Source organism: Phaseolus vulgaris, chromosome 1, assembly GCF_000499845.2.
Source record: "Phaseolus vulgaris cultivar G19833 chromosome 1, P. vulgaris v2.0, whole genome shotgun sequence".
In the NCBI taxonomy this organism is placed as follows: Eukaryota; Viridiplantae; Streptophyta; class Magnoliopsida; order Fabales; family Fabaceae; genus Phaseolus; species Phaseolus vulgaris.
This window is the reverse complement of record NC_023759.2, coordinates 11958610-12030698: the sequence shown is the minus strand read 5'-3', so window position 1 is coordinate 12030698 and position 72089 is coordinate 11958610. Positions and strand designations below refer to the sequence as shown.

Below are 72089 nucleotides of genomic sequence, written 5' to 3'. Positions count from 1 at the left end.
CACATGAGTGAGAAGGGAATTATAATCCTCAAGAAGAAGGGTCACCTTGGTAACCACTGTACTGGAAAGGTTGATTTCTGTGAACATTGCATTTTTGGTAAGTAGAAAAATGTTAGTTTTTTCTAAAGCCATACACAGAACCAAAGGTACTTTGGATTATATTCATTCGGATCTTTGGGGTCCGTCAAAAGTTCTCTCCAGAGGTAAATGTCGTTATATGATGACAATTATTGATGATTTCTCAAGAAAATTGTGGGTGTATTTTCTCAAACATAAGAATGAAGCATTTTCCACTTTTAAAGAGTGGAAGTTATTGATTGAGAATCAGACTGGCAAGAAGATAAAGAGGCTAAGGACAGACAATGGCCTTGAGTTCTGTTCGAATGAATTCAATGACTTCTACAAGAAAGAAGGCATTTCCAGACACCTCACCATCCCAGGGACTCCACAATAGAACGGGGTTGTAGAAAGAATGAACAAAACTATCCTGGAGAGAGTTCGTTGCATGTTCTCCCATTCTGGTTTGAGCAAATCTTTTTGGGCTGAAGTGGCTTCAACGACATGTTATTTGATAAATCACTCTCCCAACAGATCAATTGATTGCAACATTCTAGAAGAAGTTTGGTTAGGTAACCCTGTTGATTATTCTAATCTTAAAATATTTGGTTGCCCTGCTTATTCTCATGTAAACGAGGGAAAATTAGAACCTCGTGCTAAGAAGTGCATTTTCTTAGGTTATGGCTCAGGGGTTAAAGGCTATCGTTTGTATGACCCAGAATCTCACAAAATAATTCACAGTCGGAATGTGACCTTTAATGAAAATGCTATGCTCTCTTCTGTAAAAGATACTGTCATTTCCTCAATTGATACAGGTGACCAGGAAGATGCTCGAGAGAAGGTGGAGTTTGAGATTAAAACACCCGCTCATGAGGAAGACGTTCCCAATTCCTCCAGTACTCAAGGTGATCAAGTCACTGCTATTGATGGTACAAATGAACATTTGAGTCCACATGAGCAATGTCCACCTAAACGACGAGGGTTACCACAACCGTGGTATATGGCTCAAAAACTTCCACAACAGAGACCAAGAAAACCGACTCAAAGATTAATTGCAGAATCTGCCAACATTGCTTATGCTTTAACTATTGCACAAGAGATGGGTGAAGAAGGTGAACCCAAGAATTACTCTCAAGCTATCTCTGGTGATGACTCAACAAAGTAGATTGTTGCGAGTCTTCTCAAAAATGAAACATGGGAAATTGTGAAGTTACCAGAAGTAAAACGAGTCATTAGTTGCAAGTGGATCTTTAAGAGAAAAGAAGGGATCCCTGGTGTTGAGAGTACACGGAATAAAACAAGATTTGTTGTAAGAGGTTTTGATCAAGAGAAAGGTATTGACTTTAATGAAGTATTTTCTCCTATTGTTTGTCATACTTCAATACGTATATTACTTGCTTTAGTTGCCTTGTATGATTTGGAGCTGGAACAGTTAGATGTGAAAACTGCTTTTCTTCATGGTAATCTTGAGGAAGAGATTTACATCCAGCAGCCTGAGGGGTTCGTTGTTCCTGGAAAGGAGGACCATGTATGTCGTTTGAAGAAATCTCTCTACGGCTTGAAGCAATCACCAAGAGAATGGTATAAGAGGTTTGATTCTTTCATGGTTGGACATGGCTACTCCAGAAGTAGCTATGATAATTGTGTCTATTTTCAAAAGACATTTGATGGGTCATTTATATACTTGTTGTTATATGTTGATGACATGTTGACTGCTGCAAGAGATAAATTTTTAGTTAACAAGTTAAAGGCTCAGCTTAGTAGTGAATTTGATATGAAGGACTTAGGTCCTGCCAAGAAAATTTTAGGAATGGAGATCAACAGAGATCGTCAAGCTGGAAAACTTTTTCTATCACAAAAGAAGTATGTTCTTAAGATGCTTGACAAATTTGGAATGCGAGATTGCAAAGTTGTTAATACTCCAATTGTCGCCCACTTCAAGTTGTCATCAGATCAGTGTCCAAAATCAGACGAGGACAAAAGGCACATGTCACATGTCCCGTATTCAAATGCAATTGGAAGTCTCATGTATGTTATGGTATGTACTAGACCTGATTTAGCTTATGCTGTTAGCATTGTTAGCAGGTTCATGCATAATCCAGACAAGGCACACTGGGAAGCCGTTAAATGGATACTTTGCTATCTGAAAGGTTCTCCAGATCTTGGTTTGGTATTTGATCAACATAGAGCCAATCCCGGAGGAGCAGTTGGCTATGTTGATGCTGACTATGGTGGTGATTTAGATCGGAGAAGGTCACTTTCAGCCTACATTTTTACCCTATGTGATGTGATTCCAATAGCAAGATATAGATGATTCTTTGACATTTTATGGAATCAACTTGAGTAGGAGAATGAATAGGAACTTTTAATAGAAATGGATCAATGTTCTATGTTTCAAGAACTCACCAAAACTTGCACCAAACACCAAACTCACATAGAAGACCCATTTCTTGCCAATTGAACCGATTAAATTGAATAAGAAAGTAAATGAACCGATTGAAACTCTAAAGAAAGCAATTGAACCGAACAAAACATGAAAAGGAGCTACTGAACTGAATTAAAACAGTAAGAAATTGAAAAGAACCGAACAAAAGTGCAAGAAAAGGAAGATGAACCGAATAAAAGAAACTACACTTGTTTTAGAGTTCATATGGACATGGAAATGGAAGAACTAAATGGAGAAGAGAGGAAACTTATGTGGATGAAGAACTTGATTGATGAACACGCCACTTGAAGTGTGATTGCTCCAAGATAAGTGTGAATTGCCGCCACTTGAGGGAACCAAGGCTCTCAAGATAAGACTAGGAAGAGGAGAAATCAAATCTCACTCACTCAATCACCAAATTGGGAGAGTTTCTTTACTACAAATTCCAAATCTGCATTATGAAGGACCTAAGCCCTCCTTTTATAGGAGCAAGGGCTGGTCATGAAGCTTACAAAACAAGCTAACCAAAAGTCCCTTGCATGCTACTCACTTCTAGCACCTAAAGTGAAGCATGAAGAGTCACCTTCTAGAAAATTCTAAACTAATGCCTAAAGATGCTTTTACAAAAGAGGTATCTAAGGTTTCCCTCTAAGCACCTTCCTAAAAACTATATATTTAAACATTCTACATTTTATAAAAGAAACTATAAAGAGAGATATTTATTTGAAGCCCATTCTTTGATGGCTTGTAGACTTCTTTGGCTTTAGGCTTGATCCTTACTTTATTTTATGTCTTCTTTTAATTTTGAGAAGACTAGAAGGAAGAACTTCAAATGTGAGGGTGGATGTCCTCTTCCTCCCTTAATAAAAGCCTCCTTTATTTGATTCTCATCATACTCCTCGAGTTGGAGAGAATTCGTCCACGAATTCTGAAACCCTGCATATAACAAAGTCAGTTTAGTTTTACAATTAAAAGTGGAAGAAAAATGTAAACATGACTTATCATTTGTAAACAATGGGAGTTCAGAAAAGGAGGTTCTATAAATCGACCAAGTTGGAAAAATTTGTTTGGGAATGATGATATCTTTTGGAAAAAGACCTCTTAAATGGTGAAAACCATTAGGAGGTATGAAATCATCCCTAACACTTTTTAACCAAGATGGTGTTGAAATAGAAACCTTGGGTAATGAAAAAGATAAGGAAGGAAAACACCTTGGAGGTGAAAGGATAAGACTCATGTCAACTTGGCTTTCTTTGTCTTTTTCATTTTTACGTGAGGGAGGTGGGTGAGGTAGGTCTTGTTTTACCTTGTTTGTCATTAAGGTTTTTTGTGGACAATGAAGAGCTATGTGCCCAAAACCTAAACATTTAAAACATTTTATATTGGAAGTTTTGGTAGGTGACTTAGGAGTAGAAGAATTTGTAGTAGAAACTTGTTTTGTAGACGTGGTTTTCAAAAGATATAATTCCATCTTGATGGCTATGCGAAGCACTTGCTTCAAAGACGAGTACTCATTTAATTCTATAAATTCTCTAATATCTCTTCTTAAACCACGGACAAACCATTTTATCTTTGACTCTTCATTAGCATGCATATTCATTTTAGTCAAAGTTGTTTCAAAATCTTTAAAGTATTCATCTACCATCCTATGTCCTTGAGGAAGCCTTTGGAACTTCAACAAGTGTTCCTTCCTAGAAGGAGGAAGAAACCTCGCGCGCATATACTCTTTCAAAGTATTCCAAGAAACCACGCGAGGTTTCTTGCGATACATAATGTCCATTACAATTGTACGCCACCATTCTTTGGCATAATCACTAAATTCTAAGGTGGCTAGCTTATATTTGCGCTCATCAAGGATCTTATGGGTCTCAAATATTTGTTCACACTTAGCCTCCCAATCTAAATATACATTAGGATCACTAGAGCCATTGAAACAAGGAAGTTGGACCGAAGGTAGCCTAGCCTTTGCATTTCGGTAGTAGCCATCTTCACGTTTATCTTCATGAGCATGAGATGGTCTAAATCCATGAAAGTTGGGTTGAAGTCTCCTTCTTCTATGATCTTCTTCACGTCCATGATCATTGGAAGAGCCTCTTGATGAAGGTCTATGATGATGATGCTCTCCATGAATAGAATGAGAGGACCTAGCTTGCTTCATTTCAAGTCTTTGTAATCTTTCCTCCGACTTTCTTATAGCTTCATCATTGAGATTAATGGTTCGTTTTGCCTTTTTTAATTCATCAAGAGCAGCAACTTTGCTAGAAGAATGCTGTTTGGAAGAACCACTACTGTAATATGAAGCCTTGTATAAAAGAAAACAGCAAACAACAAAACAGCAAACAAAGTTAGCAAAAAGTAATTTGGTAGCAAACTGTCGAAGTGAATTTGGATTGACAAGAAGTCACTCTTCAAAGAAATAATGTCCCTGCACCAATCTGATCTTGAGGTCTAGGAATCCTCAAATGAAAGATGTCAAAGCAAGGCACACCAATCTCAAAGCCAACCACAACAAAACCAATGAAGCAATGAAGACAAACAAGAAAAGGTATAAGGAATAAAAGGCTATCACAAAAGGAATACTAGATGTATGACAAACTCAAAGATTAATGAATAAAAGACAAGCAAGAAAATAAGGAACTCAATGAAAAAGTAGGCACACAAAAGAATACCTAAAGAAAAGCACTAGAGTAGATGAAGAAAACAAAAACAAGCTACTGGAAAATATTTTTTATGCAAACTGTGCTTGATGTTTACTGATTTAACTGGAATGATATAGAGCGAACTAGATTATGAAATTTAAACCACAGAAACTTCAAGATGTTAACTCAATAATGGCACTGGAATTACTTAAAAAAAGTAAGCCTATTAATTGAGATAAATTTTTCAAAATCGCTGCCAGATTACCGTATTTTTTTCGGCAGAATTGTACACTGTTCGTATTTTATTTATCATTTTTTGTGTACTTTGAATTTTTTAGTACTTCTTTTTTCTACTCTTTTCTAACAATTTGAAGAACACAAATCCAGAATTTCATAATTTTCCAGTGAGTAAATCAATTGCAATAAGGAAAAAAAGTAAGCACATTTTCAGATAACAGAGTAATCCTAACAAGAATGAAAAACAGAATTATGAACTAGCAAAGACATAATGGAAAATGATGTATAGGAACTTGTATAGATTTAAAATACAAGTATGAACTCAAAACTAAAACAGAAAATGCACAAAGGATCAAAACACAAGTTCAGAAAACTGGATTACACCAAAGCAAGAAACAAAAAATTCAATAAAAGTACTACAAGAAGTGATGACATTCATGGAAAAGCATGACTATGACAAAACTTGTATGGATTCAAAAAGGAAATAACACAAACACTTGGTAGGCACAATTAAGAAAACAACAAGAATACTCAATTATAATCCTAAAAACAGAAAAGAAACAACAAGAAGATAGAGCTCTTGAATTAAAAGTGCAACACAACTCAAAATTAAACAAGAACAAACCTAAGACTCATGATACCACATGATATAGCAATTATACCCATGGAGGACGTGATAAAAACAGCAAGAACAACCAATTTGCACCGATTAAAATTGAATAAAGGTGCAACAAATGAAAGAGGACAACATAAGGAAGAGATTGCACCGATTGAAAGTGAAAATAAACAAGTAGAACAAAAATGGGTAAAGTGGAATGTAGGGAAAATGGATGGAAAAGAAAGAAGACTTATGTGGTTGTAGTTCTTGGTTGATGAACATGCCACTTGAAGTGTGATTGCTCCAAGATAAGTGTGAATTGCCGCCACTTGAGGTAACCATAGAACTCTCAAGATAAGACTAAGGAGGAAGGCACAAAGCTCTTCAATTCTCTCTCAATTTGAGTAGAGTTTTCTTACTTCAATTTCTAGTTTTTTGTTTGGTTCAATTTAATTTCCAGCATTCAAATTCAGTTTGCTTAGTTTTTGTGCCTTTTTGTTCGGTTCAATTTGACAATAATTGGATCTTCTATATGAGTTTGTGTTTTGGCACTAGTTTTGGTGAGTTCTTGTTCATAAAACCTTGATCCATTTCTATGAGAAAGTGCCTAGCTCTTAACCAACTCAAGATGATTCCTAAGAATGTCAAGAATCATTCCAATTGTGCTAGTGGAATCATATCATGTGGATCTCCTATCAGTTGGTATTCTTCATTTCAAGCCATTGCGGTTTTGTCCACCACTGAAGCAGAATATATTTCTGCTACAAAAGGTATGAAAAAGGTTATATGGCTTCGAGGCTTGGTAAGTGAACCTGGTCTTCAACAAGATGTTCTTGTTATATTTTGTGATAGTCAGAGTGTTGTCCACTTAACCAGGAACAGTAAGTATCACTCAAGGACCAAGCACATTGAAATTAAACACCATTTTATCCAAGACATTGTTGATACAGGAGATATAATTGTTGAAAAAATTCATACGGTCGAAAATCCTGCAGACATGTTGACCAAGCCACTTCCATCGGCTAAGTTCGATCATTGCCTGAACTTAGCTAGTATTATCCATACTTAATCAAGGCTTCATGGCGAGCGAGTGTTCCGGTCAAAGGCAAGTTAAGGTGGAGATTTGTGGGTTATGACACACCTTTACCGTTATCTTGGCATAAATGGGAGGTTACTTACCGTTGACAATTAATTGTTATTAATGGGAGGTTACTTACCGCTCACAATTAATTGTTATTAAAGGGAGGTTATTTACCATTAAGTGTTTTTATTATTGTTGTCTCTTAGAACCACTATATATAGTGGCTTCCTTCTAGCAATGTACAACAAACAACAACACACACTTGCTTCCTCTCTCTTTTCTTATACTCTTTATTTCTTCTCATGGGTGTAAGTGTTTAACCCATATAGAGAGAATTTGTTTTGGGGCTATTTATCTATTAGCCTGAGAGGAATTCATTGTACTCCCAATACCATTATAGTGGAAGTTTTTGGCTCTCTCGCCGGTGGTTTTTTACCTCTATTCAAAGGAGTTTTCAACCTAAAAATTTCTGGTATCATTCTCATTTTTCCTTGTTACTTTAATTTCTCATAATCTTTGGTTGAAATTATTACGCTTCCGCACACGATATCCCTACAGAGGGAATGAGGAAGAGAGGAAGAGAAAGGGTGCACGGTTAGTGATGGTGTTCAACATTCTCGTGCCTTTTATTTATAGACAAAGAGAGAAGCTCAAAAACCACAAAAAGAGGAGAGGGAGAGCGTTGTTCTGACGGAGGTGACACCGAAGAAGACACCGAAAACATGTCGAAATAGGTGAGGGACCACCACAAAAGGAGGAGGAACGTGGAACAAGTCTTGCAACGGCCTAGAGGTCCCTTCCAATCTCAAAGGCACGGACTTGGAACTGCAAATTAGTGAAGAAACGAATTACCGAAAAAAATGGAGGAGATTTCGCGGTGTTCTTCGATCTACACAACAGATCTGTGTAATGTGCATTCTTTTTCTTCTTCAATATATATATATATATATATATATATATATATATATATAATCGTTTTACAACATATATTTGTTTCAGCAACTCCAAAATCATAATATGTAATGAACCAGCATAAAATATTTTCTCATTGAGAAATTACACAAACATGTTATTTGCAATTTAACTAAAAGGCAAACTGCTTAAACGCTTCAACGATCAACTTCACCGATTCATGAACAAAGTTACCTATCTATGTTGGATGTCAGGAAACAAATCATGTTCAGCACCGAAAACTCTTAATCAACCTCGAATTTCAATTTTTCAATTCAGGAAGATTTGCTCATAGAAAATGTAACTTGTGTTGGATTACATTCACACCGAAAAATTTCTAGGACTATAAACATGATTAGAACAACACAACTGTTTTTCCAGTGATGAATGTTAAACACAGTGAAAGAAGAATTTCCAAGTGATTCTCAATCCAACAATTGATTTTTCACAATTTCTCTATGCAATTCTCAATTTGTGATCACCGCAAACCTCCAGACCACAAGACAATTGGTTTCCAATCTTCAAACTATCTCTAACGAAGCTCCACGACCTTTAAGTAGTGATTTGAAATTGTTCATCAACAATTCTCTCACGGTTGCTTCACATTTTCAACCAATACAAACGGAGGCGGAACTCTCCAATTTTTTAACAGAACGACCGCAGGGAATGAACGTAAACTTCATATTCAATTTGTACTTGTAATGGAATTTCCAGTGAAACAATGTTTGTATGAGTGCAATGCATTGGAATGGTGAGAGAGAGAAAGGAGAAATATGTTATCTTCTTATTGTGTGTAAAAGTATATTACAAGGGTATATATAGGAAGAGCATAAGTGTGGAACAGTTACTCAATAGTTACACAGTTATAGTATGGTAACAACCCTCGTAAACTTAGGGTTGGATTATCCAAAACCATAATTTTATCTCTAAAGGTAGCAAAACTTGAACTAGAAATAGGTTTAAGGAGAATATCAACAACTTGGAACTGAGTTGGAATATGAGTAAGGCACGCATGTTGATGTTGAATGTGATCACGAACAAAATGGAGATCCAACTCAAAGTGTTTGGTTTTTTAGCGTAGAATGGGATTTGCAGAGAGTAAAATATCTCCAAGATTATTAGAGTCAACTTTGGGAACAAAAGTATAGATGTGAAGCCCTAAGAGTAGGGATTGAAGCCATATGAGATCAGTGAGAACAATTGCTATCCCACGATGTTCAGCCTCTGTACTGCTTCGAGAAAAAACCTTTTGTTTGTGAGATGACCATGAGACGATATTGGAGCCAAAATAGACACAGTAACTAGTGGTGGATTTTCTATCACCAATATCATTCCCTCAGTCTGAGTCACAAAATCCCATGAGATTGGTTTTGTTACTGCATTTGATGAGAGGACCATGATACAGAGTACCTTTGAGATATCTGAGAATCCATTTGACAGCTTTCCAATGATGCTCTTAAGGGTTATGCATGAACTGTGAAACCTTGTGGACCAAGTAGGTGAGTTCAGGACGAGTGAGAAGAACATATTGAAGTGCACCAACGAAAAAAAAAAATAAACCGGGATCGAAAACAGCTGCAGTGGCATCTTTAGAAAGTTTTAAGGATGAGATCATAGGTGTAGGTTTTGGATTAGATTCTAGCATGTTGGTGCGGTGAAGTAAATTCTGAATGTAGCGTCGCTGGGATATATGTAATGGGCCAGAGTTGAGTGTAGAGACTTCTATACCCAAGAAATAATGGAGGGGACCAAGATCTTTGAGAGAAAAATGAGAACTGAGGGTGGTGAGGAGAGACTTGATGGCAGTGGAAGATGATCTAGTGATAACAATGTCATCCACATATATCAAAACTAACAATGTAGATGAGTTAGTGAAGTGAACAAATAAAGAAGAATCACTGATGGTGGAAGGAAAACCAATAGTGTGAAGAGTTTAACTTAACTTTTGAAACCAAGCACGAGGTGCCTGTTTAAGAACATATATGGCCTTGTGAAGCTTGCAGATGAGCTTTGGATTAGTAGCAATGAATCTCGGAGGTTGTTGCATGTACACATGTTCATTGAGATCACCATTGAGAAAAGCATTGTTAATATCGATTTGATGAATGGGCCAATGAGACGATACAACATGAGTAAGCACAACCCGAATGGTAATGGGTTTAACTATTGGACTCAAATTTGCAGAGTAATCTAGGCCCTCATATTGGTTGTAACCCTTTGCCACCAACTGTGCTTTGTGTATCTGAAAGGAGCCATCGACATTGAACTTATGTTTAAAAATCCATTTGCAACCAACGATGTTTGCACTCGGTGGTAGAGAAGTGAGGGTCCATGTACCATCAGCGATAAGAGCACGATATTCATCATTCAAAGCAGCTCTCTCACACATTTACCATCCTACCCTTGCTTCTTGTTTTCCAAGGCACCATCTCCTATAAATAGGGTGCCTTCCTCCTTGTATTTTCATCCTGAATTTTATAGAAGAAGGAAAACTCTACACAAATTGTGTGAGGCTTGTTAGCTCTAAGCATTATGTCTTATCTTGAGAGAGTTGAGAACTCTCAAGTGGCGGCCCTCTACACTCATCTTGGAGGAAACCACACTCCAAGTGGCGTGTACACTCTTTTTTCCATCACCATATGCTTTCTTCCCTTCATCCTTTCTTCCATTTTCCATTACACTTTTATCTTTGTGTTGGTATTCTTGTTTTGTTTCATTTCCATTTAGGTTTCCTTCCATATCTTGTGTTTCCTCTCATGTCTTTTACATTTCGCACCATACATCATGTTCACCTTATTATGTGATTTTCCTCTTTGCCTTAGAAAGTGAATCTTCACACTTATTTAACCACTTGGTTAAGTTCGTGTCTAGTGGGGATAATCCCTAGGTCTCACCATTTATTTGCTAAAATCTCAATCATAATTAAAGTGTCACCTCTAAAATGGAACCATCTAAAATCAACTCACATCATAAATGGAGTGATATTTTGAATTCAAAAAAGTGGTGCCTAGTTAGTCACACCTCCCATGTGAAGCCAATGTGATCCAGGTGACTTGCTTTTAGATGTTAGGGTTTACTATGATCAGTCTAGGGTTTCATATGCCCAAATTGAGCCTAATTAAACTCTAGGTAGGTCTATATACCTTAATACCAACCATAGTTTTCTCAAAGCTCAAATACAAGCCCAAAACCCTATGCCACTTGGCCCAATGTTTGAGACCCAAATTATTTAAAAGAATTGAAATCCTATTCTAATTTTACAAATAGATCAAGGACTAAAAATGTAAGAAAATTCCTCTAACAATCTCTGTTGAGTTCCATTCTTCTTTGATTCTTCTGGCCTTTGATCTAGTGGATTTTGTGGCTGGACGGTTTCCATTAAGAAGTGGTTACAATTCAAAAGAATACTCAATTAAGTTAGGAGTGACTTGTGTCAAGAATACTCAAGGGGTTAGCCATGAGTGGCTATGAGACCAAATAATACTCAAGGGATTAGCTAGGAGTGTCTACAAGCCCGAAGAATACTCGAAGTGTACTTAACAACATTAGTCTACCTAGTGGAACCCAATTTGTGGACTGAGAACTAGATGTAATATATTGTTAAAGATGAACCAATATAAATTATTTTGTGCATTTCTATCTTCCCAAATTTATTTATTTTATATGTTGTTATTGTTTGTACTAACTAAGGGAGGAGAATCCAATTGCGAATACACATATTTGAAAAATATATTTATTTAAGTATATTTTCTAAGGTTTTAAGTTCATCATATTTATTCCATCACACACAAGAAATGATGGAAGCACCCTCCGAGGTAGAGGAAGAATTAGAAAAACTTTAAATTTTTCCCAAGTTTCTTAGAAACTTGGAACCAGTGTAACTCTTCCAATGAAGGTTCCTTGGAGAATATCCCTAAGAAGAATATTCTCATTTTAGAGACCCAAGAAGAACAAGAAGAAAGCATGATAACAATTCAATTCTTATTCAATTCAAAAGTTCAAAAGTGTTACAAAGGGGGGTTAGGGCTTTATTTATAACTAGAGAGGCTCCTCACACTCAAAGGACTAGGAGATGTGGGACAAAAAGTGTAAATTGCAATTGTACTCTTGAATTAGGCATACCATAGGGAGGGAAGTCCTGCATCTCTCAAATCAAGCTTCTTCCATGTGTTTATAAGCTCCAAATCTAGCTTGAAACTTGCATGGTCGTGTGGGTGTGTTGTGGTTCGTTTTTCTTGCTCTCTCGACCTCTTCAATTAAGGTTTTGACACCCCAATAAAAAGAACCACATGTTGACTCCTCAAATTACAGATTTGACCCCTAAATCAAACCTTAATTAGGCTAAAAATTAGCCCACTTATGCTTATATTTTACAACAGAAAAAAAATATTTCTATACAATTTTAAATATATCAGTTAAGGTTCCAGGTGCAATAATAAAAATTCTTGGCTCAAAAAGGGCTATCACAAAAAAAGTAATCAATTTAAACAAAGGTTGGCTATTTGACTGTGGGTTTCTAATTAGTACAAATGCCTTAATCATTTTCATGTTCTTTTATGATGTAACATAAAAAAAAAATCAAGCAACCACAATTATTAATTGATTATTGAAATTCTCAAACTGTTTAAGATTCACACACACTTACTTGGCTTAATTAATCTAATTTCTTATTCCTTGTCATTCTCCGTTCCAACTAATCATCTTGTCTACTTTTTATGTACCACAATCTCAATCAAATTTGAATATCGATTCTTTTCCAACATGTGTTCATATCATTCCACTGTTCTAATTTTAAACACAGTCTGATTAATAATTTTCCCACAATTCAAATTAATATTCCAATTCTCAAAATAACATCTAAGAATAAAATAAAACTAGAAAAACTAGTAACAAAATAAAATAAAATTAAAAAAAATAAGGAAAATAAAAAACTAAAAAAAATAACTAGAATGATAAAACCATTTGCTTCATCTCCATTTGTTGGACCTGCCCTTAAAAAAATATTACTTGTCCCCAAGCCATGCAACATAAGATCTGAACTATTTTAGGGTCATCCACGTGGGAATGAGATGAACCAACTCAAAACAAGAAATTAACCAAGAGATTGATGTAGAAACACTTAATGTAAACATACTAAAACAAAAGTAAAATAAATTTTTTTAACATAACTAAACATAAAAAAAAAACTAGGTTATCTCCCACAAAGTACTTGTTTAACGTCATATAGTGTGACGCCTGTTTCAATCACGGTGGATGAGCCATTTGTTGCAATATTTTTCCTAGTTACAACATTAATTCTTCTGGAGTATGGACTTTAAAGTTCAATAGTTCTATCATCCCTGATTTCCTTGATAACCCACAAACTTGACCATTTAGTCTTTAACCTTCTAAGTAGGAGTTTTATCTTAGAGCTACTACAAATAATTGGTTGACCAAGTTTAAACTTTATTATAATTGAATATCGGTTAACCTTATCTTCCTCCTTCATGCATGATGCAAATAGCTTATTAGCAGTGAGTTTCTTTTCCACTAATTATATAGGCTTTTTCTTCTCTTCAACTGCCTGTGGAGTACAACATTGTAGAACTTTCTCTAACATATTTGAATGGTGCAACTACTTTTTAGTTCCAGTAAAGGCTTCCTTTGATGCATCTATTCTTATACAATCTTTCCCTTTATTAGAATGTTGCAAAACCTCAAAAACATTGAAAGTCACCTTTTCATCTTGAGCTCTCACTTTAAGCTTTCCCTCATCAACATCATAATAACTCTAGCAGTTTTCATGAAGGGTCTACCAAGTATCAAGGGAACCTCATTGTCTTCTTCTATGTCCATCACAACAAAATCTACTGGAAATATGAATTTGTCGCCCTTAACAAGAACATTTTCAACCACACCATACGAATACTTCATTGATCTATTAGCTAATTGTAGTGTCATTCTGGTGGGTTTAACCTCTAAATCGCCTATCCTTTTTATCAAAGCCAAAGGCATTAAGTGAATACTAGCCCCCAAATCAAGTAAAGCCTTTTTCCCATATACAACTCCTATGGTTATTGGGATAGTAAAACTTTCTAGATCCTTGGATTTTAAGGGCAAGAATTTCTGAATAATAGCACTACAAACGAGCCCCGACTCTATAGTCACTTCCTCTAAGAATCTCTTCTTTGTCGAAAACTCCTTCATGAATTTTTCATATGTCGACATTTGCTCTAATGCCTCTACAGATGGAATATTAATTTGCAAATTCGTTGAAATCTAGAAAATTGCCTCTCTTTATCTCTTTTTAAAGGATCATGAGGATATGGTATATTCCTTATGGGAACACCTCTCTCTTTATTCTCACTCTTTTTCTTTTTCTCTTTTTCTTTTTCTTTTTTCTTCTTCACTTCCTCACACTATTTTTCTTTTCCTCATTCTCATCTTTTCTCTCTTCATCAACAACTAAATTATCACCAATCCTTTCTACTATACCGCTTCTAGTGGTAATTGAATTGCAATGCTCCTTGGGTTGGTCTGTGTGTTAGCTGAACATTGACCACTCTGTTGATTTGCCAACTGATTAGCAATTTGACCCACCTGTGTTTCTAAATTTCTTATCAAAGCTTTAGTATTCTTCTCATTGGACAGAAAATCTTGCATGAATTTCTCTCCTGAATTGAAGGATAAAGTGGTAGTTGTTGAAAAAGGGGCTTGCCTATTAAATTGATCAACATCTTGTTTCCACTCAAAACCTTGATTTTGATTGCCTCTTCAACCTTGATGCATATTATATTGATAATTGTTGGTGGAGAAACCGCCTTGTCTTTCTTGGTTGCTCATATAATTAATATTCTCTTCAGATGGATTGGTCTAGTAAGAATAGTGACCATTTGGATTATCACCTCCACAAAAATCATAACTCATTGGTTGATGTTGACTCTAACAAGAATGTGCAACTTGTATTTGTTGTGGCAGCTTAGACATTTTCTTGGTCAATGCTTCAATTTGTTGTGTCAGGATTTTGTTTTGATCCATAATTGCATCTGAAGTATTTAGTTCTAGCAACCCTTTCTTCTAAACAGCTTGTCTATCATGTTGGGATTGATAGTTTGTTGATGCCAATGCATCAATAATCTTTGTTCCTTGTTCTAGACCGACAACCATCATCTTACCACCAACTGTAGCGTCTAGAAGCATTTTTGTGTCAGATCTGAGGCCATTATGAAATATGTTTAATTATGAAATATCTTCAAACCCATGATTTGGGTATTTTCTTAGCACCACTTTGAACCTTTCTCATGCTTCACAAAAGGCTTCATCTGATCCTTGTTTGAACATAGAAATATCAGATTTTGCTTTGATATAGCGGGATAGTGGGAAAAATCTCTGTAAAAATTTCTCCTCTACATATTTCCAACTGATGAGGCTCTAATTTAGATGGGATTTGAGCCATTCCTTCGCTTTTCCTGCTAATGAAAATGGAAACAAACTCAAATAAACATATTTTATATCACCTGATTGAAAGCCATTATTTCTACCAACTCATAAAATGTAGACAAATGTGTATATGGATCTTCGTGGTCCATTGTTGTAAATTGATGGGTACTTATCAAATTGAGGAATACAGATTTCATCTCCAAGGCCTTAGTGGTAGCTGATATTGCAATACTAGAAAAATGCTTTGGATCTTGTTGCATAGCATAATCACCAAGTGTTCTTCTGGGCTTTGGTGGTTGCTCTTCAGCCATTTTACTTTCTCCCTAAATAGTTTCAATGCGAAGGGTAGAAGTGGTTGATGATTCTTCTCTAATTTATCCTTACTCTTCTCTTATCTTTTTAACCATGTTCTTCTGAGCTGTCTTTTCAATTTTCAATTCAAATTGCAACTAATCCTTTGAAACATATCCTCTTAATATCATATAAGATAACTCACTCAAGGATTAGCATAAGGAATAACTACAATACAAATAATAAAAATTTATAAAATAAGAAAAATAAAACAAATCTGAAATAAAAACAATAAACAATTAAAAGAAATATTCACAATATTTAGGAATTTATACTTTTAAATTTTAATAAAATTGTTCCTCGATAACGGCACCAAAAACTTGATGACTTATTACGACAAGTGTATCGAGTCAGAAATAATAAATTATCCCTAAAGACGGATGTTGAACCCATAAAGAAAAGTTATTTTAAAATCTTAAGGTATAATATTTACTAAATATCAAAAGATATGTCAAAGTTTGATTGAAAGGTTATTGGTATCATAAATTTATGTGAGAAATTAAATGAAAACAAAGTAAACGATTTAGATAATAGAGACTGAGATCAATCCTTCTCACTCATTTGTATTTTCAATAAATGAAAACATATATCATTCTAACTTGATTGATATTCATGCACATATAAAAATCATTCATATCAATTCCTTGCATATAAAATTATTAATTTTTTTTCTAAATATTAATTCCTCACATATTTATAAAAACATTTTTATCATTACGAACAAATTTTATAAAACAATTAACATTTGAAATTTATTCCTAGTATTCAAATATGTTAAACAGTATCATTTGAGTCAAGTACTCAACTTCCACATCAACTTCCACATCGTAAAACATTCCAAACATAAGTAGGAGAAAATCTTATTTTATTGAGTAATTTTTTAAAAATCATGTTAAACTTAAATTTTAGTAATTTAATATTTATGATGCTGGTGTTTATTTTCTTAAAGAAACCACATTTTAATCCTGAAAATAGAGAGATATGTTTCCGAAAATGACAATTTTAAAACAATTATCTATTGTTATTTTAGTAGAATACAGACATCCTGATTTTATTTTTTTTATAGCAGGGGTATATGATGTAATATTTTTAAATAGTTAAAAAATGTGAATTTAATATTTTAAAATAATTAAAGAGATTTCTTGGTGTTTTGCAAGTAGGAATATGAAAAGAAATAAAAAAAAATAAAAGAACAAGTTTATTTCTGTTCTCGTAGTATCTAAAACTGTAATAACACGAACGAGACATTAAAATGAATGGTAGGTTATTTTTTAATATTTTTGTAATTTTATCACTATCAAATTATAGCTAACAAAGTCTCAAAATTTAACATACCAAATTATGGAAAAATATCCTTATAATTTGTTAGGCTACAAAATCCTCAGCAAACCATGTGTACAACGCGCAACCACCAAACGTGCCAAAACCATTACCAAAGGCAAAGTAAAATAAAATTAAAAAAGAAAAAAAATCTGAAAACAATAAAAAAGAAAACGAGAAAGAAAGAAAGAAACCTCCCACACTCCAAAATTTTCTGCATCTCACTCTGTCCGATTCATTACAATCACATCCTAAAAACTATTCACTTATTTATTATTTGTGTTTAATAACTATTCACGAAGAAGCATAAGCTCTTTTCCGTGATGACGATGCGCGTGTTCTTCAATGTATCGGGCAACATCGCCGGCGACCCCACTCATTGCCGCCGGTTGCAATCTCATTCATGAAAACGTAATTTCTAAAACGACAAAAGTCTCTTCCCGTCGTTTACGCCCTCCCCTGTCGTTTCTGCGTTTCGTTGAATCCCTTCCCAAGGTAAAAGCAAAACGCACGCATGCTTTTGTTCTCTCGTTCGTTCGATCCCTATTAAATCAAATTCCGTTCTTTCCATTTTACACATTCAAAATCAGTCGTTAATTTATTTTCTTTATCTCTTCAGAATTGCGATGAAGAAGGCGTCACCTGTGACGATGGATCACGTGCTTCTAGCGTCGCAGGAGACGAAGGAGGAGCGCGAAGTGCGGATTCGGGGCCTCTTCGAATTCTTCGACAGAGACAATCACGGGTTCTTGGACTACGCGAACATCGAGGCCGGTCTATCGGCGCTTCAGATTCCGTCGGAGTACAAGTACGCGAAGGATTTGTTGAACGCTTGCGATGAGAACAAGGATGGGAGAGTGGATTTCCAAGAGTTCAAGAGTTACATGGACGACAAGGAGTTGGATATTTACCGCATTTTCCAGGCCATCGATGTTGCGCACAATGGCTGCATTTTGCCTGAGGAGCTTTTGGAGGCTCTCGTAAAAGCAGGCATGTTTCTTCTGTTTACCGTAATTGTTTCATTTTACTGCAAATTCACTCTGTGATGTTGTAAATGTTTGAGTGCTTCGGTTTTCTTGTGTTTGATTATGTTAGTAGGTTAGCTTGACAGAGAATTGCGTTGTGTAAATTGTTGTTGAAATCTATGTCCACCACTGACATGACCAAAATAGTGTAATAGGTAGAGGTTACTCTCATTTCAGTTTACGAGCTAGTTTGAGTTTTAGTTGGACTTAAATTCAAATACTAAAGTTATACCAGAATTTATTGTAGTGATTTATTGGACGTATTGTAGGTCACTCATTATATTAATTATATCACTTACAAATTATGTTATCTAGTTCTAAGTGCGAGGGACATGCGTTAGAGATTTCTTATTGATTAGTAATATGATGAAAATAGTGTATATTATTGGAGGTCAGGATGATGATTTATAAGTTTATTTAATGAAGGAAGATTTTAGCCAAGGTATAATGGAAGGGACAACATTCATTATATTGAAAACAAATACAAATATAATAATTTTTTATTTTTAAAATAATAAAAATCTGATACCTTAAAAAGAAAGGTGACATTAAACTAATAATAAAAATCTGATAGAGGGTATTACACGCTCCTTGTGGAAAAAAGAAGAAGTTTGATTGACATGGTTTGAGTTGTTTGACTGGTTAAAGTAGTGGTGCAAGTTGTCATCTAATGTTCATCTCAAGTCACAGGTGCTTTACCATACTCTCATAGTTTGCCATTTCATCTTCTTTCAAATTTTTCTAAAATTCAGTAGTCCTCGATACATTTTTATTGTATTGATGAGATCGTTGAACATTTGGCACATCTCTTCGTAATGAGTGCAATTTAATTACAAGTTTTGCTCACCTGTAAAGGCTTTGGTTGCATTGTTGAAAGTTGAATGAAAAAGGAAATTGAAAATCACCTATTAAAACAACCTTTCCCTTGCATGCAGCCTTCTTGACTAACTGATTTATCTGATTTTACGTTCTTTTGATCGCTAGTTATAACTGAGTACATTTAACATAAATCGAAGTTCAACTTCATTGCTAACAAAATTTTCCCTTGTTATTTGATCGACAAATTAACACATTATAAGCCCTCTGTATCTGATTGCAAATGTTTAATTTGGATTGCTGGTCTCTAATTATTTAGTGCACTATTGTTGTGTGACTAAGATTTTCTTGATTCTGTGATGCATTTTATTCAATAAGCGGCACTAGTCTTTCTGTTGTAGGGATTAAGATTGATGATGAGGAACTTGCCCGTTTTGTTGAGCATGTTGATAAGGATAATAATGGTGTTATAACATTTGAAGAATGGAGGGATTTTCTGCTGCTTTACCCTCATGAGGCAACCATCGAGAACATCTACCATTATTTGGAGCGGATATGTATGGTTGATATTGGGGAACAGTCTGTTATTCCAGCAGGCATTAGTAAGCACATTGATGCCACTAGGTATCTGATTGCAGGAGGAGTAGCAGGTGCTACATCACGCACAGCAACTGCACCACTTGATCGTCTAAAGGTTGTATTGCAAGTCCAAACAGCACGAGCTCACATAACGCCTGCAATAAAAGCTATATGGAAAGAGGGTGGTTTGTTAGGATTTTTTCGAGGGAATGGCTTAAATGTTTTAAAGGTTGCCCCTGAGAGTGCCATTAGATTTTATAGCTATGAGATGTTGAAGACCTTTATTGTAAGGGCCAAAGGGGAAGAGACACAGGCTGGTATTGGAGCCATGGGGCGGCTACTAGCTGGTGGTATTGCTGGTGCTATAGCTCAAACTGCAATATATCCCATGGATCTTGTTAAAACGCGACTACAAACCTATGTTTGTGAAAGCAGAGGAATTCCTAGTCTTGGAACTCTTTCAAAAGATATTTGGCTTCAGGAAGGACCCCGAGCATTTTATAGGGGATTGATTCCTTCTCTTCTTGGGATTATCCCTTACGCTGGTATAGATCTTGCTGCGTATGAAACCTTGAAGGATATGTCCAAGATGTATATTCTTCATGATGGAGGTAAAATAAAAAACTTATTCACCTGTGATGTTCCGTATCAGTTATTGCCTTCACTTTTTGTATTTAGATTTTGTGGTATTCTGTAGAACCTGGCGCTCTAGTGCAATTAGGATGTGGGACTGTATCTGGAGCTCTTGGAGCAACATGCGTTTACCCACTACAGGTGGTTAGAACAAGGTAATTTTGGCGCAATGTGTTTTAAATTGTTGCTTAAATATTTAGTGACTTCAACACTTTCTACTTTCTATGGAAATTAGAAAATGAAACCCATGTCGATTTCAGAATGCAGGCTCAACGCTCTTATAAGGGAATGGCTGATGTATTCAGGAAAACCTTGGAAAATGAAGGCTTTAGGGGATTCTACAAAGGAATATTTCCTAACTTACTCAAGGTTGTGCCCTCAGCTAGCATCACCTACATGGTTTATGAGAGTATGAAAAAAAGTTTGCATTTGAATTGAAGAAATTTACTGATTGGTAATTCTTATTGACATGGCTGACCGTTGGCAACTATACATTGGGAATGGTTTTGCAATGAAGATATTGATGACAAGAATAAAGTCTATAATTGATTATTGTGACAATTGTCTAAATTCATAATTTTTTTTAAAATAGCATTAAATTCTTCAAAATTCTTAGGAGGACAAAATTGGTTTGTCCTTCTTGGTTCATTAAACTAAATGAAGTTTCGTATCAACTAGCTGAATTTTTGTATGATAGAAAAGCACACTATACTAAGTTAGGATCCGATTTTGTAATTGTAATTTTGTAATATTTAGTGGCTCATATTGATCATCTTACTCTTAAATACTTCCAGTTGTTAAACTCGTCATGGCCCCCTTTATTTGTTCGATTTTTCTGAGATAATATATTTCTTTAACCTATTCAGGGTTGTCAAATTCAAGAGCCTACATAGACTTGTGGAAGCTTAGTAGACTTAACTTATAAACTCATTAGAATTTACTTCATATGAAAAAATATTTTGATAATATGATTACTCAAAGTAGTTAAAAAAATAACTCCACAACACTTAAATAACCATATTTAGCAATGAATGAGAATTATATAAATTTAAAGTTTCTCAAATAAAAAAGTTTATACAAATACTACAAAAGTTAAATTGTTAAAGTAATAGAAATTAAATAATTAGAAATGGGCAAATGTCATGTTTCTATGTTCAATTCTTTAATGATGTCATCCTCTCCTCCATCATCTTCATCACAATCATCATCTTCATCACAAACCACATTGACATCAAAAGTTATATTTTCAAGATCAAGTACATCTAGAGTTGGATCTCTTATTGCTCAATGTAAGTGAATATTTTGACCATCGTATGCACCTTGAACTTACTCAATCTCATCAATATCATCTCCTTCATCAGTTATCCATTCATTATCTGATTGAATATCATCAAAAGGAAGAGCAATTGTTTTTCTAATTTATTTATTTTTCAACTTCAAGTTGTACATCACATACACCAAATCATTCATCTTTTTCTGATGCAAACGGTTTCTTCTCTTTGTATAAACCTATGATTAAATAGGAAATTTAGTAACTATATAAACTAAATAAAGAAATTGTAAATTATAAATAACTTAAATTACCATTTCAAATGAGCTCCAATTTCGCTCACATCCAGAAGAGTTACAAGCCAAGCTTAGAACTCGAATAGCAAACCTCGTCAATTTTGGAGTTCCATCCCAAACATCTCCCACCATTCTCTAGGAAATAGCGCTTTCCTACATTCCTTTGCATCATCCATTGCAAAAAGTCCTCTAGCATAATGAAACTCAATAAGTTGCAAAATATTTTTTATTCTTTTTGCAACATCCTTAACCAATCTTTTCATGGACGTATACAACTCTTCTTTCACCTCAGAATCATCAACTCTAAACTCATGTTCATAATGGAAGTGGGGATTGAGATAATATGTAGTTGCATGCAAAAGTCTATGAAGTTGATATCCCATCTTGCATCAATTATTTTCCAAACATCTTCATAGCTACATTCAATATCAACTATCATATATTAGAAATAATTTTACAAATAAGTAATTAAATTTTGAAAGATAAAAGCTATAGGATTTTTACCTTTTCTTAATATGATTAAAATTGATCTTAATCTTCTCCTTTGCACAATCCATCTCTCCATATATGAAACCCATTGCAGGCTTCATATCTGAGTCCACCAATCTTAGGACCACCATAAGAGGGGTGACAACTTTGAGGCACGTGGAGATATTCTTCCAAAACCGGTTGTTTAACATTTTCAACTTTTATCCCCTATTGTTAAGTTCAAAACTTGCTTGTTTTCCATTCTTCAGAGTTGAGCATGGTCAATAATGATGCTTTCAATTCATGAAGACAAGTTAGAGTTAAATAAGTCGTGAAAAATCTAGTCACACCTGGTCTTATCAAGTCTCTTCCTTTTGTGAACTTCTTCAACATGCTAATTAACATTGATCTGCCATAAATGTAAGTGGTGATCTTTCTTATTTTCTTGATAGTAATTTGATGGACCTTCAAATTCTTTTCAAAATCATCAAAAATTAAATCAATGCAATGGGCAACACATGGGGTCCAATACAAATGCTCCCTTTTTTGCATCAATAACTCTTTACTTGTCTTGAAATTTGCAGCATTATTAGTTACCTCTTGCACTACATTTTCTTCTCCAACCAACTCAACAACGTCATCCAACATATTAAATACTTTATTTGATGTTTTTTTTATATGTATGAGGTGTTCAATGAATAGATAAAAATAGTCCCTTTAGGACTATTCACTAAGAAGTTACAAATAGAACACCTTTTTTTATCTGTCCACCCATTAGACATAATTGTGCAATTTGTTCTCTTCCACTCATCCTTGTATTCTTGAAGTATTAAATTAGTTTTGTCAATTGCTTGCTTCTAGAGTTTTTCTCTAATATCATGATAAGATGAGGATTTATAGCCAACTTTATATTTCCCAGTCATTTCACACATCTTTGCAAAAGCTGGATTTTTAATTACATTAAATGGAATGACATTTGTGTAAAAAAATCAGCAACTTGAGTAGTCATTTCTTTTTTATAACCTTTTTTCAACATTTGATTTATGGTAGCTTGAACTCCCGCTACTGCTACCAACTCTTTATTTTTAGAACCAAATATACTTTGTCTTTCTTCAAGCCCTTCACTTTCTTCGTGATCTTCATCAATTATATTTAACTTGCAACAGTTTTTATCATCAAATTTTTTATTTCTTCTGAAACATAAGCACAAGGTTTAAAGTCCTTCCAAGTTCCAACAAGATGATGCTTGAATCTAAATATTCCTCCGCTCACAGCTTTTGAACAATAATTACATTTCACATTTCTACCATTTCCATTAATATTTATCCCATGTTTCCATCCAATATCCGATCTATTTCCTGGAGCATTTTTACTTATACTTTTAATAGATGAAGATGCACTTGGATTAATCCTAGTTGAATTTGATCCACAATATGTATTGCTCCAATCTTTGCCAAATAAAAAACATTGCACCAAGTTTTCCCCAATTTGAAGCACCTGGATTAAAAACAAAACAGAACAGAGCACTACAAATAAAAAAAATTGAACCAAGTTTCCCCAATTTCATCCACCCCAATTAAAAAAAACAGAGCACTGCAAATAATAAAAAAATTTACACCAAGTTTTCCCCAATTTGATGCACTCCAATTAAAAAAAAAATAGAGCACTACACCCTAACTCCCCAAAAAATCACATCATGACTCTCTTAACCATTAACCTGTAATGCACCTTAATTCCCACTTAAAACAAAGCACCATTAACAAACAAAACAGAGCAATTGCAGCAGCACCCATCTCTAACCTGATGAGATTCTCACCATAGAACACTACTTAGAAGAACAACACCACGTAGATCGAAAATGTGACCATCGCACCATACAACACACGACCACCGCAACTTGCACGAACGCAACCACTACGACCCACGCGACCAATGCACCGGACGAAAGCAACCTTCGCACGACCACGAACACCATTATCGCACGATCAGAGAAGAATTTACTTCGAGCCTGCCGAGTTTACTCAAAAACCAAGTTTACTACTGAGTTATCTCGGTTAGGATGGGTGGAAACATGAACTCAGAAGACTTAACAAGTTAAATCGCGAGTTTGATAAGCATGATCGTAACTAGTTGTATGTCACTCTGATTTTGCATTCTCTTACGTAAAGTTAAATCTACTTATTTTTTACTTTAAGGTTTGTTTGAATTGGGGAGAGGATGTCTGAAGATTTGAGAGAGTGGATTTGGAGTAATTTGATAGGAAGGTGGGAAGAAATTGAGGTTGTTCGGATTGGAATATGTTATAGTGGATTTGTGAGAAAAGTTTATTGAAGTGTGTGAGTGATATGATGTTGAGGAAATTTTTAATTTTTTTAAAAGGTGTAAAATGAAGTTTACAAATTTACCTTTGTCTTTAAAATATTTTGAATAATAAAATATAAGGTATTTTTGTGTAAATTTGAGTTAATTAAGATTTTGTAAATTATTTTTGATACTGTTGAATAATTATTTTTGGAAGAAATACGAGTTACTTAACATTGTCAAAATATGGAAAGTTGTCATAAAAATAATATTATCTAAGCATATGCAAATTTACCATTATATTTAAAATATTTAAAAAAAAATGATTAATTTATTTGTACAGTTGAGTTGTTTGTGTTAAAATATTATTTTAGAACTATGTAAGAACTGACTTTGGAATTGATATTCATAATTGTAAAAGTTTAGATTAAAAATCATCAATATATTTAAAAAAAATAAAATTATTTATTTAGAAATAAATAATTTAAATATTCATAATTTTATAAAATATAATTAGAAAATAAGTTTGTATTGAATTTAATAATATTATTAATTGTATAATATTTGTTATAATAATATTGAATTCAATATTTACACATGTTACTAAGGGGAAACACAAATCCAGTAATATGTAACATATATCATGAGGATAATCGATTATACCTCATTTATAACATATTATATAATTAATTATGACTCATTTATAACATATTACATAATCGATTATGCCTCATTTACAACATCCTACATAATGGCACATCCTACATAATGGATTATGCCTGCAAAACCAGTGGATAATCTATTATACCTCATTTATAACATACTACATAATCGATTATGCATTCAAAACCTTTGGCTAATCGATTATGCATTCAAAACCTTTGGTTAATCGATTATGCATGCAAAGAAACTCTTGGATAATCAATTATTGCTTTCAAAAATCACAATTCAGTGAATGCAATTAAGGGCAATGAAGTAAAATGGTTGTGTCTATGTGGCTTTCCTCAATGATCTCTATTGTTGATAGAAGAACCAAAATCCTCACTCACTCTCTTTTCCATCGTCACACACTCCCTCACACACACAAATCCAAACAACAACCATATGTGCCTCTCCTTTATCGTGAACAGTACACATGTGGAAGCAAACACAACATAAAGGTTTACTATTATTATGTTCCTAAGTTTTTGTGGTCTTACAAACTTTTGTCTTCGTATTGTTTCATTTAATCATTTTTGTAATTTTAATTTAGACAATAAAAGACAAGGGATAATATTTCTACTAGTTTATAATCCCTAAGGAGGACTGGAAAGCAACAAAATGTTTTAGAAATAGAAATTGTAACTACCCAATGACAGATCCTGGCCAATAATTTTAAGGGGCCAAAATAATATACTAAAATTAAGCATAGTTTTAATGTCTAATCTTCATGCAACGCCACTAGAGTCCATTCTTCGCACGTTGTAAGGTAACATGGGAAAACTTCTTGTCTTCCCTCACCTTGCACGTGAATAAAGGATATGGAACACTACACCCTTTTTAATCACCAACAACATTGGCCTTTATCTTTACTCTCGGAGGAAGAAGGGTGAGAAGTAGTGGATCTGGAAATAGGGTTGGGGGATTGAGGCTCACCCTACCACTACTAAGATTTGTCGATGTACCTATCTACTTATAAGATGCATCTTGAAAATAAGAAACTCATTTTGGTTAATAGCATGATAACATTGGTTATTAATAACCACTTACTTAGTTGAGGGAGTCTTAACAAAAGCAACATGTACCATTGATACCAACGACCAAATAACCCACCGGTGATGTGGTCGAGTATCCCACCGGTGACGTAGAAGCCAATGACTAACCTTTTGTATGGCGTAATTAGGCTAATAAAAAAGGTACATAGTCTTACTTTAACATTGAGATTAATTTTTCTATTTATCCTAACCTAGGATCAAAACCAAGGGATCATTATAACCCTATAAATATGAACTACACCTAAGGCAAAGGTACGCGTTGAACAATATTTATTATTTTTACCTACCACATACCGAGTTTTAACTTAAGCATCAGAGTACTCCCAGTGTTGAGGAACCCCCATCTTGAAGAAGGGCAACTTTGTCTCAATAGTGGAAAATTAGATGACACCCATCGTAAAACTTCTCAAAACCAGAGAATATGCCAAGGCCAAAGAAAGGGAAATGAGGAGGAAATGTTCTTGATTTGCGCTTTTTAAATATGAATTATTCAAGCAAAGTTTTTCTGACCCTTGCTCAAATGTATAACCAAGGCTCAAGTCGAGTACATCCTCGACGAGTTTCACCAGGGTATCTGCGATCTACATTCAGGAGGATGAACAATGGCCACTCGCATATTACGAGTTGGCTATTATTGGTCAAACATTTAGTCTGATTGTGCCAGATGAGCTTCACAACATTTCAATGTGGCAAGACGCAATGCAAGTTCTTGGTCCTCACGAATTACTTTACAAAATGGATAGAGGTTAAGCCACTGACAACCATCTTGGCCTATAATGTTAAAGGTTTAATCAGGAAAAAAATGTTATATGTTGGTTCAACATTTCATATATTATTGTCACAGGCAATGGAAGGTAGTTCATTGATTGAGGGTTGTGAAGTTTCTAGGATGGCCTCGACATCATGTATGCGACCAGCTCAGTCGAACATCCCCAAACAAATGGTTAGGTCAAAACCACAAATAAGGTCATCTTGAATAAGCTAAAGAAACGACTTAACCCAACTATGGGAAGATGGACGGAAGAACTAGTAGAGATCTTGTGGGCATATCGATGCACCTTACAGTTGGCAGCGCAAGAGACACCATACAAATTGACATATGGAACTAACACCATGATTCCCGTTGAGGTTGGGGAATCCTCCCTGAGGAAACAATTGTTTGATCTAAGTTTGAATAGTGAAAGCCTCGCGACCAGCCTAGACATGGTAAATAAACTCTGAGATAAGGCTCGGATAAGAGAGGAGCCATGTAAGGAAAGAACGATTAGAATATATAATTCCAAAGTTAAACCAAGAGCATTTCATTAATAGGATATAATATGGAGGCTACGAAGCGACACCTGAAAAATGGAGGGGAAGTTCTTCTCCAATTGGGAAGGACTCTTTCAAGTTCAGGGAGAAGGAAGAAACTGAGAATATAAACTGGAGCACCTGTCCGAAAAGGAGGTTCCAAGGACTTCGAACACCACACACTAAATTTTTACTTTAGTTAAACAATGAAATGTAACAATCATAGTGTACTCTTTCCTAACTTGACATTTTTTCCTTAAGGAAGGTTTTTTGGAAGAAGATTTTAATGAGACAACCATTATAAATACCCAAACAAGAGAACAATTAGTGAACCAAAGCACAAGCGTGAATCAACATGTAGCGTGAACCAACATGCGTATAACCAGCAAGCCTGAACCAACACACAGCGTGAACCAACACACATATCCGGTAAGCGTAAATCGACACGCCTCTATCCGACAAGCGTGAATCGGCATGCAGCGTGAACCAACACACACATATCCGATAAATGTGAACCAAGACGCCTATACCCCGCTAGCGTAAATCGATACGCACAACATGAACCAACATGCATACGACACAAAACTCAAATTAGCATGAATGTAACCAACATAGGTTGACCGACATGACGATAATTGGGGCATGTAAACTAGCACGCATTCAAACACACCACCTAAAATGCAAGGAAAATTCAGAAACCCACTTAGCCTATACACACTGATTAACACATGCTTAATAAGGCTCGTTAATTACATGTTAAAAAAAGGCAAAAGGGGAGACAAAATGGAAAAAAATGAGAAGTTAACATGGACCTGAAAATCTTGTCCTATTCATTGAAGTCGAGCATTATGTCCTGTCAAATACTTATAAAAGAGGGGATAAAAGTAGAGTTAAGTGTCTCAACTCTTACTTACAAAAATTGATAATTAATTGGCTAACCGGATATACAAACAAAATTGTTATTTTAAGCCTAAACTAATCAACCTCATTTTCAGCCTCATTCCCGCCATCTCCTTGGTTGCCACATCACCAACAGAAATCAACTTGCACTTGTAGGCCGTAAAAGAAGTTTGCCTTTCATACAACTTGGTTAAAGCCTTCTTGCTGAAGACTGAGTACATAATCTTGAAGTTTATCCAATTCGACCTCGATGTTCTCCTTTTTCTTCATAGCCTCGACATTAGCAAGGGTCATATAAGTCAGGCTTTTCTCTAGTTCTTTCAAGTCATTTCCCAACTTGGACTCGGTTTTTTTTCTAAAAGGGAGAAATCCCTCTCCAAGAAAGCACACCTCACCTTCCACAACTCTAACTCCATCGTGAATGCGTCACAGTCCGCTTCGACATTCTAAGCCATTTCATCCAACTTGGACTTGGCCTCCAAAGCCGCACGCAGAGATCTCGAAGACTCGACCAACTCTTGTTTTAGGTTAGTCACTTTGGCTAGAGCAACTTGTTTTGCCTCAATACCAATGACTCAGGTAAGAATGATTGCCCGAATTTGATACTCCATACAAGTTGTGACCAAATCGACGGAGGAAGCTGACGCCACCGTACTTAATGCAATCCTAGCCTACATATTCAGTTGTAGATCTTCTTCTTCATTTTTTTTATTTGAATTTCTTCAACGGAAGATGAATGATAGTAAAAGGATTTGTAAAGATTTTGAAGGAGATGGAAAATATGAGATGAATCTAAGTGAGGTTAGGCCAACACTTAGGAGGAGTCTAAAAAATTGTCTAGCAAGAAGATAACTCTAGAGAGAACTTTGAACAAGTAAAAGTGATGGAGAGGTGCCTTCATGATTTGGAAATTTAGTTGATGATCGGTGGAAGCACAATGGATTGGAAGCGAACAAGGTCCTCCTAACAGGTGTGGTGACCTTGGAGGTGCATGCTAGGTAGGGGATGAGAGAGGTGAGGCCATCTCTCTTTGGTATGGTGAGAATTGAAGATCAATAGCCTAACCTAAGAGGTTTTGGGCAAGAAGTGAAATTAGCTCAAATTTGGCAGCAATTCACTAAGTATATTAATCTTGCAAATACATGAGCCAGACCCTTTTATTTATAGTGTTTAGAGGGTTGGAAATTCAAAAGAAAGTGGAGGGAAATTCAAATGAATTCCCTCCCAAAAGTGGCGCCTAAATGAACCCATGGGGGAGGGGTGTGTCTAGTTTGTATGCTCACCCCCTACATGGGCTTTCTAGACCGGCCTTGGTAATTTAGAGGTTTTTATAAACTCTAAGTTAACCTAGGTTGGTGTTTTAGGTGCCAAAATTAATTCTAAGAAAAATTACAAATAAAATTCTTATGCTAATTTTGACAAGAAATTAAAGTCTACTCTACATTAGAGTTTATGGCATTTGAACATGTAAAAAAACGTCTTCTTGGATCCTCTTGGCCATAACTCTAGTGGTTGGCCCAAATCTACCCTTTGGTGGGCTTGTGCTTGGGCCTCTTCCATCATCCCTTCCCTCTTGAAAAGGATTTGTCCTCAAATCCAATGCTTCTTCTTCTTTCTGTTAGGGGGATGGATGTGGCTAGATGGTGTCCATCATCTCCTCCTTCTTGAGAAGATCTATCCTCAGATCTACAGGGTCGATCTCGAATAGCAGCCTTTTTCTTGCTTTGACAACTATGCTCGTCCTCCTGGATCAAATGTCCATCTATGGGAATCATCAAACAAAGCAAATGAGTTAGTTTGAGTAGTTGTATAAAAATCAATTTTATTAAGTTGCCATTCCTCTTGTTTTTCTATTGTTTTTGGCAACTTCTTATAATATTTCTCTATTTGTTGTTGTATTTGTTCTTTAATCCTCTCATGCATTTTTTTAACAAATTCATCTTTTGTAGCTCCTTCCTTATGCACAAAGGTATGTGGATTAGGAAGGGGTAACAAATCTAAAGGAGAAAGAGGATCAAACCCATATACAACTTCAAATGGAGAAATATTAGTGGTCTTGTGAACTACCCTATTGTATGCATATTCATCCCTAGAGTTGTGATTATCTCTCGTGATTACTCTAGGCATAATAGAAAGAGTTATATTTTCAACTTCATTTCGACCATTCGTTTGAGAATGATAAGAAATTGAAAAGTTCAACTTAGTTCCAAGTTTTTCCAAAAGAATCCTCAAAAAATGGTCATCAAATTTTGGATCTCTATCTAACAATATGCTTGGAGATAAACCATGAAGTCTTACCACTTCTCTAAAGAAGAGCTTATCCAAAACCATAAAGATGGAATCAAAACCTTTTGTTGTCCTAAGAAGTTCTAATATAAAACCTATGCTTATGTCTTCCCATGGAGTACTTGCAAAAGGTGAAGGAGCATAGAGTTCATGAGACATTGCCTTAGAGATAGTTTTTAAACAAGAAATGCATCTATGGTAATGTCTTTGAACATCTTTCCTCATGGGTGGCCAAAAGAATTTTGCTTTTTAAAGCTCTAGAGTTTTGTCAACTCCAAATTGGCCCATGAAACCTCCTTCATGAGATTCCTTTACAAGGAGTTTTCTATATGTTCCTTGAGGTATACAAAGTTTTTCTTCTTTAAAAAGATACCCCTCCGACACATAAAATCCTCCGTGTGCTCTATGCTCATACTTATGTTGACCTTTCAAATATTTTAAAGACTCATGATCACTATGAATGACAAATTCTTTAGAAACTAGATAGTGCTCCCAAGTCTTTAAGGCCCTCACAAGTGCATAGAGCTCTTTGTCATAGGTGAGATAGTTGAGGGTGGCTCCATAAAGTTTTTCACTAAAATAAGCAATTGGATGTCCACCTTGCAACAATACAACACCTATGCCCACTCCCGATGCATCACACTCTAGCTCAAAAGTTTTTGCAAAATTTGGTAAAGCTAGAATGGGTGCATTAGTGAGTTGAGCTTTTAGTCTCTTGAAGGCTTGATCTTGCTTCTCGGTCCAACAAAATGGAGTGCCCTTCTTCACTAACTCATTGAGTGGTGAAGCTAGACTTGAGAAGTTAGGCACAAATCTTTTATAAAAACTTTCTAAATTATGAAAGCTCCTAACATCTCCTACATTTTGTTGTGTTGGCCATTCTTGAATGGCTTTGATTTTCTTGGGGTCAACATGTACCCCATTTTTGTTAACTATAAAACCCAAAAACACTACACTATTAACACAAAAAGTACATTTATTACTATTAGCAAACAAATTATTAACTCTAAGCACTAAGAAAACTTCCCTAAGGTGTCTTAGGTAGTCATCAAAATAAACTACTACATATTTACCTATGCAATCACCCTTTAAGGGGTTTTTTTTCACTATGCATGTAGGGGGTGTTGTAAGATATTCCTCTTTCTTTCTAGATTCAAACAACCCCTCACTTGGTTTTTCTATTTCTTTCTTTTTTTTCTCATTTTCTTCACTCTCACTAGTTTCTTCTTCTTGGCTACTATATTCATCTTTGTTCCTTAAGATCATAGATCTTTCATTGGAACAATGAGATGCTAAATGACCCTTACCAAGACATTCTAAACATTGAATTTCTCTAGCTTAAGTGTGTGAGATAAGCTCACATTTGGATAGGTTTTGGGAAGGTTCTAGAGATGTTTCTTTTATATGTTCTTCCCCTCTTTGGAACTCATCCTTGTCATAAGATACAAAGTATGAACTTTGTTTTTGACTTGACTGTTTTCTCAAAATTTGCTTTTCAACTTTAATGCCAAGTTGAATCAAATCATTTAAATCTCTATAAGGTAAAATTTCAACTTTGTTTCTTAGCTCAAGTTTGAGACCACTTAAAAACTTGGATATGGTGGTATGGTTTTCTTCATTAATCCCTGCCCTTTTCATATATAACATCATTTGTTGCCAATATTCTTCTACACTCATATTTCTTTGATGAAGTCTTTGGAGCTTGTCCATCAACTTCCTATTGTAATATAATGGAATATGGCGACATCTCAAGGCTCCCCTAAGGTCATTCCAATATGTAATGGGAGGGTCCTTGTGGAGAAGTCTCTCTCTTTTTAGGGCAGTCCACAAATACATAGCATTACTTTGAAAACTTAAGGTGGCTAAGGGTACTTTCTTTTCTTCACTCACATGGTTGCAAGCAAACAATTGTTCGACCTTCATCTCCCAATCTAGATATGTTTCTACATCTTCTTTTCCATAGAAATGAGGTAGCTCTACCCTAACCTCCTTTGGGTTTTCTTTTCTTTCCTTTCTAGCTTTCCTAGGGGATGATTGATAGTATTCGTTAATTCTAAGGCTTTGTTCCCCAAAAGAATTATCTACCCTAGAGCTAGATGCATGAGAACTTCTTTTTGATTTGTGGTATTCATCTCTTTCTTTAACCATTTTCCACTCATCTTGTATCAAAGCAAATTGAGCATCCCCTTCTTTGAGTTGGGTCTCATGTTGCAATTGTCTATATGAAAGTGCTTGAACATCTTGTGCTATTTTTTTGAAAAGAGATTTGATAGATGTTCTGATGTGATTCCACTAGCCATATAGAGAATGATTCTTGACATTCTTAGGAATCACCTTGAGCTGGACATTATTTAGGCACTTTTCTTAGAGTTGGATCAATGTTCTAAGACAAGAACTCACCAAAAACTAGTACCAAATCCCAAACTCATTTGGATGTTCCACATATTGTCAAATTGAACCAAAAGAAATGGAGGAAAGGCAAAAACACTAATTAACAAAACAAAACAGCAAGGTACCGAATCAAAATGCTGGAATTGAAGAAGAAAAGATGAAGAACAGCCAAGAACACAAATGAACCATAGCTACACATTAACAAGCTGAAATTGCCGAACCAAAACAACTAGGAAACAAGCTAAGACAAGGAAATTAACAAGAGAAGAAAGGAAGGAGAAGAGAATGCTCATGAAGATGGAAGAAAGGTTGGATGATCACGCCACTAGAAGTATGGATGCTCCTAGATGAGGGTGCAAGCCGCCACTTGAGGAAACCATGATCCTTCAAGATAAGACTAGAGAAGAAGGCTCAAAGCTCTCGAATGCTCTCTCAAAATTTGAGTATAGTTTCTTTAGTATATATCCAAGTCTGAATTTTACAAAGGGAGCACCTCTATTTATAGCCTAAGGTGCTGAAATGCAAGCTACACAAATTCAAAAACTCCCTCCCAAAAGCTTCTAGAATTGGCGCCTAAAACAATGCATGAGGAAGGTGTGACCTCTTCCTTCACTTTGGCACCTCCTATTCTACTCCTACACCTATCTACTAACGCACCCCCCCCCCTAAGACTCCTAACTAAAGACTAAAAGATGTTTTAACAATAGAGGTTTCTAATGTTTCCCTCTAAGCACCTTCAACAATATTCTTTATTATTTAATACTTGGCCTTGCCCTTCATAGGATGGACTTGGGTTTGGGCTTGGGCTTTGGGCTTGGGCCTCTCTCTATTTTATGTCTTCTTTTAATTTTGAGAAGACTAGAAGGAAGAACTTCAAGTGTGATGGTGAATTGCCTCTTCCTTCATTAATAAAAACCTCCTTTACTTGACTCTCATCATGTTCACTCACTTTCATTAGAATGACGAGAATGAGAAGACATGGTTAATGTTTTTGTGTTAAAAGTAATTTACCCAAAAAAAAAACAAGGAGAGTAATGAAGGTAGCTTTCCAGGAAAGAGAGGTGGATCACTAGGATCTCTTAAGTACCAAGTCTTTCCTTGCCAAAATCTATCCCTCAAGACTTTTCACAAATCTTTTTCTAAGTAATTTACTTAGATCACAATTAAGAATGAAAAACACTTGTTTATGCAAGAAAACAAATTCAAAGCAATTAAACAATACAAAACAAGTAATTAAAGCAAAGCAATTAACTAAGCATAATTAAAGATTACTAACTAAAAAGCTTTAAAACTAGGCGAATCCTAAGGTGAGGCTTCTAGACACTTAGAGCCATTGAAGACACACTCACCGTCTAATACGTAATTATTCCACTAATTAATCAAAGTTGAATGCAATTACAATTCATAAAGAAATACAATAGAAATTGAATTACAAAAGTAAAATTCAGATTTCCTATACTATGCACTCTGTTGCTTTTGGTACTCCTTCTTGTTGTGTCCCACACTTTGTATGTTTTTGTAATCTTACTTGTTGCAGCCCCTTGCTTAACCTCTTAAGGTTAGTCAATTTAAATCTTCAAAATAGTACCTACTAAGTAGGGATGGACTCACCACAAAGGTTAATTCGAAACTTAACAAACACCACTTCGAAATTCTTTCACCAACAATAGAGGTCAACAAATTTAAAGCAAAGAACAATTCAATTTAGAAATAGGACAACAGAAAATGGAGTAATTGTATGACACAACTGGAAAGAATATTGAATAAATTTGACAAGCAATCAAATAAGGCATTCAATAAAAGGTGGCACACAAATTGAACCTAAGGAATGACACTAGAATTGATTAAGAAAACCAAAACAGTACTACTAGAAATTGGAGGCACAAAATGTCTGACTTGAAATATTTATGCTGAGTTTATATTTGAAATTTGAATTTGAAATTTAAACCACAAGCAGTTCAAGATCTTAGCAAAATTTTGGCGTAGGAATCACACCAAAACAATGCACCAATTAATTTTGATAAATTTTTCAAATCTGTTGTCAAATTACCATTTCTATTCGCGCCAGAATGCACAGTTTTTTCATTTGATATATCATTTTTGTTCTATTTTGTATTTTGACTTACTTTTTTTTTTCTTTTTTTTCTAACACATCAACCTGTTTAAATCCATAATTTCACATATTTTCTCCAACGGATTTTAATTTGATAAGTAAAAACAGTCAGCACAGAATTAAAAACAGAGGAATCCTAATTTTGAAATTAAAAACAGTTTAAAGAAACTTCAAAAACACAATGGAATTGATGTATATGAATTTGTATGGATCTATCACACAAATATGAACTCAAATCTAAAAGAAAAATGCACCAAAGAATCAAACAATTCAGATTAACAACTGGACTCAAAACAAATCAAGAAAAGTACTACTAGGATTTGATGACAATTATTGGAAACACATGACTCAAGAACCAAAACAGTTTGCACCGATTGAATCACAAAAAAAACACTCAAATCCCATAAAAACAAAACAGTTTACCACAACACAAATGAATCCTACATAAAATTTGCAAAATAGAAACTCAAGATCAATTTGAACATGATTTCACCGATTGGATTTTACCAAAACAGCATCTAACACAAAATCAAGACTCAAACCAGCAATACAATCAAGAAATCATGAAGAACAACACGGAATTGAAATGAAAAACAGAATAAAAAAGAGAAACAAGATTAAAACACTTATCTCTTGAAGACCATGGCTCTAGATACCAAATGATGGAGAGGTGCCTTCATGATTTGGAAATTTAGTTGATGATTGGCGGAAGCACAATGGATTGGAAGCGAACAAGGTCCTCCTAAGAGGTGTGGTGACCTTGGAGGTGCATGCTAGGTAGGGGACGAGAGTGGTGAGGCCATCTCTCTTTGGTAAGGTGAGAATTGAAGATCAATAGTCTAACCTAAGAAGTTTTGGGCAAGAAGTAAAATTGGCTCAAATTTGGCAGTAATTCACTAAGTATATTAATCTTGCAAATACATGAGTCAAGCCCTCTTATTTATAGTGTTTAGAGGGCTGGAAATTCAAATGAATTCCCTCCCAAAAGTGGCGCCTAAATGAGCACATGGGGAAGGGGTGTGTCTAGTTTGTATGCCCACCCCCTCCATGGGCTTTCTAGACCGGCCTTGGTAAATTTAGAGGTTTTTAGAAACTCTAAGTTTACCTAGGTCGGTGTTTTAAGTGCCAAAATTAATTCTAAGAAAAATTACAAATAAAGTTCCTATGCTAATTTTGACAAGAAATTAAAGTTTACTTTACACTAGAGTTTATGGCATTTGAACATGTAAAAGAACGTCTTCTTGGATCCTCTTGGTCATAACTCTAGTGGTTGGCCCAAATCTATCCTTTGGTGGGCTTGTGCTTGGGCCTCTTCCATCAAAAAGTGTCTCACAAATTGGACAATTTAATTACTCAAATCAAAGTTGAAAAAACATGTACAAGAGACTCCTATTTGTTATTTTCCTCCTGTATCAAGTTTCAATATACAATAGATATCAAACAAATATGAGATAAGTTTCTTTATTATTTTTATAAAAACTTTGAAACAAAAAAACATATGGCATTTTTCAAAAATATTTTTGTTCACTTTTTGTTGTTCATTGACCAAGTCAGGCAATAACATCACAAAGTGTTGTTTTTGAAATTTTTGTGAAGAAGAATGGGTATTATATAATTTAAAAGAAGAGTTCAATTTGCAATCTCCCTTTAAGTATTCTTTCTCAGTGATGTTTGTTGGAGGTTTCATAAGAGACTTTCTTTTCTGGTTTCCTCTTCTTCTTTTTCAACCAAACCTTCAATAGGCTCTTCTGTGGAGGAAAAGTTTATATCTATTATATCTAGTTCAACTCCAAATACAATTTTTCTTCAAACACAACCTCACAAGATTTTTTTAATGAAGGTAAAATGTTATCAATATCTAGTTCAGCTTAGACAAACACTTTTATGTTTTTTTCCATTTCTATTTTTCTTTCCATATCTTCCCTTCATGACCCTTTATACCTAGATTTGGAGGGGTAACCTTCCTTGATGTCATGTTATTCCATAATTGTCATCACTTCTTGTAGTACTTTTATTGCTTTATTTGTTTCTTGCTTTGGTTTACTTTCTGTTTCTGAGTTTATTGCTTGATCCTTTGTGCATTTTCATTTTTAGATTTGAGTTCATGCTTGTATTCTAGACCTATACAAGTTCCTATACACAATTTCCATTATGTCTTTGCTAGTTCATCATACTGTTTTTCATTCCTAAATAGGTTCCTCTGTTTTCTTACAAACGTGCTACTGTTTTCAATTTACTGCAATTAATTGGCTAACTTGAAATTTGTGAAAATTTGGATTTACATTCTTCAAAGTGTTACAAAACCATAGCAAAAAGAAGTACTCAAAAATTCCAAGTACACAAAAAATGATAAATAAAATACGAAAAGTGTACAATTCTGCCGAAAAAAATACGGTAATCTGGCAGCGATTTTGAAAAATTTATTTCTCTCATTTGGCTTACTGTTTTTAACTCATTCCAGTGCCATTATTGATTTAATACATTGAAGTTTCTGTGGTTAATTTTTCAAATTCCAGTTCGCTTCCAATCATTCCAGTTAAATCTGTAAACATAGCACAGTTTGCATACAACATTTTTTTCTTGTAGTTCTGTTTTTGTTTCTTAAATCTACTCTAGTACTTTTCTCTAGGACTCTTTTGGTGTGGCTTCTTTCTTCATTGAGTTCTTTATTTTCTTGCTTGTCTTTCATTCATTAATCTTTGAGTTTGTCTTACATATAGTATTCCTTTTGCAATTACCTTTCTTTGCTTATACATTTTCTTGTTTGTCATTCTTTCTTCTTTGGTTTTGTGGTGAAGTACTTTCAAGATTGTGTGCTCTTGCTTTGGCATTTTTCACTTGAGGATTACTAAGGCCTTAAGATAAGCTTGGTGCAGAGAGCATTCTTTCTTTGAGAGTGAATTTCAGTGACCACTTCACTTCGGTTTTGGTTCCCATTTCTTTTAGCTGACTTTGTTTCCTAACCTTTGTTTGCTGTTTTGTGTTTGCTGTTTCTCTTTGATAAAATGGCTCCATATTCTAGTGAGGAATCTTGCAAGCAGAATTCACCTTCTAAAGCTTCTCTTCATGGTGAATTACAAGAAGCTCAACGCCATATTAGAAGATTGGAGGAAAGGTTGCAGAAAATGGACATGCAACTAGCTGGACCGTCTCATGCTCACCATGCAACTCACCATTCACATAGACACTCGTCTAGGGGTTCATCCAATGCTTTTGGCCGTGAAGAAGTGCGAAGAAGAAGGGAGCCAACTCATTCCTTTCATGGCTATGATCCTAGAGGGAGAGACCACCGTGACAATGGCTATTACCGAGAGGCTAAAGCTAGACTTCCTTTGGTCAAGCTTCCAAGCTTCAATGGAGATAGTGATCCTAACATCTATCTAGATTGGGAGGCCAAGTGTGAGCAGATTTTTGACCTACATGGGGTCCAAGATGAGCATAAGTATAAGTTAGCTACTTTAGAATTTTGTGATTATGCCATGCAATGGTGGCATGGACTTGTAAAGGACATTATGTTTCACAAGGGTCCTCCCGTGGACTCTTGGAACTCTCTTAAGTTTCAAATGCGCGCTAGATTTGTACCGCCCCACTTTAGGAAAAACCTTATGTTGAAACTCTAACGGTTTCAACAAGGCACGCTAAGTGTGGACGCTTATTATAAAGAATTAGAAACGCTTTTATGTAAGTTAGAAATACGTGAGGACGACAAAGCTTTGATTGCTAGGTTTGTTAGTGGGCTAAGGAAGGAAATCCAAGATATTGTGGAATTACAAGAGTATTCATCATTTGGGTGTTTAATTCATCTAGCAATGAAGGTGGAAGCCCAACTTGCTAAGAAAAACTCTTTTAAAAATCCCCCAAATGATGGTTACTACTCCAAATCTTGGAAGAACAAAAAGTCTTTTTCAAAATTTCCTTCCCAAGATTCTTCTTTCAAACCCAAGGAATCTAAGTCATCTACTTCTAGGCCTAAATCCCCAACCAAAACGTCTAATAAAAAATGCTTTAAATGTTTAGGATATGGTCACATAGCTGCGAATTGCCCTTCTAAAAGAAATATGTACATGCATGATGGCATTGTAGTTAGTGAACATGATTCTGATTCTCCTAAACATGTTTCCTTTTCTAGGCAATCAAGTGGGGATGAAAGTGAGAGTCCACTAGAAGGTGATTTGTTAGTTGTGAGAAGACTCCTTGGCCAAGTTTCCCAACCTTTTGACGAAAGTCAAAGGGAAAATATTTTCCATACAAGATGTCTTATTCAAAACAACATTTGCTCCTTAATAGTGGATGGGGGTAGTTGTGCCAATGTGGCTAGTACAAGAGTGGTAGATAAGCTTGGCTTGCCTACTATCTCTCATACCAAGCCCTATAAGTTACAATGGCTTAGTGAAGTTGGTGAAATAGTTGTGAATAGACAAGTCCTCATCCATTTCTCTATTGGCAAGTACAAAGATGAGGTCTTGTGTGATGTTGTGCCCATGGAAGCCACACATGTGCTTTTAGGAAGGCCTTGGCAATTTGATCGAAAATTTTTACATGATGGCTTTACAAACAAAATTTCTTTTGATTTCCATGGTCACAAGATTACTCTCAAATCTCTCTCACCTAGAGAAGTCCATGAGGACCAAATAGTCATGAAAAAAAGGAGGGAGAGTGAAAAAGAAAAAACTCCTAAGCCTACACTTCTTGTGTCTAGGCATGAGGTCCAAAGGGAAATAGTGATGTGATTCCAATAGCCACATAGAACAAGATTCTTGACACTTTGAGGAATCACCTTGAGCTGGAAAATATAGAGGCACTTTCTTAGAAGTTGGATCATGGTTCTAAAATCAAGAACTCACCAATAACAAGTACCAAATCCCAAACTCATTTGGATGAACCAAATATTGTCAAATTGAATCAACAAAGGAAAAATAAAAGGAAGAGACCGAACAGAATTGAATCAAAAACAAAAGTACCGAACAGAATTAAGAAACAAACAGAAAATAGGTGCTGGAAAATTAGAGGAACCGAAACAACAACAACTCAAAACACAAGGCAACATGAACAAATTGAAGAAGAAGAAAGGAAGGAGAAGAGAATGCTCATGAAGATGGAAGATAGGTTGGATGATCACGCCACTAGAAGTATGGATGCTCCTAGATGAGTGTGCAAGCCGCCACTTGAGGAAACCATGGTCCTTCAAGATAAGACTGGAGTAGAAGCTCAAAAGCTCTCCAAATGCTCACTCCAATTTTGAGTATAGTTTCTTTAGATGAATTCAAATCTGCATTTTACAAGGAAGGCACCTCTATTTATAGCCTAAGGTGCTGAAAAAGAAAGCTAAAAACAAATCAAAATTCCCTCCAAAACCATCTAGAACCAGCGCTAAAATGCAAAGCAAGGAAGGTGTGATCCTTTCCTTCACTTTGGCACCCCCTATTCTACTCCTACACCTATCTACTAATACACCCCCTAAAGCTCCTAACTAAAACCTAAAAGATGCTATAACAAAAGAGGTTTCTAAGGTTTCCCTCTAAGCACCTTCAACTAAAGACACTACAAAAAGAGAAAATAAATGTCCTCTAGCTCCCAAGGCTTTGAACATGCTTCTTGTAATCCTTTGAGGTGGACTTTGACCTCCATGGGCGTCCTCCATTTGTGCCTCCACCTCTTCTTGAGCTTGATGAGTGGTCTCCATCTTCTCTTGGGCTTGATCTCCATCAAATAGTGTCTCACAATCCTATTTTCGTAGCCATCCCTAGACCTCTTAAGTTAGAAACACTTGTTGATAGTCCTCATTGTTTGGAAGATTTGGTAAAGGAGTTTAATGATTTTTTTCAAGATCCTCCCAAAGGCCTTCCACCTTTGAAAGGGATTGAGCATCAAATTGATCTAATCCCGGGATCTTCTTTACCCAATCGTCCAGCATATAGGACCAATCCAAGTGAAACCAAGGAAATTCGCCAACAAGTTGAAACTTTAATAGAAAAAGGTTGGGTTCAAGATAGCATGAGCCCTTGTGCTATGCCTATCATCCTTGTCCCTAAGAAAGATGGTTCATGGAGGATGTGTTCGGATTGTAGGGCTATCAATAACATTACAATTAAGTATAGGCATTTCATACCTAGACTTGATGATTTGTTGGATGAATTACATGGTTCCAAAAAATTTTCAAAGATTGATCTTAAAAGCGGCTACAATCAAATCCGTATCAAACCGGGTGATGAATGGAAGACGGCTTTTAAGACCAACTTTGGTCTATATGAGTGGTTAGTTATGCCTTTTGGCTTAACTAATGCACCAAGCACTTTCATGCGCCTCATGCATCATGTGTTGAGACCTTTCATTGGTAAGTTTGTTGTTGTTTATTTTGATGATATTCTCATTTATAGCTTATCTTTGAAAGACCATAGAGTGCATGTTAGAGAAGTTTTAGAAACCCTTAGGAAGGAACAATTGTATGCTAATCTTGCTAAATGCATGTTTGCTCTTGACCATATAGAATTCCTAGGGTTTGTTGTAAGTAGCAAAGGGGTCCACATGGACCAAGCTAAGGTGGTGGCCATTCAAAATTGGCCTACACCTTCAAACATGAATGAAGTCCGAAGTTTTCATGGACTTGCGTCTTTCTATAGACGCTTTGTACCTAACTTTGGTACAATAGCCGCACCTCTCAATGACATAGTGAAAAAGGATGTGGTTTTTCAATGGGGAGAAGCACAACAAAACGCTTTTGAGCTTTTAAAAGAAAAATTGACTAATGCTCCCATATTAGCCCTTCCTAATTTCACTAAGACCTTTGAGATAGAGTGTGACGCTTCCAACATAGGCATTGGGGTTGTCCTCCTTCAAGAGGGTCACCCCATAACTTACATTAGTGAGAAATTGAAAGGAAGTCATCTCAACTATTCCACTTATGATAAGGAGTTATATGCCCTTGTTAGAGCTTTGTATACTTGGCAACATTATCTTTTTCCTAAAGAGTTTGTGATCCATAGTGATCATGAATCTCTTAAATATTTGAAAAGCCAAAACAAGCTCAACAAAAGGCATGCTAAGTGGGTGGAATTCCTTGAGCAATTTCCTTATGTGATCAAGCACAAGCAAGGCAAAGTAAACATTGTGGCCGATGCACTTTCTCGAAGATATACTTTGCTTAATCTTTTAGGCTCTCAATTTCTTGGCTTTGATCACATTAAGGCTCTTTATCATGATGACCTTGATTTTTCTCAAATCTATCAAGAGTGTCTTAGGGGAGGACACAAAGATTCTTTTATACAAGATGGATTTCTTTTTAAGGGAAAACGTCTTTGTGTGCCTCAAGGATCTATTCGATTATCTCTTGTTAGAGAAGCACATGAGGGAGGCTTAATGGGTCACTTTGGGGTTGCTAAAACTTTGGATGTGTTGCATGATCATTTTTATTGGCCTCATATGCATAAACATGTTCATAGTTGGTGTGATAAATGCATAGCTTGCCGCAAGGCTAAATCTAGGATGCACCCCCATGGTTTATATACCCCTCTTCCTATCCCTTCAATGCCTTGGATAGACATATCTATGGATTTCATCTTAGGCTTACCCAAGACATCAAAGGGAAAGGATTCCATTTTTGTGGTAGTGGATCGTTTTTCAAAGATGGCTCACTTTATTCCTTGCCACAAAGTGGATGATGCATGTCATATAGCAAACCTCTTCTTTCAAGAAGTGGTTCGTTTGCATGGGATCCCTAGAACTATTGTGTCCGATAAAGACCCAAAGTTCTTGAGTCACTTTTGGAAGACCTTGTAGGGCAAGTTTGGCACTAAGCTTTTATTTTCTACCACTTGCCACCCACAAACTGATGGTCAAACCGAGGTGGTCAATCGAACATTGGGCCAACTATTGAGATGCTTCATTTCCGGGAATCCTAAAGTGTGGGAGAATTTACTACCTCATGTTGAATTTGCCTATAACCGTGTAGTAAATTCTACCACCTCTCATTCTCCTTTTGAGGTTGTTTATGGGTTTAATCCCTTAACACCTCTTGATCTTCTTCCTATTCTGAATCTTGGAGATGTCTTGTGCAAAGATGGTGATGAAAAGGCTTCTTTTGTAAAAACATTGCATAAAGACATCAAGATAAGAATTGAGAAGAAGGTTGGCAAGTATGCTGAACTTGCCAATAAAAGGAGAAAAGCATTGTTGTTTGATGAAGGAGATTGGGTTTGGCTTCACTTGAGGAAGGATCGTTTTCCTACTCAAAGGAAGTCCAAACTAATGCCTCGAGGGGATGGACCTTTCCAAGTCCTCAAGAGGATTAATGACAATGCTTATGAGTTAGATATGCCTGATACATTCTTAGGTAGTCATACTTTTAATGTCAGCGATCTAACTCCTTTTTCTGTAGGTCTCCAGAATTCGTGGACGAATTCTCTCCAACTCGGGGAGTATGATGGAGATCAAGGCCAAGGACAAATAGAAGCCAATCAACAAGGACAAGAAGAGGAAGAGGATCAAGAGGTAGATGTGCAAGACGTTATTCATCCTCCTCAAAGGCTTACAAGAAGCATGTTCAAGGCCTTAGGAAATAATGGACAATTGTTTTCTTTATTTGTAATATCTTTGGTAGATGGTGCTTAAGAGGGAAACATAAGAAACCTCTTTTGTAAAAGCATCCTTAGTTGTAGTTTAGAAATATTAGCAGCTTAGGGGGGTGTGAACTTAGTAAGGGATGCTAGGGGGAGTGTAGATATGAGTTAGGAGGTGCCAAACTAGGAAGGAAAGTCACACTTCCTTCATGCATTAGTTGGCGCCGAAGTTACATGTCATTTAGGGGCACATTTGCATTTGATTTACTTTGCATTTCAGCACCTTATAAGCTATAAATAAGGGTGCTTGGCTTGTAGAATCAGATTTGGAAATTGAAGTAAGAAAACTCTACTCAATTTGAGAGAGAAATTGGAAGAGCTTTGGTGCCTTCATCAAGTCTTATCTTGGGTGTCTATGGTGAACCTCAAGTGGCGGCAACACACTAATCTTGGAGTATCCACACTTTAAGTGGCGTGATCACTCACCTATTCTTCCATCTCCATAAGTTTTCTATTCTCAAGCTTTGTTTCTTCTTCAAGTTCATGTTCTAGCTTAATTGTTCTTCAATTATGTTCGGTGCCTTTGCTGTATTTTCAATTCTGTTCGGTAGTTTCCTTTCTTTGGCTAAGTTCAATTGTTATTTCTTCAATTCTTGTGATTGTGATTCAATTTGACAAAACATGGACTTCCATGTGAGCTTTGGTTCGGTGCAAAGTCTTGGTGAGTTCTTGAAGTAGAACCTTGATCCAATTCTAATTAAAGTGCCAATTCATGACCAACTCAAGTTGTTCCTAAGAATGTCAAAGAATCATGTATTCTTGCTATTACATTCACATCATTCCCTCTTAAACTCTCTTTCAGAATAGGATGTGTTAGGGTAATCTTCCCTAAAGGTAGACATTCTCGAGTTGTTGTAATATCCTAACACACTAATGAACCAAATCATTGAAATCGACAAAAGGTATGATTCCAATCCTATCTCGAATTTCTAGGTTTAGGTCACTCTGGAATCTGGCAATGGTTTTTCTAGGCTCTTCCCTTATTCTTGCCCTCAACATAAGTAACTCTATTTTTTGCCTATATTCCTCCATTTTCTACCTATATTCCTCTACAGTTTTGTCCTTTTATTGGAGTTTGCGAAGTTGATACATCATCTCCCTTTCATAGTAAGAGGGCACATGGAATTTTCTAAGGGTATTATTCAATTCATTACATTATTTAATTTGAATCGCGTGGTCTTTCATTAAGGCAGTCCACGAGTACATTGTTTGTCCTTAAAAGCAAAGTGTAGTCAGAGACACCTTTCGTTTTTCCTCAACATGGTGGTTAGCAAAGATGTGTTGCACCTTCATCTCCCAATCTAAAAATTTGTCTATGTCATTTCTTCAATGAAAGGAAGGAAGATCTACCATTGGTTCTCTAAGAAAAGGTTCATATATCTTTAGAGTGGTGGATAATATTCTTCATTGTATTGTGGACTATACCACCCCTCAGATTACCTCCCAGAGTCTAGATTATTTCTTTGCCCAGGTTCCTCTTCTTCCTGTCCTTTCTCCTTCTTTTGGTTAAAGACCATTTGGACAAACATTTCCTTCATATCATTCCTCAAATCATTCCTCAATTCATTAAATTGTTTATTTGTAATTTATGTAGTGTTACTATTTGTTTTTCTAAATTTTCTTTAAAAATCTAGTCTCCTCTCTCCAACCATATTCCTCCATCGGATCTCTATTATTGCCTCACACACTTTATGCATGAAAATGATCACTCATTTTGAATATAAAATGAAAAAGGTTTTCTTAAAAGTTTTAATTCAATAATGAGTGATAAAAAAAAATCACTAATAGGTTTTAAAAGTTGGAAGTTTCTCCCAAGGTCAAATATATTGAATCAAGTGTGTTCAAGCTTTGAAAAATCCAAATCCTTTGAGTTTGATGGAAGGCTTGTTGTTGCTGAGGTGTTTTAGAATAGGATCTGGGGTAGATTATCTGTGTAAATCCACTCTTGATTGAATCCAAAGCTTAAGTATTCTCAAACCTTTTGAATTGAAAGTGTTTTTCAAACTAAGTGAAAAACAACCTGTTGTTTTGTCGAAACAACCGATTGTTTTATACTTAGGTGTTTCAAGAAAGGTTGAAAACTGTTTTTGGTGGTTGACTTGCTGTTAAACCAAAACAACCGATTGATTCGAGCATTCAATCAATTGTTTGTTTTGAAACCATAACAAAAAATTGTTTTGTGTTTTGACTGAGCTTTAAATGATTTTATAATTGAATGCGCTCTTGTTTTTAATGCTTTGACCAATCTTTTAAAGCAATAAAGAGTTTGTTTAGCTTAAGTAACAAACAAGAACTGAGATTTAATCATAGAAAAACATATTTGAGTTTTTCACTGATTTTACTTTTCAAGAGTTAAAGATTGCTTTGAGATTGCTTTGATCAAGAGAGAGTGGAATAGGATTTCATCTTGTATTGATTTCACATCATTCTGTAACAAGTGTAATCCTTCTGTACTTTGTGTAAACACTGGTGTGTGAAGCCAAGAAGTGTTGTGTGCTCTTGAAGTTGTCAAGATCAACATTCTCGGTGGTGTATGTGCTAGGCCAAAGGAAGTGTGTGTGTCTTGAGGGGATCAAGGTCACTTCTTTGGTGGTGTGTGTAAGTAATCTAGGTTTGATTGCTTAGTGGATTCCCCCAGTGGTTTCTGGGAAGACTGGATGTAGCTCTTGGTTTAATAGTGAACCAGTATAAAATGTGTGTGCAATCTCTCTATCCCTTAAACTCTTTAATTCAGTTTGTATATGTTCACTGGTATAAACAACCGATTGCTTTTCTGGTGCTGTGCTAAATTGCTTTGTGTTTTTGGCAAACTGAATTCTGAATCAAGTTTTCTCGAAGGAATTTCATTCTAGACTAAAAAGTTTGTGAAAACCCTCTTTAAACCATTCCCCCCCCCCCCCCCCTCTAGTTTAAAGCCATACATTCTAACAAAATAGTCAAAATTTATCTGAGTTCACTAACAAGAAAGAGTGGTGAGTAATTAGGACCACTTAAGAACAATGTCTTTTCTAGTCAGAGATTCCTCAAATAGTTTTAACAATCTTCCTCAAAGTAAACTTCAAAATGATTTCTCTAGATATATGTGTGCAAGACATAGAAACCAAAGAAATGTCAACTATAAAATTTGAGAGATACACCATAAATATCATAGAGACTTTGAAAATAAAATGAAAGCAAGAAATTAATGAGAAGAAACTAAAGTAAAGCAAGAAAATCAAGACGAAAAATTCTAAGTGAAAATGCAAGTGACATTTTTTAGTCCTATGACACATTTCCAAAAGACTAAGCGTTTTACTATTACAATGTTTAACTTTGGGATTGCTTTAAGAGCAGTTTCCAAACATAAAACAAACAAAATTACAAATGGAAAATTAACACAAAATTCTATGACAATATGATTTTACAAAAAAAAATTATGTTTGATCTTTGTAGCTTGTCAAATCTTCTTGTCAAGTGTTTATCCCTCTTTCTTTTTAATTTTCACTTGTTTGTTTTCTAGAGAGTGGTCATCCTTAGTTTCTTCTTTTTTTCTCCAAAATGCTACCTAGCAATGTCAGTCAACACTTTCCAAAGATCACACTAAAAAATAATTGTCATCTTAGGAGATCAAGGATATTCAAAATAAATAAATAAAAACTCAAAATTAACAAAGTTAACAAAGTTAAACTCAAGGGATTAAGAATGAGACAAACTCAAAGATTGTCCAAAAATTCAAGATAAACAAGAAATTAAAAACTATCAAGAAAGTAGACACTCAAAAAGAATTACCTAAAAAATTTAAAACAAAATTTAAGAATTAGAACAATGTAGCCTCATCTCACTGCCACCCTCCTTTTTCAATACCTTGATCATTTACCGCGTGATTGCAAATATTCCAGCAGGTCAATATTATTTTTTTAATTGCATCCATGCATCCAAATTGACTCAAAGAGAATTCAAGCTCTGGGTTTCACATGTGCAATTAAATGCAACAAAAAATTCAAACCCGAAATTAATCCATTGTCACACAAATGCAATTTCTCTCATATGAATATGTTGTCTCGTGGAATGTTTGCTATTTGTTCCAATTCAATTCTGGTGGCCACCACAACAAGGACTACTACACTAATTTGAGGCTAGAGTCTAGCTTCACGTGTACTACTTCATTCGTCAATTAGAATTACAGCACTGATTATTCTTCAGAAAGTTATGCACCAATTATTTGAACACTTCACCAGCACTTTCTGTTCTCGCGGGTTGACTCGTTTCGCCGGTCGACTCGAACGGCAGCCTTTGGCCCTCTTATCTCCGTCTGAGGATCGAACTTCCTTGGTTGAAGAATCTCTCACCTGCAAAGACAAAGGGCGACCTTGACGGTTGTTTGCACTCTGATGCTCAAGTCAGTATAAGGGCAAAGAAACACTAAGTGTATAAAGTAGTTTCAGTCTTAGAAATTGTGTACCTTACTAGGGTTCTTAGCACCCAAGCTTTGAAGAATCCAAACCCTTTGAAGGTTGATGGAAGGCTGGATGTGTTTGTTGTTGTTGAGTTGTCTTTAGATAGGATCTGGGGGTAGATTATATGTGTAAATCCACTCTTGATTGAATCCAAAGCTTAAGCATTCTCAAACCTTTTAAAAGAAAAGTATTTTTCAAACTAAGTGAAAAACAACCTGTTGTTTTGTCGAAACAATCGATTGTTTTATACTTAGGTGTTTTTAGAAAGGTTGAAAACTGTTTTTGATGGTTGAAAACTGTTTTTGATGGTTGAAAACTGTTTTATACATATTACATCAATTGTCCCGTGACATCAATCGTCATGTGGCATCAATTGTCTTGTAGATTAAGTCATAATTGAATCTTGGCTTTTGGGCTTCTAATCTCTTAGTAGAAAGAGTTACCCCTTGACTAACAATTATAGCTTTTTGCCTCACGAAACATTCAATCTAACAATTGGTAACAAAGCCAACCTTATGAGTTTAATTTCTAGCAGGACAATTATTAAGGGGGAAATTGTTGCAGGTGGCATCAATTGTTCCCATCAGGGAAATTGTTGTAGGTGACATCAATTATTCCCATCAGGAAAAGTGTTGAGGGGAAAATTGTTACAAGTGGCATCAATTGTCTTGTGGTGTAATCTAGGTAGGTCAAGTCATAATCAAATAATGACGCTTAGGCTACTATGCTCTTAAGTAGAAGAACTTGTTCCCTAACTATCAATTATAACTATTGACCTAAACTATAACTATTGACCTAATGCAAAGTGTTCAATCCAACAATTGATATCAAAGACAAGGTCACTAGTTCAATTCCTAGTGGGCAATTTCTAAAGGAGAGATTGTTGCAAGTGACATCAGTTAATCTGCATGGAGAAATTTTCGCTAGGGAGATTGTTGCAATTGCCATTGATTGTCATATGGCGTAGACCAAGTGGACCAAGTCATAATTGATTCGTGACTTTCGGACTGCTACAAACTTAAGTAGAAAGAGTTGCACCCTAACCATCAAATATAACTTTTGGCCTAGTTGTAGGTATTCGATCCAATAGAGGCTAAATGCAAGACTTTCAAATTTAGAGTCCCTCTTTTAAGTGATCAAGTATTGCTCAAAACATGAGGTTCATCCCTCAAGCAACAACTCATCATTCAAGTGAGAAGAAGATCAAATTTATCCACTATTGTTTTTTTTGGAAGGGATAACCAATTATCTTCTCCCATCCATAATCAATCATGAATCACATGCATGATAAACAAAATGCATCCTTGTTGCCACTATCAATTATGCAATGCCCAACATGGATGTTAAACAAAATGCGTTGTCACTATCCACTATAAAATGCTCAAGGGTTCACACATTTCGGCCATGGATGAAAAACATGTATGGAAGTAAAAGTGTTTGGGAGTTTACTTGTGATGTTCACTCTAATATAGCAAGGAGGAGTTCTTAAGAAAGCAAATGTATATTTGTAATGTCCTCCCCTCTTGATATCTTTTCGCAAGTTTCTTTACAAAAGTGTAAAAGACCCTAAAATGCATTCACTTGCAAATTCATGTCTCAATTTCTTCATACAATCGTTGATACAAACGATGGAGTAACATGTCTTTATTTCTCCATAAAAACAATACTCCCTAAAAAAACAAACATAATATTAATCTAATCAAATACTTCTATTGAAATTTTTTATGTTATATACTTATTTAATACATCTTAAATTTTCATATATGATAATTATTTAATTTTCCTAACTTACTTTATTGTTTAAGTTTTATTTTAATTATGATGATTTGTGTTTGATGTAAAAAATGGATAATTCTACTAATTTATAATATTTTAAAAATTAGTATACAGTAACCATTTCTTTAAAAAAAACATTTATATATATACAAATTATATAAAAGTTTGTATAATTTGTGTTTATATAAAATCAACATTCATTCTAACTTTTACAATATTTTTATATTAAAAATATTGTAAAGGTTATTAAGTTATTTAAATATATACACTTATTTGTTATTAATATTTTTTTATTTATAAACAAATTATTTTATATAAATATATATATATAAATTATTTTTTATATAAATTATTTTATATAAACACTTTAAAACTTCCATATATTTTTAATTTAATGTAAAAATCATTACACACATTATAGATGACTTAAGATCATCCATCAAATTGTAATCAATAGAGTATTTAATAGAAAACATATTAATAATAATATCTTTTTAGTTTAAAAGAAAAGACATGGTATAAATAAAATATCTATTTTTGTAAACAATATTCTAATTAAAATTAAAATAATTCTTTTTATAATAAATAAAAAATGATAGCGAGGAGAAAATATCTATTGAACTAGTATTTTATAGGAAAAAAATCTAAAATCTAAAACCTAAAAACTAAAATTTATTTAAAATATTTTAATATTAATGGCATATTATGCATGAATCTTTTAATTTAAAATAATAGATCTAACATCCCTATATTTTTCCATGTCTAATAACCATAATTTGTATGAAATATTAAAATAAATATATAAAAACATAATATAAATATGTCTACAACTTTTTCGTATAATATTTCAAAACATATATCTCTTCATAAGACTTTAAATATTTAAAAAAAAAAACAGTTATTTAAAAGAAAATAAAATATTTTCATCATCCAGCTTCTCATTAGCTCGTGCTCCCGTGTAAATATACGATTATCACATATTAATGAAAACAACCAATAAAATAAAGAAAAGGGTAAGCTAGGTATTTTTAAAACTTATAATATAAATATAACTTTAAACATCTACATAAAATCATCAATTCTCATGCATTTCACATAATCATCAAGTGTCTATAAAAATTCAATATTCATCTTTCTTATGTTAGACTTCTACTGACTCACAACACATAGACATTTGACTCTATTTCTGGAAGACTTGTGTATTGAAATTAGAATCCTGAGACTTACACCTATCATACTACTTGTTGTGAATCCACACAATCATGCCATAAACATTTCAATATCTTATTATCTCATCTTCTCGTATGATATGGTAAATTCATATGACCTGAAAGACCAAATTATATTTCAAACCGCAAACAAAGTCATATGAACCTCCATCGACTCTCACCAACTAAATAACTTCATTTATGTGATTCATTATATCAGTAGAGTCAGGATCGTCACATTGGATCAGAACCTGACAAATCAATACACCCTAACAACAATCTCAACACGGTGTTTCCTTTCTTGAAAATACTATATATTGATCACACTTTCACATCATTGCACACTTCATTTAACACATCAATACACCATTCAATTACAACATATATTTTAAACTTTCTAAACAATCCAAATATATCCAAAAATTCATTTAAGAATAATAATCCAAAATAAACTATGCTAAAATACTACTAGTAAATTATATATATATATATTTAATTGGCTTGAGCGAAAATTTTTAGTGTGAACTAAAATACACCAAAGTGCATCCCAATATTTTCATTCAAATTGTTATTTTATGGAATATACTAAACCAAAATAACAGAGCCCCTACTATAGATGAATAATTACTCTAAATCAACATCAAACAACTAATACTCAATAATATCATCCTTTAAGTGATTCATCAAACTATTAAATACATTCATTTACTTATTCAAATACACAATAATATAATTTTATAACATATACCATATATCAAATTTCACATTCAAATCTCAATCAACTTCTAATATACTTAAAATAAACTATCCTGAAATAAAGTTTGAGACTGGTGACCACGTCACCCCCACATCCAAATCTTCTAGCCTAGTGTTTTATTGGAAATTAAGTCTAGCTTCCCTTACCTGAACTTGAGCAAATGCTTCTTAAGAGCTCCAAATCTACCAAAAGCTTAAAGGTCACTTAACCTGCACCAAAGAGTCCTGATCACAAATCTAACTATACCATTAGGATCATGAGCTAACAGAGACTAATTCTAAAGATACAAACATCACGTGAAAGATTAACTAAGGGCAAACCTAACCAGATCAAAACTAACTCAAAAGACAAGGAGCCAATATTGAACTTATTCTATCTAAGATTTTGATCAGGCAATCTTGTAGAGTTCACTGTCAGGAGTCCAATGGCGAACTCGAATCATTGATCTGATGAGTGAGGATGTCAAAATCTTATAGAGAAGTGAGAGAAAAAGAAAAAAGAACTTTCTAGAAAGATGATGGTTCTTTTAAAATGAAACCTAAATAACCGAATTTCTATTTATATACTCTTTTAACTTTAATAATAAAATATTCAAATGTCATTTTAATTATACCAATTTTACTCAAACTATTTTTCTTGGTCCTTACAATAAATTTAGTGTAAAAATATATATTTTTGTAAAACAATATTCTAATTATATTTAAAATATATATTTTTTATAGAAACACGACAGTGGTATAAAATATCAATTGAACTAATATTTTATACGAAAAAGCTAAAAACTAAGATATTTTAATATTAATATATTTTGATTTAAAATAATATCTTTGGTATTAAAATCAAATATATACTTTATTGTAAAAAATGAGACTGATATAAAATATCTATAGAACAAATATTTTATGGGAGAGAAATAAAAATTAAAAAAATATTTTAAAGTATTTTTATATAATGTCACATTAAATTACGCATGAATCAAACTTATAAACCAGTAAAAAAAATAACATGTTTAAAACACAAATTTTAATTATTTTCTCTGGGTCTAAGCTTTCTTTCTTAGGAGTTACTTTGCCTATTGAATATGCTAAAAAGTTTAGTATAAACTTTTGTGGCTGGAAATTGTTTTTTTTATAAGAGATTTGAGTTTAAACTTTTCTCATATTTGTAGAGATGGTGATAAATTTATTTATGTAAGGTTGGTCAATAGGCTTGTTTGTTTCATATAGTAGTATGAATTTAGTTGTTTTTTTAAAATTTGTTTATAATTGTTCTCGTCAATTGACTTTCTCGTTGGTTGACTTGAGTGGAAAACTCCGTTCCTAACCTGTTGATCACACTTCGACGATCAAATCAGTGAAAGCTTATGAAAATAAGATAAGTATTCAGTTTCAGTCTAGTATTTAGAAACAACGTACCTTGTATCTTAAGTCTCTTTTATAGCTTACTCGTTTAACAACTTTTACTCACGAGAATATAATCTTTATGAAAAGCATAAAATAATAACAAAAAATTACGTGCTCATGGACACCACTTATCTTCAGTGCTAACAGGATAACATCCTATTTAACATATGCACCATTATTCTCGGGTGCTCCTCTCTTATTCTCAACAACAATTAATTAATATGTAACTAACATGTATGTATTAAGTGATATATAACTAACTTGCATATTATCACAAGAGATAAAATATCTCTTTATTTTCAGAATAATATGATAACAGATTTAAACAATAACAATTATAATTTTTATCTTCAAAATAATATCACAATAGTTCTTTATCTTTTATCTTAATTATCTTTTTTGGGCCGACCCCTACCTGGACCTGGACCGAGGTCACGGTCACAAACGCATTTCTGTCCAATACAATAATAGATTTCAACTATTTATTTATGGTTTTGTTTAAATTATTTTAGGAAGTATTTTTGTATTTAGTTTGTCATATTTTTTTTCATGTTATATTTAATGTGATTTACATATTATTGTTTAAATTTGATGTGAGTTTGAGATGTCAATTTTTATATTTAAAGGATTTTACAAACAAAAATATTTTTATAAACTAATTATAAATCAATATGATGTAGGATATATATAAATATAAAAATATTTAAATTTATATTAATTTTCAAATAGACATACGTATATATATACATATATTTATTATTAAATATTGTATAATGAAATTTTTTAAGAAACACATTAAAATTATATTATTCTAAAATATAAAATTATGAATAATTTAATACCCTTACAATACAATTATTGATACCACCTAACCTTATATCACAATATAAATTGATTACCATAGATATAAAATAGAATTATACATTGAAATTAAAAGTCTTTATTTATTATAAATTAATTATAATATAATTTATATATTTAGTTATTATAAATTTATTTATATAAATACCAATATATTTTAAGACTCACATTCTTTCTTTTTTTAGTCACACAAAAACACTAACTACATAGAGGATTATTTTCCCATTTTTTGCCTCTACCTTTGAAACTTAGAAATTAATATACTAATATATTATTCCCGAATCTAATGTTTTAAAATGAATTTCAAGGTCTTCTAACAAAAAATAATTTTAAAATCTATATAATTCTCTATTATTTTTTTCACTGCAAATGTTATAATTTTATTTCAATTTTAATTTTTTATTATAAAATAATTCACTTTTGTTGGGATGAAGAAACCACACTTTTGGGCCGGGCCTCTTCAGAACCATATTGTGAGCACATCCCATTTTATATAATAACCATTTGATGTTAATTCTAAACCTTGTTCTTCTTCAGCCGCAACTCACTCCTTCTCTTCTCTAGGGTTTTTAGTTCCTTCAAATTCTTAGGGCAACATGGTGAGTACCCTTTTCGTCTCATTAGATCTAACATTGTTTTACTCTTATTTCTATCTTTTGTTTGCATAAGTTTATTAGTTAGAGAAAACATGTTTGAAAGATAGCTGAATATGTTAACATTTGTTCATTTTTTCCTTTTTCCCTTTTCACGTTATGGTTTGTTGCGGGCTTTTCTGAATTGTGTTTTGATTGTTTGCTTGTTTGTGTGGGTTTTAATAGGTTCTTCAAAATGATATTGATTTGCTAAATCCTCCTGCTGAGATTGAGAAGAGGAAACACAAACTCAAGCGTCTTGTTCAGTCCCCAAACTCTTTCTTCATGGTATTGTCACATATATGTTCTGACTCTGTTCTAATCTTCCTTTGATTGGAAGGATAACTTGGCCCAAAATATTAATTTTTTTGTTATTGAAATTGGTATTACTCTGTTGGATTTTTAATTTTTGTCCAATTGGTTTTGTTGCAGGATGTTAAGTGCCAGGGTTGCTTTAACATGTAAGTTATTTATTTTCTTTTATTGACTTTTTTTTTGAAATTAGGGTTAGTTAGATTGTATTATATTTTATTGATTTTAATTGGGAATTAGGTCGGTTGGATTATATTTTTTTTATTGTATTTAGTTTGGAACTAGGTCAGTTGGATTGTATATTTTTTGATTGATTTCAATTGGGAACTAGGTCTGTTGGATTTTATATTTTTGATTGATTTTAATTGGGAACTAGGTCGATTGTATATTTTTGATTCATTTTGTTTTGTATAAATTATTGCTGCAGAACGACTGTGTTTAGCCACTCTCAGACTGTTGTTGTATGTGGAAACTGCCAGACTGTCTTGTGCCAGCCAACCGGGGGACGGGCAAGGCTAACTGAGGGATGCTCCTTTAGGAAGAAGGGAGACTAAATGGTGTCATCTTTTTTTTTGTTTGAGTGGAGAGTTTCAGAAATGCCTTCTCTTGTTTTGGTTATATGTTAATTTTGTTAGATTGAATGACTTGAGTTGAGGCCACAACATTATCAAGACATTAAGGATTACACCTAATTTTTATTTCTCTTTTCCTCTTGTTATGTTCATGTGGCTATGTTAGATGCTTATTTTTCAATTAGAGTTGGAATTATGGAATATCTAGGTCCCTGTCTCTTGTTATGTGATATACGTCTGATATGTATTTGTTCTGTGTTTCAACTTTCCTTCCTGCGTTTGAATGGGTAATGAAGTGAATCTTTTTAAAATAAATCAGATATACTTGTTCTCATCTGAGTACGGTTAATTTTAATTTTTGATTTTCTGAACACTTTTGTTTTCATCCCTAGCCAACACTTGTTTAATTTTTCTTGCTCTATAATTTGTATTGGCGCATTAATAAGAAGTGTGAAGCTTTCATTGTTTTAGTGTACCTTCAAAGGTCGTGTTTCGGTTTTTCTGTAGTTGTATTTAACCTACTTTTAAAATTTGTTTCCTAATTCCTGGAATGATTTCGAGATGCTTTTCATGTGGTTTTTGCCTGTAGAAAAGACTTTTGGGAATGCTGGGCGTCTTATATTTTGTACAAAAATAACATTATCTTTTTAGATAGACTATTGTACCTTCTACTATCCATTTTTCTTCATTTAGATGTTTCTAGTCATGACAATCCTTGGCCAAGAACTAATGGTCGAATTAGCTTTGTAGAAGCCTTAATTCTGTTTTCTGTTCCCTCCCATAATTTCCATTTGAGAAAGTGGATATATTACCTGCAGAGTTGAAGTTCATGCTTAAGAAAAATGCATCAGTTTAAGAGACTGAGTTTCAGCTCAGTTTCTAATCAAATGTTTGCTGCAAAATGTGATATTGACTGACAGCATCAGGTTTCGTTCCAAAACATTAACGAAACATCAACGATTACTTACACCATTTTTTGTTTTAATTTTCAAATGCCGTTCTCCTATTCTAATGCTGTTGTTATTATGTTTAGGATACTCTTGTGGTTCTTAGAAACCAATTGTTATTGGGAACCACGACAACGTTTAGAAATGCAAACTTAAATATGACGCGTTATTTACCATTTGTTTTTCAAATATTAAATTTTTATGTTCGAGTTAATGTAAAACAAGATAGATAGAAAAACTATACAGTTAATACGTTATATAGATTAATTGATTGAGAAGCTTTTTAGTTGCGTGAATGTGTGAATGTTGAATATTAAAAGTATTATTAAAAAAAATAAAGTGAGTGATTATATTGTAATATGTAAAATTTGAGATATTGAGAAGTTTTGGCATAAATCTTTGTAGTCCATGACTCTGGTGGGATTCTACTTCAAAGGTTAGTTTATGTTTTTTTGAACTTGTGAGTGGGTGTTGGTTTGGTTAGCGGTTAATTTAGTTATGGTAGTGATAGATTGAATACTTTTGTTTCTTTGTAGTTATTAGTTTTAGTAGTTAGTTCTCTTCGTTGGTTAAGTTTTTATAGTGTTAATTTTGGCTCAGAATATGATTAATATGGAGTCTGCCATGTGGTTAATTATATTTTATGTAGTAGTTATTTTATTTAGTAGATGGTAGATTTGTTGTGTTTGTTAATTGCATAGAGTGAATGGCTAGCATAACTATTTGATAACTTTGTCATTAGGGCTAGTTAATTTTGTTTAATATGTTAAAAAAATGGAGAGCTTATTAGTAATTGATGGAAATAATTATAACAAGCTGTTTGATTTCATAATTAGGAATAAAGATTGGAGTGAGCTTTACCAAGATACATATTATTGTTCTAATTTTATTTGTGTAGTTCGGCCTATCTAGAAAAAAATTTGGCTAAGCAAAAAATATCCAAAGTGTTTTAAAGTATATGATATGCATTTAGGCTTGTGTTCATGTCTGTCGCTCTCATATTTGATTTTTATTCTTAATTTATACTTGATTGATGTTGAGATTTTCTACATTCGATTGTCGGTATTAAAATATTTGATTGAAGGTTACGTGGAGATTATTTTAAACTTGGTAAATCTTTGACATGCTTACAAGTTGTATGTGAAAATGCTTCGATAAAAATTGTACTAAAACCATATTTCTTTTTTGAGGTTGATATTTTTTCGGATGTTTTACATGATTATTTGTTAATATATTGATTGAATTTTGTCATGAGTCATGTTGGTTGGAATTAGATACGTTAGATGAATGCACAAATTTTTGTTTAATGCATAAGATTTTCAAATGCCTTCAACATGTTTTGTTAATGGTCAAAGCTAAATACATATGTTTACCAAATTGAATTGTAGAACAATTATAGTTAAGGTATAATTTTAAATTCAATTAAGTTGGTTAACTTTTTTTTATTTACAAAGTGACAAATTATGTTAAGTAAATTATTAATATAATATTTATGTTATGTTAGTTGGTAAATATGTTATAAAGAACATTTAATTTTATTAGGTAAATGTTTTACAGAATTCATTTATCAGATGTTTTAGTAAGAATGACTAATTTACACATTACTGTTCCTGCCGGTTGACCGAGAAAGTCTTCGCGCGTGGCTCTAACTTGCATTCAAGGACTCCTTCGTCTTCAACTCAGATCTCCGCCTTGCGCCGTCGTGAGAACCTGAAACAAGGAAGAGCAAAGGGGCGCCCTCGCGGCCGTTTGCACTCCGACGCAGCAAGCAAGAACACTAACCACCTCCGTATCGGAGCACCGTAACTCAATGCTCTGAAGGTGGTAACTAACTCGTAACTAACTTTTCTCTCTCTCTCTCTCTCTCTCTAATTACTTGTGCATACCGCGAGTAAGCGAGCAAGTAACTAGAGTGTGTGTGAATGAGCAGAACGTACCTTAATAATCTTTCAAAGAAGCTTATATACCTTGATATTCCAATGCTACTGCCACGTGTCCTTCTGACTTAACCGCCATCCCACGTGGAGGGCCTTACCACGCTGTAACCCAACTTAGGGAAACTCCAACGTGCAAGTCCTCCTTCTTTGGAGTGCATCTGCCGCGAGGGGTGATTACCTGGGTGCCAACTCATGCGTCCCAGCTTCTAGTCACTCGCCTTGGGAGTGCATCTGCCTTCCTCTCGTACCATGCACATGGTTCGACCCTGGGCGTGGCCCTCTCCTGGGTCGTATCTGTCATAGGGATTCTCCAGAGGTGGCGTGGGTACTTCACGAGGCAGGCTACCCTCTGCTGATACTGGGACTATGGCCTTGAAGCCACCTTTCTCTTTTCTTTATTACTGTTCTGAGGTACCGGGGCCCAAGGCCTCCTCGTCCGTACCACTGTCTCTTACTGTGTCGCCCCCTCCACGATCTTCCCTACCTGTGGGTATCGGGGGGTGACATCATCGACGCCTCAACCTAGTGACGCCTCAACCTGGCGACGCCTCAAAAGGTCAACCTATTGACATTCTCCCTTGGGGCCCCCTGGTGGGTCCCACCATATGTTTGACTCTGACTTTGACTTTGACTTTGGTCAACGTCCGGGGACGGGACGGTACATAAGCCCCCAGTCTTGAGCTGACACTGTTTCAGCAAAAAGACTAAGGCCTCGCCCTACCATCCACGTGGCACTCCCGATGACGTGACATTCTCTGAGCAGCTAACGTGACATTCTCTGTGCTGAGGATGTGACATTTTAAGTCACGCTTTAATCTCTTGACACGTGGTCCAATCGCACGGCCACAACTTAACGCCTCTCGTGCTCTTCAAGTTAACGTTATACCTTTCGAAAATGTGCGCTCCAAACCACTATTTCATTCACTCTTCGCATTCTCTCTACTGTTCATCTTTCCCAGCTTTCTCTGCAATCTTCATCCTTTCCTTCGCGCTTCCAATCTTCATCCAACCAGATACCCAAAGGTATGATTTTTCTCCTTCAATGGCTCTCCCTTTTAACTCTTGTATGGATATAACTGCCTGGGCCTGTTTATTTTCTTTGCATTCGCGTTCTTCTTCCTCATTTCTCTGTTTCTCCCTTTCTGAACTTCTCGCATGGGTAGGGGTTTTCTTAGGGTTTCTTTCCCCCTTTCCACCTTAACTCCTCTTTGCTGAACCTTTTTCCTTCTTCATTCTTCAGCTCTTTCCATGGCGCGTACCAAAACAATGCCCAATCCTCCACCCCCAAAGATCAACTATAGGGCCCTTTACTCCTGGGCCTCCGATGAGATGCTCGAAGAGTGCTCCACCCTAACCTCCATGAAAGATTGGAGGGATCATATCGAAGGATCAGGAGTCTATCAACATCGTGCCTTCGCTAGGAGGCACGACGAAGATATTTCTATGCTCCCCTGCGTCCCAGGCGAGCCTGTATGTGGAGATGAGAGGGCCAACAATGGGGTCCCCTTCTTCTTCTTTTACCAAGTGGTCTTCAAGCGCATTGGGATGCGCTTGCCTTTCTCCGGGTTCGAGCGGGAACTCTTAACTGAGATCAACGTCTCCCTAGCCCAGCTACACCCCAACAGCTGGGGTTTCGTTAAGGCGTTCGACATTTTGTGCGGGTACTTCGGACAAACCCCCTCCATCGACGTCTTCCTTCACTTCTTTGAGGTGAAGAAGCAGGGGAAAAGCCTCTGGGTGAGTTTCAGCAGCATTGCTGGGAGGGTCCTCTTCACTCTGTTCCAACAATTTTTCAAGGGGTGGAGGGGCAAGTTCTTCAGAGTATGCTGCTCTGACTATGATCGCACCGCTCTTGACGGCTTCCCCTTGTACTGGATGGAGAAGGTCAAGCTTACCATGCCCAAGTCCCTGGATGAGCTGCCTTCAACTGATCGAGAGGCTTGCCAAATCCTGGCCAGTGGGGGCCTTCGACACCTCAATTCTGATAAATCGCGAGTACGACGCTGAAGCTCTTGCCCACTACATAAGTATGAGAGTCACCTCTTCTAACCTCCTATTCTCTACTTCTGCTTGTTTTTTGCTTTGTGTATGATTTATCTGTTCTTTTTGTGTAGTAACTTAGCTTATGCCTAATCCTTACTGTGTTTAGCTTATGCGTTCTTTGTTAATATATTGATTGAATTTTGTCATGAGTCATGTTGGTTGGAATTAGATACTGTAGATGAATGCACAAATTTTTGGTTAATGCATATGGTTTTCAAATGCCTTCAACATGTTTTGTTAATGGTCAAAGCTAAATACATACGTTTACCAAATTGAATTGTAGAACAATTATAGTTAAAGTATAATTTTAAATTCAATTAAGTTGGTTAACTTTTTTTATTTTCAAAGTGACAAATTATGTTAAGTAAATTATTAATATAATATTTATGTTATGTTAGTTGGTAAATATGTTATAAAGAACATTTAATTTTATTAGGTAAATGTTTTACAAAATTCATTTATCACATAGATGTTTTAGTAAGAATGACTAATTTTTTTCTAGGGTTAATATAAGTCTTTTTGTTAAACTTATTTTACACATTACTATATGACTCTATGTTCATACTAGAGTTCATCAATCACATGTTATTATATGAAAATTTATTGAAAAATAAAACAAGAGAAAAAAAAACATGGAGAATCATATCAAATTCACGTTCAAAAGCATAAAAAGTAAACTTCTTAAAAAAATCAAATAAAACAAAATAAAATGACTTGTAAGCAAATGCTTTAATATTGTTTGTCTTGTGATATCCAAAGAGTTTGTTTGATGAGATCTTATGATGAGTTTGTGAGCACTAGGATCGCCTGATAAGATCTTCTTAACTAGTTTGTCTGATTCATTCCAATGAGATCGTTTGTCATAGTTTCTCGATATTGTATAATGCGCATTTTCTTGTTTAGGCCTTTGTCTTGACAACATTCCATCGTTGGATGTTATCTTTATAAGCTCTTAGAAAGTTTTCCAACATTAACACTAAGATTGGACTGTCTAACAAATCTTTTTCAATTTTGAGATCGTTTAGTGAGTCTTGCTGATGCAATTCTTCTTGAGTGTTGAGTGGAGATTGATGGAAGGCAATAAAAGACTTGTATATTTTTTGAGGAAGCACCAAATGGTCATGGAGGTTATTGTTTTGGGCGTGAGTTTACAAAGTGCAAGGGTCAAGGAAGAGGTTAGGTCAACTTCCTTGAGTTTCTAAGAATGCAATGAGCATTATAAGGAGAGACTTGGATAATTGTATTGAGAAACACAATTTCATATATTAATCAAGTTTAGAAAATATAAGAGGGAAGTCTCTTAGTTATAGGTTAAAAGACTCCTAAGATGACTATTGAGTTCTAAAAATACTCTCCATTTCTAGCATGCCATGTGGCAATTCTAAGTGCAAAAATTTCTACACTAAAGAGTTGACACATGACATCAAGTGATTGGAGAATCCTTTTGCATGAGGCGCTTTGCTTAGTCTTTAGGAGAAGCTTGAAGAGTCATTCTTTGCAAATAGGAGGTGCTTAAAGGAAGTCTTGTTTGGAGAGAAAGATATTCTTATTCTAAAGTTAGCTCAGAAATACAAAGCCAAAAAATCTAATTCTACTATTTACATTTTATACAAAAACTAAGTCAACTATTATCTTCTGAATTCTTCCAAGTTGATCCTCTGATCTTAGTTGATAAAAATGGTGCTTTAACAAGGATGATCCTATTGAACAAGGTACTTTGATGTCTCCAAATCCAATAGGAATGCTTGAAGACCTTGGTGCTGATTGTGTGTGTGTCTAGAAGTATTTGAATTTATAAATCCACTATTTATGATGATCCAAGGTTAATTGAATCTTAATCCTTTTGAAAAAGATTATGTGTTTTCTAAAGAGTGTGAAAATTTAACCTGTTGAAATGTCAATTCAACTGGTTGTTTTACACTTAGTGGATTTTCAAAAGTATTTGAAAAACTTGACTTTGTTGTCAAACCAATTTAACCGATTGTTTCAAGAATTCAATTGGTTGTTTTTCTGAAAACCTTAACAGAATTTTGTTAAGCTATACCAATCTGTTTTAAATGATTCAAACTGCTTTTGGTTCTTGAATTAAATGCTTTGACAATATGATTGAAGTATAAAAAGGTTGTTTTACACTCCTGGCCATTAACTAAGAAAGAGAGATCAATCAAAATCAATTTTCAAGATTGCAAAGAGCTTTTGGATAATCTCAAAGTGTGGAAAAGGATTGTCGTGTATTTATGTACTTTAATCTTTGAGTTTACCCAGGTGTATTCTATTCTCTTCTTCCTTAATCATTGTATTTCTGTGTGATTTGGTGTCGTGCAATTTCATAGGGTTGTTATGGAAACTGTGTGTTTTGCCAAAGAGTGGTGTATGTTCTTGAGGGGTTCAAGATCATCACTCTTGGTGTGTTGTTTGTAATCAAGGTTTGATTACTTAGTGAATTATGAGTGGTTAGCTGAGAACTGAATGTAGCTCTTGTTTAAGAGTGAACCAGTATAAACATCTTGTGTGAATCTCTTTATCCTTACACTCTTTATAAACTGCTTTTGCTTTGATTTTATAAACTACTGATATAAGCAACCAGTTGTTTCGAACAACTGGTTGATTTTCTGGAGTCAACCTTAAAACAGTTTTATAATTGGATGAACAGTTTTCTAATTGATTGATTCTTCATTGTCTTTCACTACTTGCGAAAATCTTTCAAAAACAATTCACCCTCTCTTGTTTAAGGCTTATAATTCTAACAGATCCTCTATCACTTACTCATCTTCTATCATTAACATCATTTGAATGCTTTCCACTGTTGACTTGTTTGGTGAGTCTTGCTCATCCTTTTCAATGTCTTATGCTTAGAAGTGTTTGACATGTAGCACTTTCAAAAGTTCGTTTGTAGTTGACTCTTTAGAGATCATATACTATAAACCTTCTAAATTGTTGACTCTTTGGGAATGTCTTGATAAACTGCGTGATGTATCTTATTTACTAATATCATCTAACACTTATCACAAAGCTTGATCATCTAATAATCTTAAGAAACTTATAACGTCTAATGAAAATTAAACTAAATCTGCACACTTAGTAACTTCGTCAAACTTCTTAACATATTATGGGTGGTGACCTGAAAAACCCAACAAATACTCGCTAGGATAGGCTCGAAATGGCTCTGATACCATATTACAAAGTGAAATTTAAGCTTAACTCAACCCCATAAAACCGGCTCATGAGGTTGAGGTTTGCACCCACTTATATACAATGAAAGACTCTAATCTCTAGTTGATGTGGGATCTCCAACAATAACTAAGGATAAAAGAATCTTTTTGTTCTTATTTGAGTAAATGAATCTCATGAGAAAGATACCTAAGTCTATAGTCTTGCACATCCATTTGTTGAGACTTCGATCAATCTTATGATACGTAGCCTTGCCAAAGGGTTTGCTAAACCCTTGGAAAGACTTATACCCCTTTAATTGATTGATTTCAACTTCATTACAACTTTTTTTCAAATATTTAGATGAAATAAACTTATTTTACTCAAGCAATTGTTCTTATGTATGTTTCCAGGCCTGATTTCTTTAACGAAGATCATTTGATCACATTACAATTTGTCATGCAAGTTTTATTCTCTTAAATCTAGTTTATCTTACCTCAGTTATCGGAATGTGTTAGACAAAGTTATGTATTTTCTTGTCTTGTAAAATTCGTTAGATGAAAAGAGCGTTAGACAAAGTCTTAGGTTCGTTTATCTTGTGTATTTTCATGAAATAAAGGATGATATAAATACTCATGTTTGCTTTTCCTCCCATGAAACTTCAATTTATTTAATTTTTAATTTGTCTATACCTTCGATCTATTAACTATATATCATTTCAGACCAATTATTTTCGTTTGTCATAACATTGATTTATTCTTAAAGTATACATAAATTATTTAAATAATTTAATAATAACATTAAACATCGTATTAGAAGAGTAGTATATTACAAATTTTTAAAATATTATAATTAAGATTTATACAAGTGACTTAATCTATTAATTACATAGCATTTCATACCAATTATTTTCGTCTGTCGTAACATTGATTTATTCTTAAAGTATAAATAAAATTATTTAAATTATTTAAATTATTTAATAATAACATTAAACATCATAGTGAAAAGAGTAGTATATTACAAATTCAAAATATTATAATTAAGATTTATACAAGTGACTTAATTTTATGCGTGATTTTCAAGAATTAATTGATGCTAATTCAAACTTTTTTAAAATGATTTAACATTTGCTATTTTGTTAATTAATAATCTATTTGTTTTGATGAAGTAAACTTGAATTGTTACTTTTAATCCTGAAACCCACAAACAACTCCATTTAATATTGGTTGACTTTAAAATTTTGAATTTACATCTGAATTGTTTTGAAAGATGATTTTAGGTTAATGCATTTTAAATTGTATTATTTGATTAAGTACCATATTAATTATCTTTTTTCTCCATGTAGACAGGGCTAGAATTGCTTTTTATTTTCTTGTAGAGGGGGTGAGAAATAACTTTATATATACTTTAAGAAAAATCGATTTCATGATCATGGACAAAGAAGTAGCACATCTTCAATTGGATTTAATTTATTTATCTTTGCTTCATAACAACTATCGAATTAGAATCAGAATCAGAAGCATAATAAATAAAGATCTGAAAAAAAATCAGAATGAAAGTATCCTTGGAGCAAAAGAAGAGATACAGAAAATGCATCATTCCAATTAAAATATCTTTCTTCCTCCTAAGTGTTTCTCACATTCCTTCAAATAAAAATGCCCAGTGGCCCTCAATTAATTTACGATGGCATCACTCGTCGTAGGTGCCTTAATGCATGATGTATGTCAGAACCAACGCAACCAACATTAGGATATACGCTACAGCCTGGTCAACTGAGGTGCCTGCAAATGCAACAAAGATAAATTATTATAGATGTAGGAAGTATTCGCTTTGGTGCAACTAAAAATATGGGTTTGGGAAGGTTATTTCCAAGTTGCAGGATGCGATTTTCTTCTTCTCTAATTGGTGTGTTGATCATTTGGTTTGTATGGAGATGATGTTTTGTTTGGGTATAAGAGTGAGGATTGGAAGGAGTTTTTTTCGGATTTATTTAAGTAGTGTTTAAGTGTTGGCGGGATGTGTGATGTTAAAAATCGTGTGTTTTGTATAAGATTTAGGTCATCCTAAAGTGATTCACATTTATTCATTGTTTATTGTTCATAAAAAAACAATTACGCGACTGTAGAAAAAATTAAGTTAAGTTGAATGAATATTATGATCTATTATGTGGGATTTGGCTAAGAAGAAGAACAAAAAGTGAAAGAGAAAAGTAATTACCATCACTTGTTGGAGCAGGAGCCGGAGCAATGGATTGTGAGGAGGCAACCGCCATGAGGGCTGCCAAAATGACACTAAGAAAGAGAAGCACCCTGGAAAAAGCCATTGTTTCTCTGTCTGTCTCTCTCTCTCCTTCTCTTTCTCAGCCTCAAGAGAGAAAAGAAAGAAAGGAGAGAGAAAACCGATTAAGATTCAACTATGTGTGGGTGGTGAATCCCAACGTTCCTTGGCTTCCTTTTATAATGCCATCGCAATGAAACTAAGTCAGCCATGTTGCATGCACAATGGGAGGTGCCCCCGCACGTTCAGGGGATCCATCAACTAATTTTCTATTTTCGTTTTGCTCTTTTTACTAAATTTACTTTTCAGGTGTCTCAAAATGTAAATTGGTGTTAGTATTGTATTAAAAATTCTTATTTCTTCGTTTAACTAGTTTTTGAACCCGTGACTCACGCATCTTTTTGATAGCGAGTTTAACATTTGTTAATAAAAATAAATTTTATATCCATATGAAAAATGACTAATTTCACCTACCATATTTCAATTAAAATAATAATAATAATAATAAATTAGAAAGCAATTAATAAAAAAAACCATAAAATTAAATATATTAGGGTTAGGCACTACTTGGATGGTAGAGAGTATGTTGGTCTTAGACGATATGAAGTATAGACTTTATAACTTGAATAGATTGACTTGCTTTTTTTTTTTTGCTGTTCACATAATTCCTTTTTAAAGTTTAAAGTTCTATGAATCCATCTTTTTATACTTGAATATGTTAATTTGAATTAATTTTGCACTATTTTTATATCTTTATTTGTTTTTGGGAGACACTTGATAAATGCATAATTGTAATAGAATTCATATGTAAAAACGACATGTATATTAGGAAGAATTTGTACAAATATGAACAAGAAGTATGCAAAGACACTTCAACCACGGCTGCGCATGAAGAACATGAAGAGAAGAAGGAAATTACATAGAATTGTGTAGAAAAGCAAGCAAACAAGGATGGAGCATCAAAGCTAATTCAACCAGTGCATGAAGAATGACTCAACAAATTGAAATTCTCCAAAACGTTGAGTGCGTCCCCATACATTGACCGAATTCAAGCCAACACAATTAAAGAATTCCAGCGAAAAAGGGTTGAACGATACTGAAAGGACTGAGCGAATAAAGTCCTTAACCATGAAGAATGCCTAAACTTGCTCAGAAAGGGCTCAAGCCAAAATGAACCAAAGTTAGGATCAAAAGGATTTTGCTTGGAGCCTAAAGCCAAGCCAATCCTACCACATGACCAAGTTTTGACAGTGATTAAGAAGCCCAAGGATTGAAGATTGAAGCCCAAAAAGAATGATTAAGGATGAAGAAAGTCAATCCGCCAAGAGGATTGGCCTGTGCTGAGCGAATCACTAATCTCCTTGAATCCCTTTGAATCCTAATTCTAAAATCTATAAAAAAGAGACCTTGGGGGCATCGTTCTAAGCATCAAGAGGCATAAAAAGGTATCAAGAAATCAAGAGATAGAGAAACACAGAGGTTAAAAAGATCATGTGAGATTCAGGAAGAGGTTTAGATAGAAAGATTATGCTGGTTTAGACTCAAAGAGTCTAAAAATTCAAAATGAAGAAGTGAAGGATAATCTCTAGAGAAGGGAATCTTGAAGCCAAGCTGGTAAGAACATTCAAGGATCCATGTTTATTGTGTTTAGCTTCTCATCCTAAGCTTTATTGTAAGATTTTATCATGAGTTGCTAAATCTATATTGTTGGGATTGGATGAAAATGTGATATTTTTGGAGTTATTATCATTTATAGATGTATGTTTCTATTTTATATTCAAATACCTTGGGTCTGGTAGTGTGCTTAATGTTTAATGGTAATCAATGACCATTGATTGTTCATAGGTCTGAATGAGATCGGAAGGTGATTTCATATTTCTAAGCCTCATTCAACCAGCTAGAGGATTCAATGGTTGCAAAGCGCGAAGCTGAGACTATGGTGAACTGTTCCATATTAATGAAGAGGTAAGTCATAACAATGACTTATTGCTCTAGATTACCTTGCACGAGGAATCAACTTGGTTGGGCCAAAACATGAACAAAGATTTTGAATAAAATATTGCATTTATAAATAAAATAAAAAAGGAAAGTCACAAACCTATTCCAATTCCAACATCTGTGTTATATTATTATTTCCCTACTTCAGTGACTTGTCTAACACTTCACATATCGATCTAAATATCTAGTATTATTATTATTTAAAGTTTTTAATTTCAAATAATATATGCAAACTGTTGAATGTAATAGGCTTAACCCATAGTTTATATTAAATTGTCATGCCATTAAGGTAAACAAAGTTGCAGTTATTTTCCTAGAAGTGTCTCACAACGTGTTTCATCCCTTTTTGCCTTAGTTCACTATGACATTTGGAGAAGAATTCGTGTTAAGTCTAATTTAGGGTTTCAATATTTTGTTAATTTTATTGTTGATTATTCAAGATGTACTTGGTTATTTTTAAAGTTCTCAATTGTTTTCTATATTTCAATCTTTTTATAACGAAATTAAAAATCAATTTGGGGTTTCAATCAGAACCTTACGCAGTTATAATGCTTATGAGTATCTTTCTCATTCTTTTACCACTTTTATGAAATCTAATGGCATTCTTCATCAAACCTCATGTGCTTATACCCCTCAACAAAATGGAGTGACTGAGTGCAAGAATAAACACCTAGTTGAAACTACTTGAACTATGTTACTTCATGGTGATGTTTCTCAACATTTTTAGGGTGATGTTGTTCTTAGTGCATGTTATCTAATTAATCGTATGCCATCTTCAGTTTTAGAGAATAACATTCCTCATGAACCCCTTCATTCCTTACCACCTAAAGTTTTTAGGTCTACATGCTTTGTTCACAATTTTTGTCCTGGTTTTAATAAATTATCTGCTAGGTCACACGAATGTGTTTTTAGGGTTTACTAGATCTCAAAAAGGATATAAATGTTTTTCACTTTCTCTTAACTATTATTTCATTTCTGCAAATGTCACCTTCACCGAATCTTCTTTTTATTTTAAGTCTTTATTTTCTCTACCTGTGTCTCCATCTGAACAAGTACGTATTCTAGTTGTCTTTGATCCTCCTGTTATGTCTAGTGTACTTAAAGATTCTCATCCACCACTTTCTCAAGTTTACATTCGTCATTAGTCTTCCCATCGTCCACATGATGACTCTCTTCTAGTGCCAAATTCTCCGTCTCTTCTGGTTCTGATAGTTGAACCTGATATTCCCATTGCCATATGTAAAGGTATACGTTCTAACCATAATCCCTCTCCACATTATAATGCTTTAACCTATCATCGACTATCTCAACCTTTTTATACCTGTATTTCTTCTATTTCTTCTGTGTCAATTCCAAAGTATGTAGGTGATGCCTTAGCTCATCCTGGTTGGAGTCAGACCATGCTTGATGAAATGAGTGTGTTTCAGAATAATGGAACTTGGGACCTCATTCGTTTACCTTTAGGGAAATCTGTTGTTGATTGCAGGTGGGTTTTTGCTATCAAAGTTGGTATTGATGGTATTATTGATGGTCTCAAAACTCGTATTGTGATTAAGAGTTATACCAAAATTTTTGGTTTAAACTATAGTGATACTTTTTCTCCAATAGAAAAGATGGCTTCAGTTTGATTTTCATAGCCCTGGCTACTCTTCAATAATGGCCTTTGTATCAACTAGATGTCAAAAATTCCTATCTTAATGGTGATTTGTAGGAAGAAATTTATATGGAGCAAATCATTCAGTTTTTTTTCTATCACTCAAGTGTTGGGTGTATTTATCTTGTAGTATATGTTGATAACATTGTTCTTACAGGCAGTGATCACCATGACATCTTATAGGTAAAACAACACCTTTGTCAACACTTTCAGACCAAAGATCTTTGCAAACTCAGATATTTCTTGGGAATTGAGATATCACAATCAAACAATAGTATTGTCATTTCTTAGAGGAAGTATGCATTGGATATTTTGGAGGAAACTGGATTAACGAATTCAAAAATATGTTGATACATCTATGGATCCTATTGTCAAACTCCTACCTTGATGAAAACCATCCGGGTTCGAAACTTCCGGCTAAGAAGATAGACGAAGATCGAGACTTAGTGAAGAGATTGTAAAGTCGTTTTCTTCTTCTTAGCCTTGTAAAAATTGTATAGAGTAGTTAGGAAGCTTTGAGCCTTTTATTTTGGGTCAAAGTAGAGAAGGATGTAAAGAGAAAAGAAAGTAGAATGTAAAATAGTAAAAGAGAGGTGCAAATAGAAACATATGCAACGAAGGCATGAGGCTCCACATGTCTTCTTCTCAATGGAGAGGATTTGCACCAATAAGGTGGTGACACTTGTCAACTCTCATTTGAGAGGTTTTGAGAGACTTTCTCCTATAAATAAGAGTCTTTTGTACATGATTTTTACCTTTGATTTGAGTAACGAAACTAAGTGTTGGTCTAACCTCACTTTAGAAACTAAGTATTGGCCTAATCTCACTTTAGAAACTAAGTGTTGGCCTAACGTCACTTTAGAAACTAAGTGTTGGCCTAACCTCACTTAGATTCACCGACATAATTTTCATTTCTTCCAAAATTTCTACAATTCTTCATGCTTCCGCAATAGTGTTCATCATCCGTAGAAGATATTCAAATCAAAACAATGAAGAAGAAGATCTACAAATGAAGATGCAAGCTAGGATTGCATCATACCTAGTAAGGGGGGACCTCTCTCAGATCATGAGAAGTACAAAAGATTATTTGGAAAATTGAACTATCTTACGGTCACTCGTCCAGATATTTCATTTATTGTTAGTGTGGTGATTCAATTCCTTAATTCACCATGTGTTGATCATTGAAATGCAATCATTCATATATTAAAATACATTAAAGGTTCTCTTGGAAAATGCTTATTATATTGTCACAATAGTAATACTAATGTTGTATGTTATTCATATGCTGATTAGGCAGGATCTTCGTCTAAGAGAAGATCCACTTTAAGATATTTTGTTTCTATTGGTGATAATTTAATTTCTTAGAAGAGCAAGAAACAAAATGTTGTGGCAAGATCTAGTGCTGAAGTGAAATATAGAGCTATGGTTTCAGCTACTTGTGAGTTTATTTGGCTTAAACAGTTACTCAAAGAATTGTAATTTAGTGAAGTCAATCAAATGAAACTCATCAGTGATAATCAGGTTGTTCTTCATATTAGCTCAAATCCCGTCTTTCATGAAAAAAAAAAAAACATATTGAGATTTTGTGACTTCATTCAAGAAAAGATTGTGTTTGGAGACATCAAGACTAAATTTGTTAATTTGAATGATTAATTGCCAAATATTTTCACCAAATCTTTACGGGACCTAGAATTGATTATATTTGTAACAAGCTTGGTACATAAGATTTATATGAGCTAGCTTGAAGGGAAATGTTGAATGTATCGGGCTTAGTCCATAGTTTATATTATTCTATTATTGATTATGTTATTATGTTCATTTATAAATAAACATCCCTATGTGTATATTTTACACAATGGATATCAATCTTATATTTATTTTCTTCATTCTTAATACACACATTTTGATGGCAGAGGCCCTATCACATTTCCTAAAAGATATCAACTTAAAAGATAATTATACTTTGATATCATTAATTCCTTGTGGATACGACAACCCTCCGTTGTACTACATTTGACTAAGTCCACTTGCCAAGTAAAAATGGGAAAATTTAACTAAGCTAAGAATTGATTTGTATGAACGACCCACCAACGCTCAAGAAAAAAAGGCTCAAATTTGGAATCTTCTAGTTTGATTTTGCTACAAACATGATTAAGAAACTAATTCCAAAATATTTGAAGTTAGTGAAAAGAATAAAAACATAAATAAAAAATTATTTCGTTCCAGATAACGCGAGATACGAAAAAAAAGTAATTGAGATTTTGAATTAATTTGTTTTTTCTAAAAAGATTTAAAAATATTCACAATAGAT

At 34.3% G+C, this 72089-nt stretch overlaps 3 protein-coding genes and 1 pseudogene across 3 annotated transcripts; 3 read left to right on the top strand and 1 right to left on the bottom strand.

Moving 5' to 3' along the window:
• Positions 1 to 13721: 13721 nt before the first annotated feature.
• On the bottom strand, positions 13722 to 14195 carry LOC137815528 (uncharacterized). The gene has a single exon (XM_068618644.1). It carries the CDS (start codon positions 14193 to 14195, stop codon positions 13722 to 13724), a length of 474 nt encoding a protein of 157 aa, XP_068474745.1.
• Positions 14196 to 15222: 1027 nt separating this feature from the next.
• On the top strand, positions 15223 to 15328 carry LOC137816801 (small nucleolar RNA R71; annotated as a pseudogene).
• A 1832-nt stretch (positions 15329 to 17160) lies between these two features.
• Positions 17161 to 20933, top strand: LOC137813587 (calcium-dependent mitochondrial ATP-magnesium/phosphate carrier protein 2-like). The gene is made up of 5 exons (XM_068615927.1): positions 17161 to 17573; positions 17698 to 18068; positions 19321 to 20109; positions 20196 to 20286; positions 20392 to 20933. The coding sequence occupies exons 2-5, from the start codon at positions 17705 to 17707 to the stop codon at positions 20567 to 20569; spliced, it is 1422 nt and encodes a 473-aa protein (XP_068472028.1). The 5' UTR covers positions 17161 to 17573; positions 17698 to 17704; the 3' UTR covers positions 20570 to 20933.
• A 33770-nt stretch (positions 20934 to 54703) lies between these two features.
• On the top strand, positions 54704 to 55973 carry LOC137813586 (small ribosomal subunit protein eS27y-like). The gene is made up of 4 exons (XM_068615926.1): positions 54704 to 54855; positions 55075 to 55176; positions 55321 to 55349; positions 55628 to 55973. The coding sequence occupies exons 1-4, from the start codon at positions 54853 to 54855 to the stop codon at positions 55752 to 55754; spliced, it is 261 nt and encodes an 86-aa protein (XP_068472027.1). The 5' UTR covers positions 54704 to 54852; the 3' UTR covers positions 55755 to 55973.
• The last annotated feature ends 16116 nt before the right edge of the window (positions 55974 to 72089 follow it).

Excerpts from the sequence above, each read along its gene's own strand:
- LOC137815528 (XM_068618644.1), bottom strand. The coding sequence starts at position 14,195 with ATGTCGACATATGAAAAATTCATGAAGGAGTTTTCGACAAAGAAGAGA.
- LOC137813587 (XM_068615927.1), top strand. The coding sequence starts at position 17,705 with ATGAAGAAGGCGTCACCTGTGACGATGGATCACGTGCTTCTAGCGTCG. Across the intron at positions 20,110-20,195 it reads GTATATTCTTCATGATGGAG|AACCTGGCGCTCTAGTGCAA; the intron begins GTAAAATAAAAA and ends GGTATTCTGTAG. Across the intron at positions 20,287-20,391 it reads CTACAGGTGGTTAGAACAAG|AATGCAGGCTCAACGCTCTT; the intron begins GTAATTTTGGCG and ends TGTCGATTTCAG.
- LOC137813586 (XM_068615926.1), top strand. Across the intron at positions 55,177-55,320 it reads CCCCAAACTCTTTCTTCATG|GATGTTAAGTGCCAGGGTTG; the intron begins GTATTGTCACAT and ends GTTTTGTTGCAG. Across the intron at positions 55,350-55,627 it reads TGCCAGGGTTGCTTTAACAT|AACGACTGTGTTTAGCCACT; the intron begins GTAAGTTATTTA and ends TTATTGCTGCAG.